General features: G+C 35.3%; 4 protein-coding genes and 1 long non-coding RNA gene across 9 annotated transcripts; 4 read left to right on the forward strand and 1 right to left on the reverse strand.

The window, feature by feature from the left end:
- The first annotated feature begins 2,684 nt into the window (after nucleotides 1-2,684).
- On the forward strand, nucleotides 2,685-10,685 carry LOC128206967 (adenosine deaminase AGSA-like). Of its 4 annotated transcripts, none has more exons than XM_052909722.1 (4): nucleotides 2,685-2,891; nucleotides 4,732-5,040; nucleotides 7,261-7,438; nucleotides 7,836-10,685. In XM_052909722.1, the coding sequence occupies exons 2-4, from the start codon at nucleotides 4,858-4,860 to the stop codon at nucleotides 9,419-9,421; spliced, it is 1,947 nt and encodes a 648-aa protein (XP_052765682.1). In that variant the 5' UTR covers nucleotides 2,685-2,891; nucleotides 4,732-4,857; the 3' UTR covers nucleotides 9,422-10,685. The 4 variants fall into 4 exon arrangements, with proteins under 4 accessions (XP_052765682.1, XP_052765684.1, XP_052765683.1 ...); XM_052909723.1 differs by lacking the exon at nucleotides 2,685-2,891 and adding an exon at nucleotides 3,143-4,008; XM_052909721.1 differs by lacking the exon at nucleotides 2,685-2,891 and adding an exon at nucleotides 3,143-3,778.
- A 5,902-nt stretch (nucleotides 10,686-16,587) lies between these two features.
- LOC128204726 (uncharacterized) lies at nucleotides 16,588-30,316 on the forward strand. The gene is made up of 6 exons (XM_052906129.1): nucleotides 16,588-16,842; nucleotides 24,363-24,428; nucleotides 24,991-25,071; nucleotides 26,271-26,488; nucleotides 26,741-26,893; nucleotides 30,245-30,316. The coding sequence occupies exons 1-6, from the start codon at nucleotides 16,803-16,805 to the stop codon at nucleotides 30,314-30,316; spliced, it is 630 nt and encodes a 209-aa protein (XP_052762089.1). The 5' UTR covers nucleotides 16,588-16,802.
- Nucleotides 30,317-33,170: 2,854 nt separating this feature from the next.
- On the reverse strand, nucleotides 33,171-34,957 carry LOC128204038 (uncharacterized). Its single transcript, XR_008256074.1, has 4 exons — nucleotides 34,693-34,957; nucleotides 34,247-34,424; nucleotides 33,874-33,940; nucleotides 33,171-33,652 (listed from the first exon to the last, which is right to left on the reverse strand). It is a non-coding gene; the product is annotated as an uncharacterized LOC128204038 (long non-coding RNA).
- A 12,055-nt stretch (nucleotides 34,958-47,012) lies between these two features.
- Nucleotides 47,013-51,607, forward strand: LOC128204191 (uncharacterized). 2 transcript variants are annotated; one of them, XM_052905570.1, is made up of 6 exons: nucleotides 47,013-47,127; nucleotides 47,542-47,572; nucleotides 48,639-48,732; nucleotides 49,260-49,399; nucleotides 49,777-49,891; nucleotides 51,368-51,607. In XM_052905570.1, exons 3-6 carry the CDS (start codon nucleotides 48,647-48,649, stop codon nucleotides 51,531-51,533), a joined length of 507 nt encoding a protein of 168 aa, XP_052761530.1. In that variant the 5' UTR covers nucleotides 47,013-47,127; nucleotides 47,542-47,572; nucleotides 48,639-48,646; the 3' UTR covers nucleotides 51,534-51,607. The 2 variants fall into 2 exon arrangements, with proteins under 2 accessions (XP_052761530.1, XP_052761529.1); XM_052905569.1 differs by lacking the exon at nucleotides 47,013-47,127 and adding an exon at nucleotides 47,136-47,288.
- Nucleotides 51,608-56,446: 4,839 nt separating this feature from the next.
- LOC128205281 (uncharacterized) lies at nucleotides 56,447-57,782 on the forward strand. Its single transcript, XM_052906809.1, has 2 exons — nucleotides 56,447-56,682; nucleotides 57,132-57,782. Exons 1-2 carry the CDS (start codon nucleotides 56,464-56,466, stop codon nucleotides 57,249-57,251), a joined length of 339 nt encoding a protein of 112 aa, XP_052762769.1. The 5' UTR covers nucleotides 56,447-56,463; the 3' UTR covers nucleotides 57,252-57,782.
- Nucleotides 57,783-67,276: the final 9,494 nt, after the last annotated feature.

Genomic DNA, 67,276 nt, shown 5'->3' on the forward strand with positions numbered 1-67,276 from the left:
TTTTTTTTCAAAATACCCTATGCATGGCTAAGTTAAAGCCTGGACACAAGCGCCAATGGTCACAGCCACCTGCCTGCCCAATAGCATATCCAAATCTATTAACTAGGTTGTCCACTTTTCCTTAGGAAAACTTGGTTAAAAATAATTCTCTATTTAAATACATTGTCATATCTCATGCAATGGAAATGACTAGACAAGGTGACTTGTAAAATAACTCACAAAATGAATATAGGCATTTGCAGTCAAATATAAACTACAGCTATACTCTTGCTTCGACTACACGATTGCCCTTGAAGCCATCTTAGTTCTGGAAGAGAATTTACAAAAAACCTTCACCGTATTGTAATCCATTTCAGCTAAAAATTTGTCACAGAAAATTCCAGCCAGCGCCAGATTGATTTTAGGCTTTCTCAGAATTTAACGCCTATCTTTTTTAAATTTGCAGACTTTCCTTATTTTTTTTAGATATCTTGTTTAAATTTAGACAAGTAATAGAAAACATAAACATATATACAAAAGACACTTTTACTTCTTTTGTACTGCAAATACTGATTGTGTCAATTTTCATAAATAGCAAAAAATATTTCAAGAAAATACAAGAATAGGCGATATTTTTTCATAGACAAAAACCAATCATAAATTAAAAGAAGAATCAATAGTAAATCATGACATAGTCTCACTTGTTTAAAAGGTTGAAAATACTAAGCAAAAACCGAATAAAATTCTGTATACATTACAAATAAAAACCCTTAAAGCAAACCATGGTAAAGAAGATAAATGGAATCAAATTCTAGGAACAGATTTCGAGACAATTATGTGGAATAAAATATTTACATTGCCATTAACATGCACCATTGATACAACAATAAGAACCTTCCAGTACAAATACTTTTATAGGCTTACCTATAACAGATACCTATATCAATGCAAGCTCACAAACTCCAGCTTATGCCAATTTTGTTCAGAATATATAGAGACAATGGAACATCTTTTTTGGAAATGTAGACTTGTACAAAATTTGTGGAACAATCTTAATAACCTATTCTTGTCAATAAATATCCCAATTAATCTAAATATTAAAATCATAAGTTTTGGATTTTTTCAAAAATCAAATTTTAGTCATCTCATTAATTTCTTGATTGTGTTGTTGAAATATTTGATATACTTTATGAAGCTTAGAGATATTACTCCAACTTTTACAGCTTTCAAAAACTACATAGGTTTTGCGATACAAAATCGAACATGAAATTGCATTTATGAATGACAAACTAACAGTCCACGAACAAAAATGGCATGTATTAAAAGAAAAATTACATTTAAGCAACACCCTCTAGTACAGTCTTTTTTTTCTTTCTACCTTTCGTAGTTTATAAACTCTTTATTTACTTGTTATTTGTTTTTCTAGTTTAAAATTGATCTCTGCTTTTTTGTCTTTTATTTTCTTTTTTTATCAGTTTGTTTAACAATATAAAAATGTCTATTCTTTTCTGTATCGACACCACCTTCACTTCTTAAATAAGCATTACATAATAAACACCATACGTTATACATTACGTATGTATATGATCAATTGTAATGTGGAATATTTAATAATAAAAAATAAAAAAAAAACAATCAGCATAAATATATAACACTTGAATGTTTGCCATATATAGTTTAAATATACACATCAACATCTAAAAAATCTACAAACATTTATTCGCAACACAAAGTGGAATTAATACCTTTTTCCAAGCACACAGTCTTGCATCTTTTTTATCCTTTTTGACTAATATTTACAAAATATACACAATCCGGCTTGTTTGATGTTTTTGTGTGAATGGTAAAACTCATGGGATTGCATAAAGCACATATGAATGTCAGTCAGGTTAATTTTTAGAGTCATCCTACTGTCCACAAACATTGACTCATTAACGACCAAGGCCTCCACCACAAGCACACCCTTTTTGCCTCATCGGGACAGGAATTTCATGATCCGCTGGGTCAGAGGAAGCTGAAATTTTAATAAGCAATATTATACATAAATGTTCATTGTAGTATGCATTACTGACACAGTCTGATGATAACACAAGAAAGGTGATGCTCGTTTCTTGGCCAAACTTTATTTTTCTATTACTGTACATGTATTGTATATGAATTAAATAAACACTATACTCTGATATGTAGCAAAATACAAAAAAAAACATGCATAAATCATTAAATGTATAAATATTTTTAAAGGAAACAAATAATACAAAAATACATCATATTTGCTATATTAACAGCAAAACAACAAAGAAGTTAAAAAACACACCTGAAGTTTTTACCTGGACATGTGTAGTAGGTATAGATGAACGACTGGAAACTGTCTTTTCACTCTATCGGTCATCCGAATTCCCGTCAAGTCCGAACCAAATTTAAACTTTGGATAATCACTGTCATTCACGATAGAATTCAGCACATCTTGCCCAGTATATATACGTTTACTATTAGCGTGAGCCAAATTAAAACAAACACATTTGTCCAAATTTTAATCAAACTTTAAATGGTGTAGAATTGTCATTTATTGACGTAATTTTCAAGAATCGGGAAGAAAAATATTTTCATATTGCCAATTTAGTCTCGATCATCTAGACGCTTGTATCCGGGTCTATATTGTTCATTGACTTTAATTAGAGCGGCTGCATGATTGAGCCGGTGTTTTGATAATTGTTACGATCGAAAGGCTACATTCTGCTAAACAAATTAGCGCTCGTGAAAAAAATAACCCTTTTTTTAGTTTGTGTGGGCGCAAGTGATAAAAAAATGCTTTTCTGAAGAAATAGGTGCGGGAAATCCGATGAACAAGTTATTAATTTGGTGTGGCCTAAGATAGAAATTGGTTTACTTTGTTTCGTGGCGATGTTATGCCGGTATGATAATTAATTTATTTGTCTATTGTTGAAAAATATCTAGTTTGTGTAGCTTTTTTATAGTTATATTTATCGAATGTTCTAATTACGTTCACTGGAGGGTAGAGGCCATTTTAAGTTCATATTTAAATTTACTTTTTTGAATCTACTTTTGTCAAATACAGTTTATCATCTAATCGGATACAAATCTATCACTGTTGTTTCCATCCCATATATTTTCATTTATTTATTTAGTTTAGGCATTTTGACATTCAATCTTAACTGTTGGTGACATTTTTCTTCTGTGCTTTAACTGAATGCAATTAGTTATGCTTTTGTACATGTCGTTATGCGTTAAGGAAAGTATTTCATAGTGACACTTTATGCCGCATACACAGGAAATTATTTCGCACAAACATTGTTACACCAGTGATTATGAATAATACTTCCTTATTGTTAAAGTGTGCATGTTGAAGTAGAGAATACGTTCAGAAGTGTTATAAAATATTAAAAGCTAGTTGTTGTTATAATACAAAATATTTGTATTGTACTTTCGTGTTTGTCTACGTTGGAAACGTTTGTTTTATAAAAAATATTTAAAAAAACAAAACGAAACATTTAATAAATAAAACGAAAAGGAATTAAATTTACTAATTCAACAAACAGAATACAACGACATGTTACCTGTAATGTGATCTGTTTATTTCTAATGTTTTCATCGCATGAAAGCAATTATATATTTGTGATGAATATATGCAGCAATTTCCTTCAAAACATGCTAAACATTTGTAAATAAAGAAGGATTTTAGGACATATTCGATAATAACAAGTGTTTCTTGTATTCAGTTAAATATTCTGCTTTAGAATTCAATCAACGCCATGAACCGCCATGTGATGAAATCATCGTGGTAAGGAAACAAGACATGTATATATTTAATACCACGTTCACAGTACATAATCAAGTGAATCAAAACGAAAATAAATCAACAATCTAAAGAATATCTTAAATACTTTCACAGCACACAGTTTTAAATATTGAAATACTAAGGCGAACAATGTTGGATAGCTGTATTTGAATTATTGTATCGTAACTTTAAAACTTGTTCCTGTGTATCCGGCTGGATTTATTCGTTTGCAGGTGATGTCAGTGTATATCCGGCTAGATTTATTCGTTTTGCATGTAATGTCAGTATTTGGTCATGGAGTACTAAAATTTTGAATTACTTTCTATTCATCGTCTTCAAGTTGATGCTGGCTTCGATTAGGCTTATTGTTATAAGTTTTAATAATTGATAAATGTTCCGGGAAGACGGTTAGGTTGAAAACTTATAAATAACTTTAACCCCAACATGCCCTCACTAAGTAATGTATTTCCCCAATCGAATGAAATCTTGAATTCAACCGTCTGACTGCTGCTGTGCGTATTTGGCGTTGAGCATTTGACTATGGTTGTCTATCATAATTCATAGATTCATGTTTCTGTACGTATCTCGTTTAGTATTCATAAAGCTTTAACCATTGCCACTCAGGGTCATCGTTGGTGTATGGCAGATGAGCTTGTCTCTGTATTTCTCATTGTATTAAGACTAGTACACTAAGGGCGGAAAGTTTTTAACAAGGTTAATTATATAAGGTGAACTATTGCATGGTGAACTGAAAGATTTTAATTAAATGAATTTAGCTAAAACAGTTGCTTCAATATTTGTTACAAGTACTGCAGATCACCCGTGTCGTCGTAAAACTTTCGACGTCGTAAATATTTGAAAGTTAACAACGATGACATTAACAAAGTTATTCTGAACAATCGGCCCTAAAACTTCTACATGCTTCAAGTTTAGGCCAACTCGTTGATACTTTTCAGGCTCAAAAACTGCAAAGGCAGACACATCTTAATGGAAGCCATCTTTAATTGTTGAGGTTTAAGAAAAGGCGATGAGCAAATCTCGAAAACCTCAACAGATAATCTGAAGGCACATTGATCGCTTGAATGCAGCTGTGTTTTACCAACATGTGCAGCTGGCGACAATTGCTGGTGTGGATAGTTTGTGTGTGTTTCTGTATGGGAGAGACATCGAAGCTAGGCTACATGGAGTACAAATTCGCGAGACAGAGGGACCTTTTGGAGGAGAAAGAGAAGGAGCATGCAAACAACAACATTGTTCTAACAAACGTATGTGGGAACAACACAATTTTACGCACTATATATAATATTTTTATGTTTTATGAGAGTATAACATAATGGGATATTCACTACGTTCAATAATAAAAGATAAATTAGAAATGAGCATATATATGTATGCAATATTGTCAGTGCGTTAAAGTTGAAGTCAAATGGTAATGGTGGTGTCCGTTCAGTAGGGGCGTAGCTAGACCAGAATATATCTTGGGCTTATCCAGAAAATGGCCTGTTTGCATTGTTTTATTCTAGACTGCATGAGCGTTTTCCATATATCAGAGACTAAAACTAACGCATTTTAGAACATGATGTGCAGGCTCTATTTCCAGTGCAAGATAACCAATTCATGTTTAAAAAGTATTTAAACGTGTAATAAATAACTTCCAAATTACGTGTATGCAGAAAATTAATGTCAGTCTGAAAGCGTACATGATGAATAAATGAAACATATTGTATCTCGCATCTTTTTAATGGTTTAAAACAGCAAGGAATATCTAGGTTCGAATGAATTTATGTATCTGCCAGGTTCGATGTAATGTTTGTAAACTGAATATGCTCCATGCCCTCAGAAACGTAGGTCTGTACTGTATTTAATACATGCTACTAAGAAACATCTTTCTTTAAATACATGAATAACTTTGCATCTCTCAGTCATAATTTCGAATAGAACGATTGATTGATGAGTTCATAATAACATTAAAATAATGATACTCTAGGCATTCTGGTTTATGACAAAAACAACATAACCATGGTTATAAACATTTCTTCTCATTTCGTGACAAAATGATCTACTTTTTATTTTGAGACAAAATTATTTGCAGATTAAAAATTCTTATTTTAAAAACTTAAGATTTAGATAAGAGGAAATAAAACCGTGCGTGTTGCACTGATATAATTCATTAACTTCAATATCTTGATTTTAACGTTTTACAAGTCCGCTGTTTTCAAAAGCCTTTTTTAAGAATTTTACCAATCACTGAGCTAAAGAAAAATGTTAGCGTTGTTAGCGTATTGAAACTTTCAATGAAGGGTTATTTTAACATATATAACGACCAGGCATTGGCGCATTTACCAGATCTAGAGTAAGTAGCTGTTGACAAAAATATTGCGCATGGACTTAAATCTCTTAGGTGGATGATGAGCTTGTTTACCCTAACCTTAGGTCAGGGGCCGTTTCTAATAAGCATCTTAGTAACAATTTTCAACTAAGTGAAAAAAAATCCTTTTTCTAATTTGAATTTCTAGAAAACGACAATGTTTGTACTCCAAAAATATGAAAATAAGCAAGAAAATGGTCTAAACAATATATGCATATGAATGCATCTGATGAATGTAGCGGGTTTCTAAAATAATCAATGTCAAAAATTAGGAAATTTTCACTAAGTTGAAAATATTCACTAAGATGCTTATTGAACACGGCCCCTGAACATTCGACTTCCCAGTCGCCTAATCAAGCTACTTAAGTAAGAGACAATCTGTATATCTGTAAATGTGACACTGATATAATGAGTATTATCGAATTTAGACTATAATGCCGTTTATAGAAGGAATAAATTAGTACGATTTCTTTAACGGAGACGTAACTCGTATTGGCATTTTTAGTAATATCATTTTAGTTATGCCATGATGACGTTTGTTTTGTGATGTCATACGACATGTTACCAGCCTGGAACAAAATGGCTACACTACAGTAGTTCCGGGAGCATTGTTGGAGCGGAAACATGAGAAAAAATACTTGCCACATGTTCTTCAATCGCTTTTATTTGTTTGTCATAGACTCCAAAATTATAGCGCATGGAATTTTCTATTACAGTGAAAAACGAAATAGCAGGCAAGATATGTATTAGGACGCTGTAGCTTTGTTAACACACCGAAGTAGAAACAAGTTTTCAGACAACTACAAATTTAATGCATACCTTGTGTTAGGTCAATGGTGGTACTAATCATACTATGGCGCATGTACACAGTTTTAAGATTTACAATTAGCATTGGAACTTCTGTATCTGCGATACAATAAATACAAAAAGGAAAATACGAGTATGCAACGATGTTTACACCATAGAATATCTGTCAACGTCCTTGCCAATCGCTGTTGTTGTATTTTGTACCTTACTGTTTAGTGGATGTTGTTATAGGTTTATGTCAATGACACTGGATTCTTTTTACAATAAAACCCACCATAAATTATCATAACTGTCATTACCATTATTGCAGGACGAAATTATCGCTGACAATTATCTCGGCTTCCTCAAACGCCAAGAGCTCGAGCGAACCCGACACGATTTTCCACCGTCCCGTCCTATCGAACTGGTTCTCCCAACGATTCGGGCGTCGAAAGTATACACCGTGTTGAAGAAACTACCGAAAGGAGGAAATATGCACCTTCATCAAGGTATTTCAGCAGTCACCAATTGAGTTGACGGACATGGGATAGCATGTACGATAAAGTAAAGTGCAGATACTGTGGTTTCGTGTAGAGCATTTAAATAAAACCTTTCATAACTTAAAATGTCATGATAAAACTGAACAGTATGCAACTTATATAAAGCATTTTGTACTTCAAAAAAAAATTCAAGTTAAGTTAAAAAGGAAATGTTTACAAATAGGTTTCATTTTCAAAATAATGTTCGAAACCTTCACAAGTTTATATGCATGAATTTAAGTTCTCGAAATAAGTCAACATGAATTTGCTTCTTGTTTAATTAGCTTGACATTCATAAATGATTTCGTTTGTTTACATGTGAGATTGAAAAAAAAAAAATCAACATATACGCTGTACCACTTTCCAGGTCACATACTTGACAAGAAGGTTATGCTTGATATCATATTCGGAAGCTACCTAATAAACTATTTATGTGTTAATACCAAGAACGGATCTCACCAATGGGAGCTTAACTTTTATGACACTCCACCGAAAGGCTGGGTTCGAATTTTGTCAAACACAACTCGCTATAGTGAAGAAAACTTACTAAAACACGTCACCTTGCTTAATGTCATGGACCAGAGGGCAAAATCGCGTCCGACGGACTCAGAGACACGCTGGAAAGAGATGGGACCAATGTTTTCAATGGCGGGAAATAACCTCGTATATTTTCAAGGATATGTACGCCAACACTTGCAGGCAATGTTTAAAGCAGCTTTAGATGAAAATGTTCAGTATCTGGAGGCCAGATTAAGTGGCTACGGTCTGTATGCCCTTAACGATTCGTATCCAGGTGGCCACCAGTATTTGGACTTAGATGACGAAGGAGATACGTGGTTTACAACTGTTCGAGAGGAGCTTGCTAAATTTAAGGCTGTGTATCCAAAATTCATTGGCTACAGAGATATCGTCGTCGGAAAACGTTATAAGAGTAGAGAGCGTGTAATGCTTGACATTGACCGTGCAATAAAGTTAAGAAAGAAATATCCGGATATTGTGTCTGGATTTGATCTCATCTCTGAAGAAGATAAAGGATTTTCCCTTCTTCATTTCATAGATGATTTTGCAAAGGGCGAGAATCAGCATATACCTTTTTACTTTCACACCGCGGAAACAAGCTGGCCGGATGACCTGCTGACCTCGATCCATCCTGATGACGAGATGTCTACCCTTGAAAATGTATATGAGGCCATAATACTTAACTCAAAAAGAGTTGGACACGGGTTGGGATTCATAAAACACCCTTATCTCATGCAAGTATTAAAAGAAAAACGAATCGCCGTGGAAGCAAATCCAGTAAGTAACATGCTGCTAGGATATGTTCCAGATCAGCGTCACCACCCAGCGATAACCTTTATTCGGTCTGGAATACCAGTTGTTTTGGGAGCCGATGACCCAGGGACAATGGGCTACAATGAGTTTACAGTAGACTGGTATGAAGCATTCATGGCTTGGGGACTGAATTTGAAGGACCTAAAACAACTCGCTAACAACTCATTCACTTATAGTTCAATGGATGATGGCGAAAAAATAAATGCATTTCAGAAATGGCAAATTGCATGGGACTCTTTTATTGCGGACATTAAACATGAGGCATGTGACCTTAAAGTTAGTCAACCCACCCCGAAAGTCTTTAGGTTATTTCCAATTGAAGGCCCAATCAAAAATGTCACCAGCGTTCGGATCTTTGGTAGAAATTTCCAAAGAGCAATCTGCAAGGACATTGTCTGTCAGTTTGGGAAAACACACACAAAAGGTGAATTTGTGCATACAAGTATGGTTAAATGTCCGACCCCTGTTGTTCATGGACACAGTCACAGCGTGGATTTCAGGATTTCATTTGACTCGGGCAAAACATTCCAGAGTGGAAACAACACAGTTCTGAATTTTACATTTTCTGAAACAAGTTACCATGGGTTTGTAAATCAGTTACCTATGATGGTCGTTAGGTAGGTAGATATTCGAACATCTACATTGACTTATGTATCTTAAACGCAGCAGTAAATGAAGTTGTTCTATACAATTTGGTATCAGTCTTTCTTGTTGACGTCGCGTGGACGTTAGTTTTGAATAGCTTTCAATGTTTATCATGGAGGGTCAAGTGATCAAAATGGACCAGCCAACATTATTATTGTAAAATAAACTATAAAATATGTCTGATAAAAAAAACTGTATGAACCATCAATTGTATAATCTGATTAAAGAAAAGAAGAAACATTAAGATGCAAAAAAACGTACCGGGTGTGTCTTAATTTATACCGTTATTAAAAACATATGGGCACATTTATGGGTGTTTAATAATTTGTCCCCAAACTCGTAGGCTTCGAGTTTTATTATAGCTTGAGCTACCAGCCTTAGGACCCGATTCATCAAAGCTTAGATAAAAAGTTTCTGAGGATGTTTTGCTTATTTAAAATAATCTGATTCCTAATAAATAGGGAAACTTGAAAAATCATAAAATATAATAAAATAAATGATTAAAAGTGGTAACTGTACGGAGCCCAGCTTTGCAATAAGCATGGCCGTATCGTTGTCTAATTACCCTCTTTTTTCAAATTAATGTCGGCCTTCAATTGAATATTTTATAAAATTTACTGTCTGATTATTTTGTTTAAAACATATCTAAACAAATTACTTCTTAATTAAATTATATTTTTTTTGCATTGAGAAAGACGCGTGATATGCAAATTTCGTATTGACGTTGACTAAATTAGACTATACTTTCGGTTTGTTTTTGCGATAAATGCACTTTTTTTGTTACACGTGGGGTTTAAAAACGTCAAAAAGGTTAGGGAAGTCATTTTGATATACATACATGTCGATGAGTTTTCATTACTAAAATATACTGGGATTGGACTTAAAACATATAGAATAGTTGTGGTTAAATGTAGATAAAAAAAATAATATCACATCTACTTTTATTTCTATGCTGAAGCAGTGAAAACATTTTGAAGTTCGTATATGATTTCGGAAAGATATCATTTTTTTCTTTATAACTAATTGAAAATATCTAAAATTTACTTAGGATGCTGCTGTAATAAGTACTTCTTGCATTTCTCTCAATACAGAACAATTTGTTTATTAAGACCATTGTATTCTTGCTAATTGTTGAGTATACAATCATATAAGATTCATTTTAAATATCAGAAATGCTTATTTTGAAAATAAATAAAATTTAACTCGTTAAAATGACTTTGAATAAATGTCTCATATATGCTCCTGTTTTGTTATCATAACCCTTATATACTGGAAGAGTAAAATGTTTCATTTATTCATCAAAGGCTTGTGTCACACTTTACTTATAACTAAAAACATTAAACCTTTTTAAGTTTATACTTGTTAGTATGTCTATAATACAGCACCTCGGATTGTTATGCCCCAAAGGGTGGCATAAAGTTATCTGATTGATTGTCTTTGCGTCCCCACGGTTTACATTCAATATCTGAATAACTCTTTGGCTCAGAGACCTTAAACTTGGTAGTATGATTGGTCATGACCAACAGATGAACTATTTCAATTTTGAGATCAGTCGATCAAGGGTCAAATTGGTGGTAATCTTAAGCTGAAAATCGGTTTCCGATCAATATCTGAAGAACGCCATGACCAGCAGATGAACCAATTGTTTTTTATGTCAGTGGGTCAAAGGTCAAGGTCGTTGTGGCCGTAAGCTCAAAATACGCAGTTTCCTATTAATAATTGAAATACGTTTAAGCCTAGACGCCTCACTCTCAAACATGACCAGTTTCCAAACTATCGACGTCGTGCAATTTGTCATAGGTCAAGCTCGTGGTGACCTTGAGCTAAAAATCCGATTTCGTTCAATAACTGAAGAATACTTGTATCCAGGTACTTCAAACATGGTATGCGTTAACTGCATCTGCTTCTTTTAAATCATGTTTCAAAAACATTCGCGGCGTCTTTGAAGCTTAGGATCAAAATTAGTCTTGTGTTATTTAGTATGGTAGTTCACGTGACCTCTTAAACTTTGCTGCGACCTGGCAGCTTATTAATTTCCTCTGACCATAAAACGTTTTGACACATTGCCATTTAATTTCATTTTCTATATTAATTATACACGTAACGCATACAAAGGAGAGTTGCATCTTGTAAGGTTTATTTTCTTGTCCTTCAACGTATGATCATCCAGGGAACACAAACTATATTACTAAGCACAATCCAGTTGTGGAAACACTCCTGCAAATGTTGGTATTTTTGCCAAACCCTCAGGTTACGACATATGATATGTTTTCAAAACTGGCGCGAACGTCTTAGGTTATGAAAATAATGCGCCAACGTTTATTTGATGTATTCGAGTATTCAAGCAACACCATATGAGTAGGTGTTTCACTTAATGTTGATCGAGGCATGGAAGGTGACTGACAACTCCTTAAAACTCTTTGGTTAAACTAGTGACCGTAATAATCATAAAGCTGATCCTAGAAGTAATCAAAATCAAACTATATTATGCTCACAAATACAATCAAAACTTCGCCTGGAAGGCAAACCTGCCAACTCACTGATTAATCAAAACCAAGAAAATCTTGGATAAAACAAAAGTAACAAGTTATCAAATTGTATATATATAAGTAAACTAATGATAATTAAATATGTCATTCATTGTGTACTTTTGATAATAGTTCACTAGAAAATGAGTCTAATCTAATCCCGAAAAAGATAACCCAACCGTCATCAAGATCCCTTTATGACATCAAGTTTGTGTAAGGTCGAGTACTCAAACACTAAATTAACACCAGTGATCTCCTGATTCGCTGATTGTTTCACGTGGTAACTTCAACATTAATATGTAATAAAGATTGTTGGATGCATGCATGTGTAGTATATTGCTTTATAACGGTGTGTTTCTCGTTTGGTGTATATATTAGCCTCTAAACAGGATCTACGGACTTGATCCGTGTATTATTGGTGTCATTTGAAGTGTTTCCTGTAAAGAAATACTAGTAGACTGGTATGTTTTTGATAAAGTGCCTAGATTAGTTTTTGAACATAATTTATTCCTCTGAAATATTGTAAAAAAACTGTTAATGTTCCACGCTCGATTACACAGAATTATAAAAAATGTCATTTCAGCCAACTTATTCATATATTTAGTTATATATGCAGTTTTAATTTCAAATAGACGTGTTTCTAGAATATAAGAACTCATTTTAGACTGCTATTTGTTAGATAAGAAGCAATTAATGATTCGACAAACTCTCACTTCAAAAAAAATGTGAATAAATGATTTACTTAAAACATCATATAACTTTTGACCCCAAAACACAAAATAATATTTAAAAGTCAACATCGCGTCAAAGGTGGATGTTTTAATTTGTTACATCTGTCCTATGGAAATGACAACTTTTCCGAAAATGGTTGTCATATGTCTGAATAAGTTGTTTGAAATAATGCGACAACAGGAAAACATGGTGATAGAAACACAGATAATGATGATGATGATGATGACGATGATGATGGTGATGTTGTTGGTGTTGGTGTTGGTGGTGATGATGATGATGATGATGATGATGATGATGATGATACGCAAACACTGGCCATTAAATCACTCGTCCTAAGTATTTAACCTGAGAATGTCCAAATATTAAAGCAAACATAATGAAAATACAAGCACACAAACTTGGAAATGATTACTTTTAAAGTTAATTTAAACATTATATACACAAGACATTTGGAAGAGCTATCAACAGTTCTAGTCCAGTTTTGTAAGAATTGACTTAAAATTAACAGGACTAATGACTGTTTGACTTCTAAAATAATCAGACAAACCAAGTTCGTTTAAGGTATTGTTAACGAAAGATGACCATGGAGAAACAATAACATTACTATTATGTAGTTTTTGAACCGTATTATATAGTAACTGAGATATTTTACAATCTTTTTCGTTCACTATCTTTCTCCAATAACATTAAACTCTCGATTTAATTTGTAAAGCTATGGGTTTTACACCAAGTTCACTATACACCATGCAGTTAGGGGTGAAAGCCTTGAGATTGAGTATTAATTTGCAATATTTCAGCTGAAACTGTTCAATTATTTTGATATTTTCAAAACCCCATACTTCGCAAGAGTATAACAAAATTGGAGCAATCATAGAATCAAACAAATGTAACTGAACTGAAATGGGAAGATTGAGTTTTCGGGACTTTTGAATAAGTGAGAACATAGCTCTTCTAGCTTGTTCAACTTATCTTTTCTTAGCTTTACACTGCCATTATAATTAAAAGTATTCCCAGATAAGAGAATTCTTCAACACACTGTAGTATTTTATTGTTATAGAAAAATACTACATTATTTTTAACTCTTGATTTACTAAACAGAACAACTTTTGTTTTTTCCTCATTGACTTGCAAATCCCATAACGTACAGTAATCAAACATAGCATTTAAAGCATTTTGTAAGTCATGATTACTTTCAGCAAATAATACCGTGTCATCTGCATATAACAATATAAAAACTCTAAGATAAACTTCAACATCATCATCACTAAGGCATTCAAAAGTAACCTTAGACATAGTGGCCAATCCTTCAAACTTTGTAGACTTAAATTGGGATAAATCATTCAAAAATATGGAAACCTTGTCAAATAGCCCCCAAGTCAAATAGCCCCCACTTGGGGAAAAAATGGTCAAAACGCCCCCATTTTGGTCAAATAGCCCCCACTCCTTTTTTTATTTGAAATTATTTTTGAAGGTAAATTGTAATATTTTAAGATATTTGAATGTAAGTTGTAATATTTTTAAGATATTTGAATCATAATGAATGTATATTTGAAGGTAAGTTATAATATTTTTAAGATATATTGCATTTACATAATTGCTAATCAAAGCATTTGTTGATAATTAAAATGTTTTAAAATATAAAAAATAATTTGCACATATTAAAGACTTATTAATTAGAGGAGATAGGGCTCCTAAATTATCACATTGTGCAATAATCTTTGGAAGAAAGATTAAAGTGGGTTCACACTTAGTTTTATAACTGACTTCAAATAATTTAGTTTGCACAATATTTATGTCGGTTCACACTTAGCTTAATAACTGACTTCAAATAATTTAGTTTGCACACCTTCTCTTTGATATTTTTAATTACAATTTAGATTTAGTTTGAAATGATTGTTAGCAAAGCTTTCATTGTAGAAATGAGTTCATGAATGTGGTGCTGGATGACAATTTTTAAAGTGTATATTGGATTATTCATGTTTGTTAAGTCGTATTGACAATTTTTTAAGTGTATATTGGATTTTTCATTTTTATTAAGTCATATTTATTAATTGTGAGTGTTTGGTTGCAAAATGGATTATCCTTGTGTAGATTGTGAAAAAGGTGCGGGGCAGCATGGAGTGGGGGAGATGGCACCAAAGTGACAATATATACTGTGTTTCATGGCGATCAGTATGTAATTGTTAGTTGTTGTTCACCTCTCTTAGCCTGTAGCATAAAACAATGTAAATAGTAACATTTTGATACAATTCCAATGTTCAAATTAGGATATTTTGCTTGAAACCAAAGGAAGTTAAAAGTTTATAATGAATTGATAAAAAATAAGGATACTCCAACCTGTTAGGCCGAATGGAACATTGTTTTCCAGGATGTCAATTGGAAAAAGATCTATGGATTGGTATTGAGTATTACAAGAGATACATACTGGGTGAGTACCTACATGTAAATCGGAACACTTTCGGCACTATTTTTTAAATATTTTTAGTTAGACCTGCACCACAACTACAAAATTTTCCATCAGCATACTAGGATTCAAGACCAATTGGTTGATATAAATGGCATTTTTCAAGATACTACCAATCTGCATGAAAACTATTTTATTATCCGCACAATCAAGGACTGCCATTTTCGTCCTTGGAGTACCTAAATATGGAACAGTTTAATTCTTTTTTATGTATTCTTTTAAAATTATTGCACCATGTTCTTTTTAAAGTAAATAAATAATTGTTATTTCCAGTTTGCTTGTTGTTGTTTTTGTCATTTTTGTGAGTAAAATTTGATGAGTGCAGTAAAATACAGGCTGTACCAGTATGGTGTGATTGTGGCAAGCATGAAGTCTTTCAAGCACGTGCCATGTTTTGATATTTGAACATGAAAAACTTTAAATGATAGCAGTATTTGAAATACTTACCGGATAATTGTTTTCTTTGGAACTTGTATCTAAGGCAAGCGTCTTGATTGAACTCGTAAATAAACTGATCTTGATCGGAAAAAACACTTTTATAATGAATGTTCCATAATAAGGTACTGTTCCGATTTAGGTACTCACCCAGTGTATCCAATGGTTTTAAACAAGAACTATACATAGGATTTTAGCTAAACTCACTTTTGTTTAGAATGAATATTGTTTATGATAGATTATGTACATTCTGTTTGTCTGAAGAGGAAACTTTGATTCATAGAGGTGAATAAAATGTAAATCATTTCGAAATTAAAAAAAGTTAAATTATATAATTTCCTGTTGTTACTTAATTTCGATGCGTAATCAAATTTTAAAATAAAGAAAAACACAAAAAACTTATGGCAGTTAAAATGTAGATTTGATGTATTAATATATTATTTATAAGTAATATTTTAAAACGTTTGATATTCTTACTTGGTAAAATTGATTAATTAAAATCAGATTTATTAATACAGTATACAAATAATGTTAATTGCACTTCATTTTGTAAAATAAAGGTTTTAAAATGTTTTGGAATAAAATAAGTATGCATACATACATATAGAAAAAATAAAAAAGTGGGGGCGTTTTGGGGGGGGGGCTATTTGCCCAATTTTAAAATGTGAGTGGGGGCTATTTGACCAAAATGGGGGCTATTTTACTAGGAAGCCAAAAATATAGAGAACAAAATTGGAGACAAATTCTCACCCTGGCGTACTCCAGTATGACTACTAAAGAAGTTAGACAATGTATTATTCACCTTAACACATGATTTTTCCTTAGCATACATATTACGAATGATTCTGAATAAACCATGCTTTATAATATTTTGCTAAGTGAAATTCGCGATTATTTACATAATGGTGGAATGTAGCCTATATTTGGCGGGAGTTCCGCCTCGTTTTCGTGCTGGAATAAAACAAGATGTTTGACGTCATTGACCTACTTATCCGCGCAGCCGAGAAACCCTGGTATTTTTCACCTTTTTTATGGGAACCCCGATGTGATTCAACTAACAAAACTTGCAGTTAGAGAGGGAATTACACGCAGAACATTATAACACCAATCAATCATGAACACTCTAATGGATTTCTTCACAATCTGAGGGAAATCATTTCGTTACGCGGTGCAAAACTTCTCGGTCAGCCATTTGGGAATGCCACGTCAAGAAGGGGACGATATTTCTCCTCAGAAGAGTAAGTGATACTGGATTTGATAAGGTGGTGTTTCAACAATCTTTTTTCAAGTAATTAAAATACATTAAGGTGTAACTGACACTGTTATTTGTAGCTAGTATGTTGAATGACATACCCAGAAATCGGAAGAACCCATTTTCGAGGAAGGGTTTTCCCGGGTTATGGTAAATCCCAGCCTTCGGTTTAGTAAGCCGGGGAAAATTAAGACTCTAACTTTCGCGATAAGCAGTTTTATATCATCTTTATTACATGCACAGTTTTTAACTGGTACAAATTGTGATAATTTAACATTGAATGCAATATTTTATAATGATCACACTTTAAAAATCGGGCAAGCCCCAGTGTAGGCCAGTCTACTAAATATTTTAGGGAAGGTAGCCTATGTTGGCGACACTAGATTTTATGAGTTATTTATACCATATTAACATATGATAACCTGGACATGATAAATATGTCAACTATTGCATAGCTTTTGATAAGTTTTTGCAGGAATGTTTAACAAAATGTCTTGCCTAATTATAACAAACAGATCAAGGTCACAGTTTTTAGCATTGGCCAGAAGAGCTTATGCGTGGGTGTGGTGGCCATCTTCAAAATTGCTAAAAAACAACTTAAGAACACAGTAGAGCCTCTGTTTCTTACCCATCTTCCATCAGACAGTAGTTAACATAAATATTGATTTGCCTCGGTTCCTTCGAAAACCTGTCAGATCCGCCCATGCATGACTTGATTATGACCCTTGAAATTTTTATGCCCCCACAAAGTGGCGGCATATAGGGTTGCCCTTGTCCGTACGTACGTCTGTCCGTACGTACGTCTGTCCATACGTACGTACATCCCGAAGATTGTTTCCGATCTAATTCTTGAAAAACGTTTGTCCAATCCTCACCAAACTTTAAACACATGTTTGTGACCATAATATCTTGATCAAGTTCGATAGTCATGGAAATCGCTTTAGTCATTTAGGAGTTACGGCCCTTTTTTGCCAAAAATACTTCAAAAATATATGTTTCCAATCTAATTCTTGAAAAGTATGTGTCCAATCCTCACCAAACTTTACATACATGATTGTGACCATAATATCTTGATCAAGTTCGATAGCCATGGAAATCGCTTTTGTCATTTAGGAGTTACGGCCCTTTATTTGCAAAAAAAGACTTGAAAAATACGTCCCGAAGATTGTTTCCGATCTAATTCTTGAAAACTGTTTGTCCAATCCTCACCAAACTTTAAACACATGTTTGTGACCATAATATCTTGATCAAGTTCGATAGTCATGGAAATCGCTTTAGTCATTTAGGAGTTACGGCCCTTTTTTGCCAAAAATACTTCAAAAATCATTATGGCTTATTTTCTGTGACAAAAAAAAACGAAGTGGGGGCATCCGTGTCCTATGGACACATTTCTAGTTTAATTTGCTACAATTTAGCTTGTGAACAATAAAGCCTCCATTTATTATCCAATGACTAATAATCTTTTTCAAAAGTTAAGTGTTGACTTAATCACTCCTTTTCAAAAACCAACCAGCTTTGCCCCATGCATGACTGGGTTATGGTCCTTTGTAAATGACCAAAATTGCTATAATTGTGCTTGTGAACAGACCAGAGCCTCAAGTTTTAATTTAATCTTCAAAACAAATGGCAGTAGTTAGAAATCATGAGGCCTCAGTGCCTTTTGAAAAGAAGCCAGATCATCCCACTGGATTATGGCCATTGAAAGTGACGGGTCACAGACATTACGGACCATGGACATTACGGACCAGACATAACGGACCAGATTTGGGGACATTTCAGACCACATTTCAGGACATTACGGACCATGATATATAATTTTACTCACAGTTTGTTTGAACTTTATAACATACCATATTTGCGGACAATGATTTTTAATTTATATGTTGGAGGGGTGTCCCAGAAGTTCGCGGAATTGTATAATAACTTTTGCAATACTGGTTATTTTGAACAAAAAAATCAGCAAGACAATATTTAATATTTCGAAACATTATTGTATAGATATCAAAAGCTTACAATATACATAAATCCACTATCGGATATTCGGAAACCACCCATCACGCAACACCCGGAGCACAAACGACGTCGTGAACATCAGCGGACGTCACAATACGAGTTCTTTGTTAATTTTTTCGATGTAATCTCCGTGCGCGTTCACACATTTCCGGTATCTGCTGATCAATTTCTGCACTGTCTCGACGTTCCACTCTTTGTCAAGGGTCAAAACAATCCTTTGTGTCATTTGCATAAAGTCAGATGTCGACTGAAGATATGGTCTATAACCTGATCATTGTTCGAATTCACTTGCACTGGCCGGCCGGCCCTGGTGTCATTTTTTATAGACAAACTACCATTGCAGAATCGCTCATGCCACTTTTAAAGGGACAGTTTTCTGAACGGTTAAAGTGTTGTCGACCTTCTTATCAATATTAGGGTTTCTGCTGGCGACATCTGAAGGCCTACAGACATTTTCAAAGCACTCCGTAACTCGACATCATCTGTTGACGTCATGCCGACGTTGCTTTTGAAACTGTGATGCTACTCAAGTTGCAACAAAATTGAAATGGAAACAGCAATAACGTTGACGTTTTCAGGAAATGACGTCCATACATGCTGTTAACGTCACTTCATTTTGCGGAATATTAACTCACCTTTAAGTGATATAAAATAACAAAGTTTTACTAATATCTTTGCTTGCTCCGGGTAAGGGTAGGTTAGTTGCTATGGATACCAAGTATGTCAAGATTAAGAAGAAAAGGGAAATTAAAAATACCAGCGCTAAACACCAATTATTTTAAAATACATTCTCAATAAATGTCAAGATAATACCTATTTGCGTTTGCGAATGATGACGTTATTCCGCGAACTTCTGGGACACCCCTCGTACTTATAGGTGCTCGATTGCTTTCTGAAAAAACTTTGGATGTCATATATGTGTTTTTCCGTTACAACTGTTTTAATTGAATGGTTCTGTGAGAGTGCCACATCAAGATGGGTTTTCACACTTTTATGATTGCCAATTAAAGGTTGTCAGTATAATGTTTATTTCTTTGATAAATTACCGCTGATAATTACCGGCTATAATTACAAATAATTATTTACACTGATTAAATGCAACCAAATTTACCAGTTTTAAACAGAACAGAACAGAATATTTATTGGACTTAAGCATAACAAGCTTATCATCATAATAACACATATCCATACAAAAAAACATATATATATATATATATGGCATGGAACAATTTTAACAAATAGCATATTATACGTTAAATTCATTTGATTTTATTGTTTCTGGGATATAAATGGTGAAAATGAATTTATATTATATCATATATTTTTAATTGAATATTACATACAATCGGACATTATTTAAGATTGATCAAACAGTAATCATGTATTGGTTATGTATATAACCATTTATGACTGCGTATAATGGGTAATGAAAGTGCATTAGATTACATCGTAAGCACAAGGAAAATGATGCAAACATGTACCAATATAACAAAACAAAGGGAAAATACAACCAACACAATATATGTGTTTCTACCCTATCAAAATAAGATAGAGATAGAAAACATCCATGACACATAAATTATAACAACGAATCACGAAGTTTGAACGCCTTATCACAATACATTGCTAATTTTCTATTGAGTATTTTATTACTACTTTGCATCAATAAAATATATTTCATCAAACTATGGGTATAAAGTACTCAGGAATATACTGGCGTCTAAGGTCTGCATACACAGGGCATTTAAGAACAAAATTGAATTCATCCTCAATATCATTTAAAAAACACAATGGACATTTTCTTTCATGTCTAGGAATTTTATTATGTTGACCTATCTCTATATTTAATTTATGCGAAGGAAAACGTAATTTAGCCAGAACATTTCTATATTTTGTATTTTCTACCAGACTGAGATACGCTGATTGTTCAAAACTAGTTTTAATTTCACGGAAAGTACATCTAGAGCAGAGGATAAATCTAACCCAGATCTCCAATTACTTATAAAAATATCTCGAAGTCTACTCTGAAGAACAGGCACAAAACATTCAGTTTTCACAAAACCCGGATAAAGCCATACTTCGTTGAGATCAGATGATTGAAGGATCTCACGAACTCTTGACACCCAGTTCTTGGTTGACACATTGTTATCTACATTACCGTATAAATTTCATCAAGTAATATAGCATTTAAAATACAGTGTTCTTGCTTTACTGAGAGGAGCTTTAAAAAGGTATTTCACCATTCTAATTAGGCGTTCAATGTGCAATGGGAATCTACCCAACTCTCCATACAAGGCCAAAGTGTTAGTGGATTGTTTAACATTTAAAACCCATTTACAAAATTTCTTATGCACTCTCTCTGAGACTTCCGCATTCATAAAACCCCACACTTCAGAACCATAGTTTAAAACAGATAACACATATGAGTCAAAGAGATTAAACATGATATTAATTGGAACTTGAATATTACGAACCAGCCCCATAAGTGAGTGCAGTGATCGCAACCCCTTTCCTGCAAGGGTTAAAGTGACACTCTTATTCAAAATCAATACATATACATGCCTAAAAAATATCAATTTTGAGTGATCAACCTAGCTTTAACTACTTACTAAATAATGCATTTATGGATAATATTAATTACTGATAAAAAGATTGTACACGTGTATTTTATAGCACTAAGCGCAAAAATATTAAATGATTGATGAATGCTAAAAGATTTACTACGGTCTACTATACTACTTCATAAAAACCATTAATTTTGACATTATTTAGCCTTTTGGGAATTATTAAAGAATAACATTTATTTTGGTAAATCTTATCTGGCAGTAGGAGTGCATCTTTAACCATCAGTTTGCAACAAACGAACATCTTTCTTTAAATACAATACATTTATTTTGGCTTTAAACTTACAAAGTTTATAGCAGTGAATGATGCCACGAACCTAGATGGTACTGATCTTGAATTCACTTTCACCATGGACATAATTATTTTACATATTATTTTATTAAAAATAAATTTACTATAGACTTATTTACTGTAGGTGGACACATGTCTTTTACACCTTATGAAATTTCACAGGTAGTTTACAATGGTCACATTATAAACATTTGTCGATTCTAGGACATTTGCCCCCCCGGATGTTTGCCCCCCCCCCCCCCGGATGTTTGCCCCCCTTTTGGACCATCGCGGACATTTGCCCCCCCCCCCCGCCGTTTTCGAGGGGCGGACATTTGCCCCCCCGCCGTTTTCGAGGGGGCGGACATTTGCCCCCCCCCCCCGGTTTTATAAGTTTATACCAAGATATTAAAAATATATTAATTTATAAAAAAAATGAACATTTTTTTCGTTAACTATTTGTTCAATTTACGTGCAAACTGCCAACCGATTTACACCAGTTTGTATGTTTGTCACTAATTACATATAAATACAGATTACACCGTTCAGGTCACACATGTGACGATGTAGGCTTAGGTAAGACAACAATGTAAATCCTTTTATAATATTTTTATTTCAAATCAGAAGTCATATAGCACATTTATAGCACTCATATATACAAGTATATACAGCAAAAAATACGTTTCTGTTCTCTGAATGGTATGATAAGTAATTCACTAATCAAGATCAAAATAGCACATTCATTTTAGCACATTCATCATATCATATTACAGGTACATTACAGATGTTCAGTCCTAACGCAGTCATATGTGACCCCCAATGGCCTATCATGCACACATAGGTAATTAGCGCGATCGGGATTGCTTTAATTGTAGTGTTGGATCGCACTTTAATACAAACACATGTTTGGTGTTGATAGTTTGTAAGATTATTAAAGTTATCGCAAATGTCCGCCCCATCGAAAATGGAGGGGGGGCAAATGTCCGCCCCCTCGAACATTGAGGGGGGGCAAATGTCCGCCCCCTCGAAAACGGCGGGGGGGCAAATGTCCGCCATGGTCCAAAAGGGGGGCAAACATCCAGGGGGGCAAATGTCCGGGGGGGCAAATGTCCGTTTACCACATTTGTCTAATTGAATTTCACATTATTTTTTTCACAGTTAGTTGGAAGTCATTTGGCAGGTGTCATATCCAAAAAGGCACTCATATAGAAGTACTTATTAAAGAATAAAGAAGATGGGGTGAATAAATAAAAAAAAAACGTTGATAACATTATAGATCATGGTCCGTTATGTTTCTCGAGATGGTCTGTAATGTCCCAAAATATGGTCCGTTTTGTCTGGTCTGTAATGTCCATGGTCCATTACGGACGTAATTCAAGGTGACAACATTTCTGTAATCAATAGAGCCCCTATATTCACATTTCATGTTATATGTTACAATACTGTAATGGTGGCACCTATTAACACCAGATTTTCCAAGTGACCTATCAGTATTTTGCCTTTTACCCATATGAACATGCTCTTGATAGAAAATGACCTTGAACAAGCCATGCCAGTAAAGCAAAGGTCTTCATGGGCGTCTTGTTAATTACATTCGAGGTTAAGGTCATTGTTAGGATCAAAGGTCATAATGAGAATGTGATTTAATCATTTCACTGGCAATGTCTTGATATTTCAGGCCTGAGTGTTCACATTTTTCTTTATCATAGTGTGTTAGAACAAGAGCGCTGTGAATCAAATGCCAACAAGCAAGGGGCATAATTCAGCAATTATTGAGAATATACTGCAAACTACAGGGACAAGCCCAGTAGGTAAACATTTAACAAAGACACCGAAAAGCAAAAAAGACACTGAACAGAAGAAGACCCTTGCAATACATGTGATAAATAACCTGTTCTCTTTTACTACATGTGTACCAACTAGCAGTTGACAGATTATCTTGAGAGATTTTTTAGTTGTCAACAAGGTTCTGGTCAAGTCTTGCACTATGACAACTCCACTCGAATCCCACCGACACCAAGGCTTACTGTAAATTAAATTTAATCTATTGATCTTCAATGCAAACATATGATGAAAAAACTAAAATGGAGAATGAAATATTCTTAAACAATACTTTTCTAATTAGCTGCTTAAGTCTAAATAAGTCTACTTGCTAATTTTAAGTGTACTAGAGTCTACCTTAATTTATATACTTCTTATTATAGCAGCATTAAACTGTCTCGCCAACTGGACTAGCTTTTAGCCTGCAATGCGAGTGGTCATGGGTTTGATTCCTACCATATTCACATTGCAATTCAATTGGTGCAATCCATTTAATTCGGTGCCATAAAAACACTCTAAATACAAGCATTGAAACCTGATCTTAGTCTCTGAAATTCGAGGATGAGTTTCAAAATGAACAGAGGAAGTGTAACCATGTACACCCTGAATAATGGCACTTATATTATATACAGTCTAGTATTGAGCTAGCTTTAGAAGTGTTGTGATAGGTTGTACAATTGGTTGCCATTCAATTGCACATTAGTGCAGTTTGTTACATGCTGATGTAGCATATACATGTTTGTCATTGACAGTCAGCTTACTCCATTGTTATTTTAGGGCAACTAGAAAAGGAAGATGGTGAATCCGCCGAAGATCAAGTCAGTAAAAGGGCCAGGACATCAGGTAAATATTTTTTATCTATCTTCCTCTAATGTCAAACCCCTCATGAAGATGTAGATACTCACTGATGGGAGAGCAGAGTTGAAGAAACTGTTGGAAAGCACCGGGCCATACATGGGAGATTTTTTTTGGTTTGAACAGTACAATGTTCTCCCAATTTTTCGATGCTTTCCTCATATGCCAGGTGACAGACAAGGGAGCTGCCGGTACCATTTTAATTTTTAGTTTAATGCGGCCAGGGATTGAGACTGAACACTTTCCATTGAAGCTGAAACTTAACCACTTAACCACTAGGCTACCGAGGCCAAGCGGTTCCCAACATCATCCACATTTATATATGTTGTTGTTTTTTTCAATATATAGCTTTTATACCACCTGGTATAATCATTTTGATGCCACTTTGTAAACTCTTAATTAACATTTCAGACAAGCTAGGGCCCAAAAGAAAATTCATGTCCACTGTTGCAACTTATCTGTAAAGATTCAGAAGTAGGAACACAAATTATCCTTTGACAAATCTGTTATTAATTTTAAATAATTTCATAATTTTCATATATGTTTGCAGATTTGGCCAAGACTGGAGGTGCCAACCAACAGAGTGAGGGGACAGTCATTCCAGTATATGTAAATGTAATACCCACGACTGGTAGGTAAAATCAATTTTCGTTTTAGTTTGTAGGTTCCTGTTGGTCAACATATGTTAATCATTTTATTCCCTGCTCTTTATATTGATTTTGATATGACGTTAATGACCCATGCCCTTCAGATGTTTGATATGACGTGAATGACCCATGCCCTTCAGATGTTTGATATGACGTGAATGACCCATGCCCTTCAGATGTTTGATATGACGGTAATGACCCATGCCCTTCAGATGTTTGATATGACGTTAATGACCCATGCCCTTCAGATGTTTGATATGACGTTAATGACCCATGCCCTTCAGATGTTTGAAAGCATAATGTTCATCATGGACTTGATATTCAATGCATCTGCAAGAGAAAAAAACTTTAATTATAAGTCAAATTGGGAAAATTTTAATCTTGTAAGCATAGGGAACATAGCTGGTTCTGTCAACCCGTGTTGTAAGCAGGTGGGGGTGTTGGGTATTGACAGTCTGAAATATGATTTCCATAAAAATAATTATTTTTAAACAGTATAGTATTGCTCAACTAGGGAGATCACTGCATCAGAAAACATCCGTACCAATGAGAAATTATTGTCGGTAAACGGTGTAAAGGTAAACGTAAGTCCATATAAACAGCCGCTTTAGAGTCATTGACAATTTTTGTTTTGGCGACTACACGAAGAAGACGAGAGTAAGAACCGAAGAATATATTGTACATTGGTATGAATTGGTTGACTTGTGGTGTTAAGGAGAACATAATGAATGTCCCAATGTTAATAAAGTTCCCTTAACGTGCATTAATACCTTTTGATTTCATAGTGCAGAGGAGCTATCTTAAAGAAAAAAATTCGTTGCCTCGGTCTTTTTTTGTCGCCTCGAACTAGGGGCTACAGTTAATTTCGCACACTGTACAACACCAAGTTATAAAAAAAATATGTGTACCTTCAATTTGACTGGTGAACATTGTAACATTAGTTTAAATGTGTTTACTTTAAAATGATGGAACTGTGCACCTGTAACAGCTTGGTGACCACTGACTACCAACAAAACCTACATGCTCCCAGCCGGGGAATGGAATCCAGGCCACATTTGTTAGAAGAGTGTGCTCTAACTAATATTCTAACAGTACTGCAAAACCTTACAACCTATATGTTATACATTGTTGTGCATGCCTGACTGTCGAACAGTGGAAAAGATTTTTTCACATAATATTTCAGTTACAGAAATTGAGAATTATGCTGCATCAGAACAGCTTTTTGCGGCCCCAATCTCTGTTTACCATGAAGCTAGTGGCTCCATTGAAGTACATGGCATTTCTGGAAAAAAGGGTGGCAATTATGTCGAGACTGGGGAAGAGCCAGAGAGAAGGGAAAGAACTCTTTCCACATCTTCAACTCCAGAACAGAGGAATAGATCACTTGAAGCATTGTTTAAGGTTTGTCTTAGTTATCAAACAAGTTACATGGTATTTATGCTGGTGGAATTTAACCAATTTCCCCATGTGCTGGATACCACTTTTGTACATTTACTATTCTGCATTAAGCCATATGCTTAGGATAAGACAAAAGTTGGAATCAAATAAAAGAAAAGTGTTTAGTTGTTTTCTGCTCACACGCCTTATATCAAGCTGCTCATGCATAACAAATGCCACTTAAATTAGATGACATTAATTAAATCTATTTTACAGGTCACAGACAATGAGCTACAGGCCATTGCCCAGCAACCCCCTGGAGACAGCCAGCATTTACCTGTAGTGGTTCATGTTGGTGACCAAGCACAGGCTGTGATAGTAATAGATAACAGCATTCAGGAGAGGGAGGAGATGATTGGTGAATATGAGGTAACTGTATGTAACAACTGTTTTCATTGGTTAATTAACCTGTTGTGGTTCATTTGGGTGACCAAGACATGAATTAGCAACAAAACTAAAATAGTTAGACAACAGAACAGAACAGAACATTTATTTAGATACAAGCATATACAGCTTATGATCATCAAAACAATTATCATAGCATGCACAACAGGATATAAAAATTAACATGAATTCAAACAAAAAGAAACAACAAGAAGAGAGCAATAACATCCAGTTTGAGTTACGCTGTAATATTAATTATATTGTCTCTGATCTGATTTGCCTTAATAGTAAATATAGCCAGTTTGTGTAACAACGACTTCTTCTTAGGGTTAAGAAGAGTAATAAATTTTAACATACAAGGTGGTGTCTATAATAACTAGGTATATAATGATCTCTTAAGTGTTTATATCTATCACATATCAGTACAAAATGATATTCATCTTCAATGTCATTCGATGAACATACATCACATCTCCTTTCATGTCGGGGAATGTTCCTATAACGGCCTTCTTCTATTTTAAGCCTGTGAGAGGATAATCTTAATTTGCTTAAGGCATGTCTGTGTTTAACATTGTCAACAATGTTCAGGTAGCAAGACATTTCAAAAGTGGATTTCGCTGCACGAAATAGAGTAAGACTTGTTGAGCTATTAACACCTTCATTCCATTGTGTTATATAGGTATCTTTCAGTCTTAATTTTAACTGGCTTATAAAACATGGTATATTAAGCACTGAGTCTCTAAACAGCCAAATTTCATTAAAACCGGCTGATTGTAATAATAGTTTTACTTTGGTTAACCAATTTATATGGCCTTTTTCACATTCGTCTAAAAGCATACGATAAGTCTCATACAATATACAATTTGAATTAAAACTGTTCATGAGTTTAAACCAATATTTGACTATTTTCACTTTTCTGTTTATTATTAATGGAAAGCGTCCCGTTTCTCCATATAACGACAAATTATTAGTTGTTATTTTGACATTTAAAATCTGTTTAAGGAATTTTTTGTGTAGTCGTTCCAGATTTTCAGCTGCAGCAGAGCCCCATAACTCTGAGCAGTATTCGAGCACAGGGAGCACATACGCGTCAAATAAATCAAAGTTCAAAAAAGAACCGTTTGAACTTATGACTAACCCTAAATAGCAAAAAGTGTTCACAATTTCAATCTGTTTGCCGTTATATATAAATACGTCGTCAATCCTTCCTCGACCACCCCGTTTAAAAATCATTATTTTCGTCTTGTCCACATTCACTTGCATACGCCATTGATCACAGTAATCCCTTAAACAGTCTAAATGTTTTTGTAATCCCTCGGCGGTCTCACTTAATAGTACACAATCGTCGGCAAACATAATAAGGAATATTGTTAATTGGTCCAAGGTAAGTCCTGCATTAATATTTTGATGCATATGGAGTTCAATATCATTCACGAAGAGGCAAAACATTATCGGCGAGGTTATCTCCCCCTGGAAGAGGCCTATACCGCTATCGAAGAATTGAGACAAGTTATTACAGTGTTTCACACATGACTGGACGTTTTTGTACATAGAACGTACGATTTGTAATAGTTTACCGTCTATTCCCTCTTTGATTAGCTTAAACCACAGCCCGTTTCTATATATCCTATCGAAACACTTCGAATAGTCCACGTAAGCAGCATATACTCTCTTCCGCTTGATAAGATATAATTCAATAAGGTTTTGAAGAATGAACACTGCATCCGTTGTACTGTGGTTAGACTTGAAACCGAACTGCGCGTCCGTGATTTTGTCATATTTTACTGACCATGTTTTGAGTCTCTCGTTTATGACATTAGTAAATAATTTCCCAAAACAACTAATCAGGGTTATCCCCCTGTAGTTATTTACTTCAGCTTTTGGTTCCTTTTTCAATACCGGCACAATCACTCCCTGGGACCAACTTGGGGGGAAAACTCCAGAGTCGAGAATGTTATTGAAGAGGATGCAAATGGGCTCGATCAATATATCGGCACTTTCAATGAAATATTCGTTTAAAATATTGTCACTTCCTGTAGCCTTATTTCGTTTAAGCTTTTTAATCCCTTTGTGATTTCATTTGCTGTGATTCTATCATCAAGCTCTTCAAACATTACATTACGGTCCGGTTCATTAATATCAAAATCATTTAAAAATGTCTCTATCTCTATATCCGGGCCGTCCTCTGAATTATCGGCTAAATCTTTGAAATGCTCATAGAAGTCTTTCAGTGATATAGTGGGGTCGGCCTGTGTTCTCGATTTCTTAAATCGTTTCCAAAATTCCCTTGGCCTTTCTTGTCTTGACTCATGCATTTGTTTGCCTATCAATAGTTTGTGATTACGCTTCGCTCTACGTACAGTATATTTGTAATCTTTTTTGCAGCGCTACATATTTTCAAAATTTGCTGGTGATCTGTTGCATTTCAGTCTTGCGAGCGCTTCCTTATACTTCAAGTGCTTATCTTTACATTCTCTATTGAACCATGCCTTCTTCTCCGTATGTGAATGGTTCATGAAGTAACCACGTTTCACACGCACAGACCTTTTAAAGTATTTGTTGGCACGAGACGTTAAATACTCAGTAAATAAAGAAACTGAGTTCTCAATACTATGTTGTGTATGTCCCATCGTGTTGAGAAGTGACTCGGTTAATTGATTGATATCGGTCTTTATGTCCCACAAGAACTGTATTTTATCATTGTCATTCCATTTATAAAACTCTGCATATTCTCGTTTTTCATCCTGCTTAGCATTTCCAACTATAAGTTTAAACGTGATAGGGGTGTGGTTGGAATGTTCGTTATATGGATGAACTTTAAAATCTCTGAAGTATTTAAAGGTATTGTACCTTGTTAGTACATAGTCTACCTGACTTTCTCCGTTATGCGTATAACAAGTAAAGCTGCCGTTATCGTTGTTTTCACCAGACCTGCCATTCATAATACAAAGGTTAATTGATTTGCAAATATCAATCAGATTTTCTCCAAATCTGTTGCTTGTATGGTCCATTGACATTCGTCGTGGTGGCGGGTCGTTCAGTAAGTCATTAAGATCAAGATCAGTAATCTGCTCGTGCTCTATAAAATCACACTTTTGACCTACTCTACTGTTGAAATCGCCGAGCCATATCGTTTGGCCACGTTGTGCAAAAAGTTCCAAATCGTTTTCAATTTCTGTAAAAAGGTCTGTATCGTACAAATTATGTACTGGCGAGTTTTCCGGCGGGATATAGGAAACTGCAACAATCGTCTTTGGTTATAAAATAATCTTTGCACAGTTTTAACCACACAATACTATCTACTCTGTTCCTTTCTACAGTTATGCCTTTTGGTAGTTGATCCTTGACGTAAATGATAACACCCCCACTGGATCTTTTCGCGCGGCGGTGCTGGAATTTACGGTATGAATGAATAGCTTTATATCCTTTAAGGTCAATGCAAGATTTACTGTTAGTCCACGTTTCTGATAGACATACAATATCATATTTGGAAATAAAGTTCGAAAAATTGTCACATGTCTTTTTCGCTTCAGTTAAGCCTTCAACATTCCATGGTAAAAAGCTAATATTACTCTCTAAGCACCCCTATTCGGCATCATTGCTAGAATGTGTACTGGGAACGAACTCCTGGTCATAAATGAATAATTTGTCGTATTTGAAAAACACCTTTTTCTTCTCAGATTTGGCCTTTTTGAACACACCCATAAGTGGCCTCCTCTTGTCGATGATGTCTTTAGGTAGATGTTGGCTCACACCTACTGCAGTGTTCTTTAACTTCGGACATGCCCGGCGTACTTTTTCTCGGTCTTCGTATTTGTCGAATTTCACGAGAACTGGTCTAGTACTTCCGGCCTTGTACCGCCCCATCCGTTCGGTTTTGAGTGGCATGTTCTGCTTTGCGCCCTCTATTTGCATAGTTTCCTCTACAATGGTTAAAATGTTATTTGTACAGTCAGTATCTGACTCTGTACTTGAGTCTTCCACCCGAAAAAACAAAAGATTGTTCTTAAGTTCATCACTTTTCAGTTTGTGCATAAGTTCTTCATTCGTGACCTTTTCTGACTCCAGATGCTTTAATCTATTTGTAAGCTGTTCTATTTCTTGTTGTTTTGTGGCTATTGAGTCTACTGTTTTTGTATCGAACTGGCGACTTTTTTCAACATCTGATAGTCTAGTTTAAATGTCTTTCATTTTAAGGTCTGCACTATCTAATCGTTTAATGATCGTGTTTACCGCTGACTGGATTGTATCTAATTGCCCTAATCTGCTGTCGAGCCTGTCTAGACGTTGTATAAGGATTGAAAAGGGATCTATGGTCACCTGACCTTGCTGTGTAATCGGTGTGCATGGTACCTGTCCCATAGTCTGACCTGTCCCAGGTGAATGTCCATTCATATTCATATTCATGTTCGTATGATATTGACCATAGTTGGACGAAATATGCTTGTCCGTTTTGATAAGATTGTCCACTCGAGAAAACAGAAGGGCTATTCTGTGCCATATTTGGCCTCTTTGGTGTATCTGCGATCCTTTACTTTTCTTCCGCTTCCCCATAAACTCAGTTAGTATGGTAATCCGTATCACTAATCACTCAATGAACGAACACATAATCACGTAAGTATCCATGGCAACAATTCACCACAAAATTATCACAAGTAATCCTCTCTTATCCTGTTAAAATCCATTTTTTCCACTAATTTTTACCAGATATTCAAAATATGCGCCATTCCTGCGCATGCGCACTTTATATCCGACAACAGATTAACAGGAATTTAAACACAAGCAATCTTAGGGATATTCCAGTAAAACATTTAACCCCTTAATTCTTAATTTTAGAATGTATATAAGAAAGATGACTCGTTCAGCATTATTAATTATACCCGTGACAAAAGAAGTTTGAAGGGGGTATATTGGAGTCACTCTGTGGTCAGTCGGTCGGTTTGTCGGTCGGTCCGTTGCAATTTACCTTATCCGGAGCATAACTTAAAAACTACTGGATGGAATTGGATTAAACTTCATACAATGGTAGAGCATAATGAGAGGAAGTGCAGTGTACAATAACCATAACTCTATTCTTGCTTATTACTGAGTTATTGCCCTTTGTTACTTTTTTTGTCCGGAGTATTACTTGAAAAGTACTGGATGGAATTCATTGGAACTTCATACAATGGTAAAGCATAATGAGAGGAAGTGCAGTGTTCAAGAACCATAACTTTACTTTACCTAATTACTGAGTTATTGCCCTTTATTTGTTTTTTGCTGTCAATTTTTTCTCCAGACATTAACTTGCAAACTATTAGATGGTATTTATTGAAACTTTATAACAATGGTAAAGCACAATGAGAGGAAGTGCAGTGCAAAAGAACCATAACTCTATTTTACCTAATAAAAGAGTTATGGCCTTTAATACTTTTTTCTTGTCCCGGGCATAACTTGAAAACTATTGGATGGAATTTAATAAAGCTTCATACAGTGATAGATCATATAATACATCGATCCGAGATGCCAAAATAAGCTCCGCCCCCTTAGATATTGTTACTACGCGCCGCAAGCGTAAATTCAAAATGGCGGCTCTCGCTGCTACGAAAGCATCAGAATCCGGTTCTCTTGCGAAGATTCCGGACAATATATCAATTAAATATTTACCAAATTAGGCCAAATTATCGGGAAAGGTTGTTAATAAGGGATTAAATTACTTTCTACAAGGTTATGTTCATGACATTAAAGTTTTGGAAGAGGAAAGTGTCTGCCATGTAACCGCAAGATGCTGGCCTTCAATGAGAAAAAACGACAAGCCTCATATGTTAAGTGTTGATGTGGAGAGGGATTCCATACGATATATGTATTGCTCATGAAAGGCAGGGTATGTGGATTTCCAATTGTATTTAACACATTTTATTATACTAGTAGCTTTATTCTTAAATATACATTGTGTAATATAAGCAATTTTGGATCGCCATGTCTTTTACATTTCATGCCGTAATACGGAATGCGAAAAAAATAATTGCAAGTCGTCAAGTAGAGAAAGAAGTAATATACTGTGTGTTGTATTTCAATTTATTGGTTTTCATATTTCTAGTTACTGCCTCGTTTTAGACATTTAACATCTGGAAAGTCAAATGATACTTCACGGGTCAGTGTAGGATAAACACATGCCAATTTTACAGCATGATATCATGATTTTGTTTTGATAACTTCTGTCAACAATCTCTGTTTTCATTTTTTTATAGATTGAGCGGTCATTGTTCACAGGTGGTTGCAAGTATTCCCCAACAATGGAATGTGCCAAAGGGATTAAAGATCAAGCCAGTTCCAGTGAACCAAGTCATAGTAGCACAGTCAGAATAAGAAACCTGTCTTTTGCCAGATAGATACACAGACCAAGTTTACAAATTTTAAATTTAATTAGATAAATGAACTACAAACACACAATTCACTTTACAATGCTTTATTCCAAACATGAATAAACTAACAGTTATTCAATTATATCAAAGAAGCAGAAATAAAATCATATGATTGCTGTATAATATGTAAACAAATTTTAACTCTTGCTTCTTTGAGCAGAACTATATCGACATTTACAGTTTGTTTATATTCCCACCAGTTGCTTTAAAATCTGAATTTCACAACACTTTGATGAAAGTGCAAACTGTAATTCTTCAACTTGGACTTCTTTTTGTGACAACTGTTCTTTTAGGGAAGCATTCTGAGCGATAAGTGCAAACATATCCAAAGGTGATGTCCCTGAAAATAAATGCATAATAAATTTTACATTTAAGACAAGATGTTTAAAACTGACTCCTACCATTTCTCAAGAGTGTGGGAATATCTCTGTTTTAAATGCAGCACCAATTGATTTACCGAAAGAGTTCACACCATTAAATTACCACACATCCTGTGAAGACCAAGAAAAACAGAACTGACAACAAGATCACAGGCATTGTTAGAGTGTTGGTTTCACTTACACATGGACATTCGGTCTGTGTTTCTACTCCTGGTACAGTGTCTGCAGGATCCTGGACCAGCTTTTCTCTGAAAGAAATTGTTGTAATGTTGATATATTTATATGCAAATTTACACAAAAAAACTGTATAATTTCCGTGTAATAATGTTCTCTTCAGTTCTTTTGAGTGTTCTGTTCTGTAACATGCAAAATACTTGTATTAAAATATATGTAACTATAATGCTGTTGTTTTGTATTGAAAATGGAACAGTGGCATTTTAAAAATAAGTAGAAGTCTACAAAATAATACAGTCAGTTTTGCAATTTATCCTACATGGTACATGTTATTCAAGTCTTTCGCGCACTCAATAAAGATAAATAAAACTCTAACGTACAGGCATGTGATATCTTGTATTAAATGCATACACTTGCATTTTGTGTATAAATGCTGCCATAAGTTTCCTTTCCAAGTGACCGCTTTGTGGGGAGTTTTCTTGAAGATGTTATTCTCCAGCCATCAGCTGATAATGGGTCAGGATACTCTTTAGATGGTCCATATCCTCCATGAAAGTGCTTAAATATGCATAATAGTAAAATATAATTAGTGTGACAAGACTCCACAATGTCAGTCAGTAACATATTATACAATAAAACAGTAGTTTTAACTTGACACATTCATAACCTGATGGAAACTGTTCAAGGTTTCAACTAGCATGATCATGGAGGTCAATATTTAGGACACAAGAAAGTAAGCAAAATAAACATTTGCAGAATTCAGAATTATAATTGAAATGTTTGTTTTTAGATCGTTTTACGATAAAACCAAATTTAATTTACTAACCTTCGAGCAGACATCTTCGTGCTGTTTTCTCCTGTTAACATTCAGTTTATCGTGTGGCCGTCCACAGGCTTTAATCCAGCATTTGCATTTCTAAATGTCGGCTTATAGGTCGGAAATCGTTTAAATCGGCCTCCATTTAGTCCCTCCGGATACCTTTCATCCGCATAACATTTTCCCCATCCGCATCGTTTAACCATTTTCACAAATAAGTCTTAAAACTTCAATAAAATGTCCGGTTGTAAACAGTTATCGCTGCTGTGTGTGTGGGTAAAGATGACGGACGGGACTCAGTGAATAATTTGCAGCTTTCTCATTGGTCAATAATGATTAGTTTGATTGACAGGTCGGATCGATGTATGCGAGAAAGTGCAGTGCACAGGAACCGCAATTATGTTTCAGATAATTACAGAGTTACTGCCCTTTGTTACATTTTCTTGTCCGGAGCATAACTTGAAAACTATTATAAAAGTGTTATTTTCTAATTTTAACAATAACAATCGGAAATTGTACAAAACAAAAATAACCCCATCCATATATAAACCATTACTTTTAAACTACTGGTAAAAAAGTAACTTAACTCATTTATAGATGGTCGTAGGCAATCGTATATTCTGTGCTTTAGAACATCAAATATATCAGTTTTAACATCTCAGTATTAGCATCACTGATATTGTTTAAAGCCTTTTTTATGCCCCCAAAGGTGGGCATATTAAAATGGCACCGTGCGTCAGTCCGTGTGTCCGCCTCAATAACTCGTGTCCGGGCTGTAACTTTCCCTTGTATGGACAGATTTTAAAATAACTTGCCACATGTGTTCCACATACCAAGACGACATGTCACGTGCAAGACCCATGTTCATACCTCTAAGGTCAAGGTCACACTTAGTGTTTATTCACAGTGGAGCATAGGTTGTCGTGTCCGGGCTATAACTTTCCCTTGTATGGACAGATTGTAAAATAACGTGCCACATGTGTTCCACATACCAAGACGACGTGTCGCGTGCAAGACCCGTGTTCCTACCTCTAAGGTCAAGGTCACACGTAAGTGTTTATTTACAATGGAGTGCTGCATATAAGGACATAGAGCATAGGTTGTCGTGTCCGGGCTGTAACTTTCCCTTGTATGGACAGATTTTAAAATAACTTGCCACATGTGTTCCACATACCAAGATGACCTGTCGCCTGCAAGACCCGTCTCCCTTACTCAAAGGTCAAGGTCACACGTAAGTGTTTATTCACAATGGAGTGCTGCATATAAGGACATAGAGTATAGGTTGTCGTGTCCGGGCTGTAACTTTCCCTTGTATGGACAGATTTTAAAATAACTTGCTACATGTGTTCCACATACCAAGACGACGTGTCGCGTGCAAGACCCGTGTTCCTCCCTCTAATGTCAAGGTCACACTTAGGTGTTTATTCACAATGGATTGCTGCATATAAGGATTTGGAGTATAGGTTGTCGCGTCCGGGCTGTAACTTTCTCTTGTATGGACAGATTTTAAAATAACTTGCCACATGTGTTCCACATACCAAGACGACGTGTTGCGTGCAAGACCTGTGTCCTCCCTCTAAGGTCAAGCTCACACTTAGGTGTTTATTCACAATGAAATGCTGGGTATATGGACATAGAGTATAGGTTGTCGTGCCCGGGCTGTAACTTTCTCTTGTATGGACATATTCTAAAATAACTTGCCACATGTGTTTGACATACCAAGATGACGTGTCGCTTGCAAGACCCGTGTCCCTCCCTCTAAGGTCAAGTTCACACTTAGTTGTTTATTCACAATGAAATGCTGGGTATATGGACATAGAGCATAGGTTTTCGTGTCCGGGCTGTAACTTTCTCTTGTATGGACATATTTCAAAATAACTTGCCACATGTGTTCAACATATCAAGAGGACGTGTCGCGTGCAAGACCCGTGTCCTTACCTCTAAGGTCACACTTTGTGTTATTCACAATGGAATGCTGCATATATAAGGACATAGAGTGTAGGTTGTCGTGTCCGGGCTGTTACTTTCTCTTGTATGGACAGATTTTAATTTGATGTCGCGTGCAAGACCCATGTCCCTACCTCTAAGGTGATAGATACAATTAGTGTTTATTCACAATAAAATGCTGAATATAAGGTCATAAGAGTGTAGGTTGTCAAATATGGGTGGTATTTTTTATGTTCAGAGGCAATTTAAAATGACTTGCCATATGTATTTGACATGTAAAGGCAAGATGCACTGACCTTGTTCATAAGTCAATGTCACATTCGGGGGCATTCGTCACATACTGTGACAGCTCTTGTTCTAACTTAAAAACATAATAAAAAATGAATGACTGATGATAGTCCATAAAATGAAGTTGTCATTTATAGGTTGGCTTTCCAAATAGTTGACTGCAATTTCATATCAGGGTGGCGTTCGGTGGTATTAATCACCTTCAGTGATAGCTCTAGTTTGGCATGCAGAAAGTTCAAAATGTTTGGATAGGGATAACGTTTACGATGAACATATTTCTGTTTAACATTTATAAATTGATTGTAATCAAAAAGATCATGTAACTGCTTATTTCTTGACTATTTCACATTGTACAGTCTTTTTTCTCTTTTAATGCTCTAAAGGTGACCCTTTTCTACTGGTAAATTAAAATAAGGCATTAAATAAAGAGTAATAGCCCAGTTTTTCGATAAACATAGTAGATAATTTTCTAGTTTCGGTTCAGTTTTATAAAATCTATGGTTCAAACATTTTGAAGAAACATAAACATTGTTATTCCAATTTTGGAGATTCTGATCATACAGTGATGATGACCTTGTTCTTAAAGCTGCACTCTAACAAATTGAATGCTCTGACAACTTTTTGATTTTTTGTCTTGGAACGAGCCAATTTTTGCAAAAATGCATGGAAACCAGTTATATACAACTGCTGACAAAAAATTAGATCGCAGATTTTTATATTTAAGTACATAAATTGATTTTTTATGCATTTTTCTTAAACTGTTAGTAAAGGTTTAAGCCATAAAAACATTATTTTTTTAACAGAAATATGAAAATCTGGGATCTGATCTTTTGTCAGCAATCTTTTATCATTGCAGGGCTTTTTCTGCCCATTTTGGGAAAAAGACTCTAGACATTTTGGGAAATTTTGTGTAATGAAAATGTCGAAATTGGGAAATTTTACAGTTAAAAGAAAAAGCTGTCTAGTCTCCTGCAAATTAGGAAATGATTTAATATTAGTTTAATTTCCCTTTAAAAGACTCAAAAAATATCAATCCTTAGGGCGTAAATATCTATTGCAATAAATCATGACAGATAATATTTCATACTGATCTCTGAATATGATGAAAATCAATGATTTCCGAATTCAATTATAAAAAAAACTTTACCTCACATAATTTATTAGGATGACTATTCTTTATTTTGGCAACCCCTTCACAATTAAAATACCATGTAAATTATACATAGTTCAATATAAAATTTAACTTATTTGATTCAGTTTACCACAGACATGTCAACCCCAACAATTTAACATACTGGAATACCGGGGTATATGTTATTTCTTTGTGGCCTACTTAAGATAAAAAATATATTTGTCGAACTAATAGCAATATTCTCATAACCCCAAACCTCAAAACCATATAATAAAATAGGGCTTAACATACTATCAAAAAATGTCATTGAATATTGCCAGGTAAACAAGCTTTTCTTAACTTGAGTGGTTAAAAAGTTTTACTTGCTTGATCTAGCAAATGTTTCCTAGTTTTGTCAAATTTACTATTTTAATTGAACATCACACTAAGGTAGCTAAAATTATCTGCAGCCTCAGATAGAGCATTGTTGAAATAAAAACAGGTTTATGCACTTGATAAACCCTGAGGTTTATAGTAGTATTTATGAGATGATCTTGTCTAAAATCATGCCTATATGTATACAGATGATGGTGTCTGAGATCATGCCTACATGTATACAGATGGTGTCTGAGATCATACCTACATGTATACAGATAATGATGGTGTCAGAGATCATACCTACATGTATACAGATGATGGTGTCTGAGATCATGTATACAGATGATGGTGTCTGAGATCATACATACATGTATACAGATGATGATGGTGTCTGAGATCATACTTACATGTATACAGATGATGGTGTCTGAGATCATGTATACAGATGATGGTGTCTGAGATCATACCTACATGTATACAGATGATGGTGTCTGAGATCATACCTACATGTATACAGATGATGGTGTTTGAGATCATACCTACATGTATACAGATGATGGTGTCTGAGATCATACCTACATGTATACAGATGATGATGTCTGGGATAATGACTACATGTATACAGATGATGATGTCTGAGATCATGCCTACATGTATACATATGATGGTGTCTGAGATTATGCCTACATGTATACAGATGATGGTGTCTGAGATACCTACATGTATACAGATGATGGTGTCTGAGATCATACCTACATGTTTACAGATGATGAAGTCTGAGATCATACCTACATGTATACAGATGATGGTGTCTGAGATCATACCTACATGTATACAGATGATGGTGTCTGAGATCATACCTACATGTATACAGATGATGGTGTCTGAGATCATACCTACATGTATACAGATGATGGTGTCTGAGAGCATGACTACATGTATACAGATGGTCATGTCTATGATCATGCCTACATGTATACAGATGATGGTGACTGAGATCATGACTACATGTATACAGATAATGTCTAAGATCATGTCTACATGTATACAGATGATCATGTCTGAGATCATGCCTACATGTACACAGATGATCTTGTCTAAAATCATGCCTATATGTATACAGATGATGGTGTCTGAGATCATGCCTACATGTATACAGATGGTGTCTGAGATCATACCTACATGTATACAGATAATGATGGTGTCAGAGATCATACCTACATGTATACAGATGATGGTGTCTGAGATCATGTATACAGATGATGGTGTCTGAGATCATACATACATGTATACAGGTGATGATGGTGTCTGAGATCATACTTACATGTATACAGATGATGATGTCTGAGATCATGTATACAGATGATGGTGTCTGAGATCATACCTACATGTATACAGATGATGGTGTCTGAGATCATACCTACATGTATACAGATGATGGTGTTTGAGATCATACCTACATGTATACAGATGATGGTGTCTGAGATCATGACTACATGTATACAGATGATGATGTCTGAGATCATGACTACATGTATACAGATGATGATGTCTGAGATCATGCCTACATGTATACATATGATGGTGTCTGAGATTATGCCTACATGTATACAGATGATGGTGTCCGAGATCATGCCTATATGTATAAAGATGGTGGTGTCTGAAATATTGCATGCATGTATACAGATGATGATGTCTGAGCTCATGCCTACATGTATACATATGATGATGTCTGAGATTACGCTCACATGTATACAGATGGTGGTGTCGGAGATCATGCCTACATGTATACATATGATGATGTCTGAGATCATGCCTACATGTATACATATGATGGTGTCCGAGATCATGCCTATATGTATACAGATGGTGGTGTCTGAAATATTGCATGCATGTATACAGATAGTGGTGTCTGAAATATTGCATGCATGTATACAGATGATGATGTCTGAGATCATGACTACATGTATACAGATGATGTCTGAGATCATGACTACATGTTTACAGATGATTATGTCTGAGATCATGCCTACTTGTATACAGATGATGTCTGAGATCATGACTACATGTATACAGATGATGGTGTCCGAGAGCATGCCTACATGACTTCATGTATACAGATGGTGATGTCCGAGATCATGACTTCATGTATACTGATGATGTTGTCTGAGATCATGACTACATGTATACAGATGATGTCTGAGATCATGACTACATGTATACAGATAATGGTGTCCGAGATCATGTCTACATGTATACAGATGATGGTGTCTGAGATCACGACTACATGTATACAGATGATGGTGTCTGAGATCATACCTACATGTATACAGATGATGGTGTCTGAGATCATACCTACATGTATACAGATGATGGTGTCTGAGATCATACCTACATGTATACAGATGATGGTATCTGAGATCATACCAACATGTATACAGATAATGATGGTGTCTGAGATCATTTCTACATGTATACAGATGATGGTGTCTGAGATCATGACTACATGTATACAGATGATGATGTCTGAGATCATGACTACATGTATACAGATAATCGTGTCTGAGATCATGCCTACATGTACACAGATGGTGATGTCTGAGATCATGACTACATGTATACAGATGATGATGTCTGAGATCATGCCTACATGTATACAGATGATGTCTGAGATCATGCATTCATGCATACAAATGATGATGTCTGAGATCATGATTACATGTATACAGATGATGTCTGAGATCATGCCTACATGTATACAGATGGTGTCTGAGATCATGCATTCATGTATACAGATGATGATGTCTTAGATCATGCCTACATTTATACAGATGATGGTGTCTGGGATCATGACTACATGTATACAGATGATGTCTGAGATCATGTCTACATGTATACAGATTATGGTGTCTGAGAGCATGCCTGCATGTATACAGATGATGTCTGAGATCTTGTCTACATGTAAACAGATGATGGTGTCTGAGATCATGACTACATGTTTACAGATGATGTCTGAGATCATGTCTACATTTATACAGATGGTGATGTCTGAGATCATGACTATATGTATACAGATGGTGTCTGAGATCATGACTACATGTGTACAGATGGTAATGTCTGAGATCATGGCTACACGTATACAATTGGTGATGTCTGAGATGATGCCTACATGTATACAGATGATGGTGTCTGAGATCATGTCTACATGTATACCGATGATGTCTGAGATCATGTCTACATGTACACAGATGATGTCTGAGATCATGACTACATGTATGCATATGATGGTGTCTGAGATCATGTCTACATGTATACCGAAGATGTCTGAGATCATGTCTATATGTACACTGATGATGTCTGAGATCATGACTACATGTACACAGATGATGGTGTCTAAGATCATGTCTACATGTATACCGATTATGTCTGAGATCTTGCATTCATGTATACAGATGATGATGTCTGAGATCATGTCTACATGTACACAGATGATGTCTGAGATCATGCATTCATGAATACAAATGATGATGTCTGAGATCATGTCTACATGTATACAGATGATGTCTGAGATCATGTCTACATGTGTACAGATGATGTCTGAGATCATGCTTACATGTATACAGATGATGTCTGAGATCATGCCTACATATATACATATGATGGTGTCTGAGATTATGCCTACATTTATACAAATGATGTTGTCTGGGATTATGACTACATGTATACCGATGATGTCTGAGATCATGACTACATGTATACCGATGATCATGCCTGAGATCATGCCTACATGTACACAGATGATGATGTCTGAGATCATGACTACATGTTTACCGATGATGTCTGAGATCATGTCTACATGTATACAGATGGTGATGTCTGAGATCATGACTATACATGTACACAGATGGTTGTGTTTGAGGTCATGACTTCATGTATACAGATTATGATGTCTGAGATCATGACTGCATGTATACATAGTGCTGGAAGTTTGAGATCATGCCTACATGTATAAAGATGATAATGTTTGAAAAAGTTGGGAGTTTGTACTTCTATAATTTTGTGTGCAGCTTGGAAAATCACCAACATAAACACATCAACTTTGACTCAAACAGGAAGAAAATACAGCGGAGAACTAGTATTCTAGTAGCATCGGCTATCAAGGACAGTGAACGGTGTGGCCGACCAGCAAGTATCAGGTCAGTATATCTCGAAGCTTGCCGGAGATGGGCGATTTGTTACGATTTGTCTACAGATTTACAGGTTTGAAAATACTTGTAACATCAATGATAAGTTGTTCTTTACCAGTCGATTCTAACTATTAATTAAAAATATATAACTATTAAACTAAGACTGACGAGAACTTACACCGTAAGCTGCTTGAGTTAAACTAGAGATTCTATATAACATGAACGTTATCTATTATATATGATCTATGGTTAAATTATAGCCTAATTAAGCTGGCGTTCATAATCATACATGATCTTGTATTAATTCATATGATTATAATGGTAATACATCTTTTGTTAAAACAAAAACCAATCAAGAACATTTCAAAGTGAACGATGTTTTGACGTTATTGCCAATGCAAAAGCAGTCACAGACTGCCTTCTGGTTCGAGCGTTAATTTCAATATGCAGATGCTTGAGTTTTGGGTTTTATTTTAATACTAGTTATGTGTTTGTCTGCCAATGTGCCTATTGGTATGAACACAACCATTAAGCAATAACTAACAAATCAAGAACTTGAGTTATCGATCCTGAGCACCCCACATCTTCTCAATTATATATATCTGAATATTATTACCTCAAAGACCTCGGGAGTAATGTTTCGGACACAATTAAAGTATGGAAATGAACAAGGGCCAATAACTAAAGAAAACAGTAGCAAGAGTTACGCTTCATGTGCACTGCACTAATCCTCAAGTATAAACAATCGGTAACAACTCAAGAAATACTGCCCATAGAGTTATAGTTCCTGTTTACCGCACGTCCTCTCAATATGATCTCTCTGAGTATGAAGTTTGAAGTCAATACCCAAAGGCTTTTGTTACACACCGGACAATATTAAAGAATGCAAATGAACAAACGTCAATATCTCCAAAACTATAGGGTTTCCGGACAATTCGGCACCAAACGAATTCGGCATACATACCTTTCATACCTTTTTGGCATTAAGTTAATTCGGCACCGCCAATTTGGCACCATCCGACTGGATACCAGATAATTCGGCACCGTTTTATTTTATGTTTTGCTCATGTATTTAAGCATTAAGGGTTTAATTGTTTTTCAAGAAAAATAATTATTCCCCAAAATATTTATAGAGCTACTTTATTTTTTACTTTGTTTTCAATTCTTATTTCTGTATTCATTGTCATTGATATACCGTACCGTATTCTTAATTTTAAGTACTGGTACAAATATTTTAAAAGCATTTAAATCCGTTTTTTTGTTACACTGAATTCAAAAGGAATGGTCGAGATAACAAACAATATACGCGACATAATAAAAATGTTAACATTAAAACTTTATGCTGAAACTTTCGTTGTTAAATTTTTTTTATAAAAAATAAACATATGAAAGTATTTTGCAAAAATGAAATAAAGATGCTATACCCAATTTAATTTGATTTTTATAAAAATGAACTCGCTAAAGTTGATTTTAAACGTCAATTCATTTACACGGATAGGAATATAATTATTATTTAAACTTAAATCATTTTATTGACAAATTGCTTTCTTATTCCGTAGAATACTTAAATCGAATATCTTCATGAACTACTAAAACATAATTAAAATAAACAGACGACTTTAAATTTATTACAGAGTTATTTGTTGTGTGATGAGATTATTTTCTGTAGAAACACATGTCATTGTGTGTCGGCATGTGTCTCGTTAATCAACCCTATCCGTTCAACCCCTGGTGTGAAAATTAATTTTTTAACATACCATTGTTTATTGATAACCATATGGTTTAATTGAGTACAGGGGGGTCGCGTGGCAACTTTTTGAATGATTTTTGTGTGCTTATATATTCAGTCAGACTGATTTTCAGTTGTAGTTGTAGAATTTTTCTATTTAACTGTTAAACGTTCTGATTAGCTGTTGGAAAACTGTATTGGATTAAACAATGATCGACGATGTATGCATAAAGTGTCGCCGTCTTGTGAGGCCTAGGCAAAAGGGAAGGACATGTATATCATGTGGAAAAAACAACATGAACAGTGCCTTGAAGGTAAAATCTTTCTTTTTATATGTAAAATGAAAGTTAGTTGTTTTTTAATTATTATATTGTTGCATAAAAACTTCCAATGGGTATTTTGTTAGTATAATAAGTGATTGTTTTAGTTTACGTACTTGTTATTCATGTGTTTTCTTTTCTACATACACATATGTTATACTATATAGAAATACATAAAAATAATTATGTTTTATCTGCCTTAAACTACAGATGGAGCTGAGACACGTTCTTTTGTGTGTGGGCCATGCGGAGAAAATATTTCGGAAAGGGAATCATGTATAAATGCCGACGATATCATTGACGAACCCCCTCTTTTGGAAATTAGTGTAAGTTTAAGTTGTCTTTTTCATCCCCCAAACTCGAGATTCTCTGTGACTACATAGACGACCAGTGGATGTCCAACCCTTGCTGGACGGTGCGCGATTAGTCTTGCTATCGTCATTCTGTCAGGACAAACAATGACTGCGTAGGTAAGCAAAAATCTAAATCCCAACTTGTTAAATAAAGCATTATATTCTAGTAGCATTATCTTTCAGCTGCACCGACTTAACATTATGTGCAATTATAATGAACAATTGATGTAGTGCCATAACATAACATTAAAGTTAAAGATAAAACAAACTACCGATCGCGTGCCATAAATTTTGATAAATAGTTTAATACCAATATATACAATTTAAGGATGGCATAGACGGATCAACAGTAAAGCGGGTCGCAGCAATTTGCAGTTTTACGTTCTTGTGCCATTGCTGCAGCGTGAGGCCGAGACAGTTGGCCGCCAAATACAGCTTTTGTTCGAGCACATTGTCCCGCCATAACCGGACAGTGTACAGGGAATTAGACGTGAAGCTGCAAGACCTATGGACTTCTTTTGACGACGGGGAAATTAGCGCTTCAGCCTTTCTTAAGTCAATTGGGGCAATGTATCGACCCATTTGAAAATGCACAGTGGAGTATCACTCTTTATGTACTAACAAGAATCAAAGTACATTATAATTGTCACAAAAACAAACAAGTGAACTTTAAGTAATAAACCAACGTGTACTTTTTATCTCTGTTTTTTTTAGACAAAAGCTATATATTAAATAATTTGTTTTAAAATAAGAAAATATGCATTCATTTTGAATACTACAAAATAGCATTTCAGTATGCCTCCTAGGTTTTAAAGAGCCAAATGTTCGTTTACATCTGTTCTAATTCTCTAAAAATCCAAACCAATGTAAGATATCGAAATGGAGAAAATAGGTTTAACATTGTTTCATGTTTTTACCCATCCATTTGGTGTTACGTTTTAGCTACACGAAGAACTTACTCCTCGAGGGAAGATCAGCTCAAGATCCAATCTTTGCAAAATTTCACGTATATTCAATTATTAACTAAAAATTGTAATTGCAAATGACTATTTATGATAATTTATGAATTGTTATGTAATTTGGAATTACATTTTTGAAAATGAACGTTTCTTGTAAACATTACTTACCCGCAGCGCACGAGTTTTACTGACTTTAATTATAGTTCAAAAAATAAGAAGCAAAATATCCTCCAATAAACAAATGTATGCGTACGCTGTTAAAAGAAGAACCGCTGAAATTTTAGACGTAAAGAAAGATATAGAAAACACAACAAATACACTGTATAACAAAAAAACCCAGATGTTCATAATCTTGAGCCATCTGTTATTACTAAAAAAACGATACATGATACTCATATTGGATGATCGAATCTTTTTTAAAAGGTAGTTTAATTGATATAAACGAACCATATAACGAATTAAAGTGATAAAAAATGAGTTAAAGATAATTTGAATTATGTGCCGAATTGACTATGCTTTATGGTGCCGAGTCGACTGGGTGCCGAATGTATTGGTGCCAAATTGACTGTGCCGAATTCGTTTGGTGCCGAATTGTCCAGTTACCAACTATAGTAGCCAGAGTTGTTGCAAATGTATCGTGCACTTAGCCGCAATATCATATATATATATATATATATATATATATATATATATATATATATATATATATATATATATATATATATATATATATATATAAAATAAATACCTAAAATATATATATATATATATAAAATAAATACCTAAAAACAGTTTAAGTCATGTTCCGGACAAAAATAGAGTATAAAAGAACAAAAGGCAATAGCTCAAAAATGAACAAAGATCTAACGTATGTTAATACAACTTAGCACACGTTTATGACAAAGCGGTGCTCGAATACGTTATTTTTGATCATTTTGATGAGCTAGTATGCACTTAATAAAGTTTTAACGGGGACACTTATCGCTTTCTTGTGATAGCTTTTGTATAGCTACAATTAAATGCATATGTTGTTTATAACAATATCAAATAAACACTTGAAGTAAACACTTTCGAAATGCACGTACGTCAGTGCGGCTTATCGCGGATATGGTAAACATTTTGTAATCCAGGATAGGTATTAGAGGAAACATGAAAAACATCCGTATTAAAAGGTATTTAAACAAGTACAGAAAACTTGAAATTATTTCTGAAACAAGAAAGTAACTTGAACTGAAATACTTCTATAACTAACTAGATTTATTCTATACGTTTTGTCATTATTATAATTTACATTATGAAAGTGACGGTTGTATTTTTGATTGCTATTGTACAGGTAATGTTTATTATGCTTATAAGTTGTTTAATATTAGCGAGTCATTTTGTAGTTATTATATTTTTCGATTATTTATATTAATTTTGTACACGTTTTGAGTATCTTTCGACGTTTTGATTTACATCATATTCGTTTAATAAACGTTTAAATCAATGTAAAACAATGTTACATGATAATGTGTTTGTACAAACAATATTCCTCTGTTTCAAGTTTATTTTTAATATTTGTTTTCAAAGTGTATCACTATTTTCAGGTATCATGGAGTTTCGTTATACCGAATCAAGGTAAGTGTATGTTTCACCCATATATGTGCATGTACTCCAAACATTGATTTTGATTGTGTGTTTTTTTTACCTATATGGTAATTGGAGACATATGTTTATTATGGCTGTGGCATTCAACCTCGGTCAGGTCGGGCCTGACGCCACCAACTGTCTGTGTCCCCGGACTGCCCAATGACCAACCTTAGTCAGATCGGGTCTGACGCCACCAGCTGTCTGTGTCCCCGGACTGCCCAATGACCAACCTTAGTCAGGTCGGGCCTGACGCCACCAGCTGTCTGTGTCCCCGGACTGCCCAATGACCAACCTCAGTCCCATCGGGTCTTATGCAACCAATTGTCTGTGTCTCCTGACTGCCCCATGACCAACCTCAGTTAGATCGGGTCTTACGCAATCAACTGTCTGTGTACCCTGACTGCCCAATCACCAACCTCGGCCACATCGGGTCTGACGCCACCAACAGTCTATCTCTCCTGACTGCCCAATGACTAACCTCAGTCAAATAAAGTTTGACGCCATCTACTGTCTGTCTCCTCCATATTGCCCAATGCCCAACCCTCGTCAATCGGGTCTGACGCCACCAACTGTCTTGTCTCCCCCAGAATGCACCATGGCCAACCTTCGTCAATCGGGTCTGACGCCACTCACTGTCTTGTCTCCCGCAGACTGCCACATGGCCAACCTCCGTCAATCGGGTCTGACGCCACCCACTGTCTTGTCTCCCCCAGACTGCCCCATGACCAACCTCCGTCAATCGGGACTGACGCCACCCACTGTCTTGTCTCCCACAGACTGCGCCATGACCAACCTCCGTTAATCGGGTCTGAGGCCACCCACTGTCTTGTCTCCCGCAGACTGCCCCATGACCAACCTCCGTCAATCGGGTCTGACGCCACCCACTGTCTGTCAGCCCAGGCTTCCCCATGACCACCTTCAGTATATCGGGTTTGACGCCTCAAACTGTCTGTCCCTACTGGGCTTTATAGATAATAGCATGCAAACCTATACGTGTATAAGTTCTTTTCTATGTATTCGTTCTTTTTTAAAATATCTACTCATTCCTCATTAGAATGCTCTATGACCGCCCTTGATTCTAACGCCATCAACTGTTTGTCCGTTCTTGGCTTCGTGGGGAGAACATCCGAAGACACTGCAACATGCAGGTATGTTACGTGACACATTTCTCTCCGTCCTTATTTGTGCAAAAATAAACCTTAAAAAGCACTACGGGCTTGTATTATTAATCTTAAGAGCAAAGTTTCACAATACATTCATGTTTTCATAGTTTTTACTACCACTGTAAAATTATTCAATTTATCATTAAAAATAATTAAGTATCACACCTACAAACAAAGATCTCGAACTACTATTGTTAAAATGAATGTTCTATTTTTTATTATATAACATAGATATCTAACCATACCTGGCATCAGAGGCGGATCCAGGAATTGACCTTAGAGGGGGCGTAACTTAGGGGCGCAACCTTTTGACGTGCGCCCCTCCCTCAAAACCGAAATGTATATGGCGTAAAATGAGTTGGGTTTAGTCCCCCATGAAGATGTTAACAATTTCAAGCCCGACACACAATTATCAAACATTGGTTGCCAACAGATAATCAGGGTAAACCTAAGCACCACAACCAATGCAAACGTACATTTGTCACCGGCTGTACGTTACCTTTACCTTGTAGACTAGTGTCCGAGTCTGCCAACTGTCTGAAGAAAGCTGCCGATAAACAGAAAACCCAATGTAGTATTGATGATGTCATGTCTACTTCCCGGTATTTTATGGAGTCGCTGGTTCCCGCCATTGTTCTTGATAACTGCACGGGTAAATTGATGTGCAACCTAATTGTTTATTCGATTAAAAGCAACCCCTTTATAAAAACACTTTTAACAGAATAATGATTGTTTTACACTCATGTGTACAGAACAACTACTACGGAATCTAATTGGGAAACCGCAATCTCACTGGCCTATCGCAGTTTGAATACATGTAAGAAAAAAATGCGTGCTTTGTTACGTTCTCGTTACGTTCTCGTTTGCTATGGTAAACAAAGCGCCCGCACATCAATGTGGAAGCATTAGTTTAAAAGTGAATGTTTTGCTATTGCCCTTTTCTAGAGCCGAGAATCGCGTTAGCCCTTACTGGATTCCGTACTAAATCGTTATATTTCCTTTAAATGCCTAATGGATGTATTGTTACAGTGCACGAGGAACCGGACATCTGCAATGACGACACCAGGCTGAGCGCGTTTGGCTTCACCACGTGCAGTCCATACATTGACATATTGGAACATGTCCCCATCGATTACGTCTGCATGTAAGTGTTTAAATATTCATTAATATACTTACTGCGACTGTGTTGATTCATTGAAGAAGCAAACTAATGTTGAATGTAGTATAAAGCGACAAAGCCCTAACAACTGTAACTTAACATAGTACTGGGTGAGGAATCACGTGACTTAAAGGGATTCTCACATGGGTCACCATTGGTCACAATCGATGTAAACAATCAAGAAAGTGACGTTATTTTCTAAATAACTTTTTGGACAGAAAATATTTGTTTTTGTATTTTAGGTATGCTTGTATTTTAATGATGCAATCCTTGGCCAAAATTTCAGCATTGCATCGTTCTACAAAATTCCGTCATGTTGAATATTTTTGCCATTTCCCAGTTTCTTTTAGTTATGAAATCTATGTATACCGAAATGACTTCTCTTAACCTTTTTGACATTTTTAACGTCTTTGATAAAACAAATTGCATTTATCGCAATGAATAACATGCCATTAAACCGAAATCATTGTCTAAAGTTAGCGAGCAAAAGTCTCTTCGAAATTTGCATATCACGTGACTTTCTCACCCAAATAATACCATATTGCTTTTATAGACTAATAGTTTTCGTATTTTAACTAAGAAGTAATTCATTTAAATATTTTTGAAAGAGAATAATCATACTTATCATATTATTATTTTCATGAAATATTTCGATTGAAAGCTGAATTGTATTACATGTTGTAATTTGAAGAAAGGGACTTGAAATCATGTTGTGTACAGGGGTTTTAACTCATTATAAAAACGGTATGCCATCTTCATCATTGAGGTCGATTTGATTTTAATGAGCTTCATCTTTATCTTTAAATATACTGAAATTTTAAAACTGACCAATTGGAAAAGTTGTTCAGTTGTTCAATTGCAGCAAGTTGTGAGCAGTCACATGATTGATAGAAAATGAAGGGAAACTTTACACATCTGATTGGTTTCAAGCAAATAAGATGGGCAGGAAACTTAACACACCTGATTTGTTGCAAACAAATATCACTGAACACAAGGTCAAATAGAACCTGTTGACGATGATAACCTAAATATAAACGAAGAAGTGAATTTTACTGTGTAAGGGAGTTAATAAGTTACATTAAATATAAAAAAACCCGTTAAAAATCATACCCCAAGTACATAGTACTACTAATTAAACAAATCAGAATACCACTACTGGAGCTGATCGGCATTAGCTGTAGGTTCTATCGGATTAATCGGAAGTCTAAGAGTCGTCTGCATGCGGTTGTTTTGGTTTTCTGTCCTTATCGTTTGGTTAAATTTGTTGAAAAGCGTGGGTAAGATAGACCCCGTTTTCTCGAAATGTTCGGGTAATCATAAACCCACTACTTTTACAGCAGAATGTTTACGTTAATTAACCTTACTTTAATAATTTGAACCAAATAAAAGACAATTTTATTTACAAATGCCTATTTTCTATATAGATCCTCTCTCCATATATATGTGTGCGTTCTTTTACAGACACATTGGTCTATTGGTCGATTGCATCGGAACGCATGTGAACATGCTGGGATCAAATTGCACAAGTGACGTCATTGGTGGCGCAATACGATCCACTGCTGGTCAGAATTGGCTACGAATGTACAACGCCGCGTTAATCCCCTTTGTTTCATCGTCTTGTAACTAAAGATTTTTGAGTTTGAATTGTTGGTGTTGACATGTGAAATCCATAAAGAATATACGCAGAGTAGTTTACTTTTACCAGTAAGTTCATTGTTTCTCTTAACCTTTTATTTCTTATTGTGTTGCCCATCTACTTATTTTGTATGTCTAAGCTGATCTGACTGGATTAACCAGTTATCATTAATATTAATGACGTCGCGTGGAATCGGGTCATTAATTTGGAATAATTTCAAAGTTGTACCTTTGAGGATCACGTGATCAAAATGGACCAACCAACATTGTTATTGTAAAATAAAACTTAAAAAAACTTTGATAAAAGCAACCTTTATGAACACACAATTGTATAAACTGATTAAAGAAAAAAGATACAAAAAACGTATACATGTCTTATACCGTTATTACAGACCTTTGGACATACAGTTGAACACCGCTATTCCGAACACCGTTTAGCCGAAAGTATCGCTATTTCGAAATTATATTTCGGTCCCTATTTTATTCCTTCTTTGTTTAATTCAACAAACAAGTATACGAGATATCACTCAAACCGAACATATCGTATTGGTTAGGTGTAACCGACATTGCAATTTTAACGACTTAATATTTCCCGTCATCCATAATTCGCGAACGCGAACTCTGACAATTGTTAATCCGAAATATCGCTATTTCAATATAAATATTTGGGTCCTTATTATTTTGGATTAACTGTATATATTAATGGGCATTTAATAACTTGTCCCCAAACTTGTAGGCTACGGATTTTACATCCGATTCATCAAAGCTCTGGGAAAAAACGGTTTCGGAGGATGTTTTTGCATATTTAAAATAATCTGCTTTTTAATAAATGGGTAAACTTTGGTAAAATTCAATGACAATTCATTAATTATAACGGTATAGCTGATATGATGTAGGAACTGCACGTAACCCAATTATGCAATAATCATTGTATTATTAACTCCCTTTCTTCAATTAATATAATTTAGCTTTCAGTTGAAATAGTTTATTAAAATAACAGTGTAAGTGACTATTTTGTTTACAAAATAGTTAAACGAATTACTTCTTAGTTAAAATATGAACATTATTAGTATATAAAGCTATATAGTATTTCTAGCATTAAAAAGTCACGTGATATGCAAAATTCGTAGTGGCAGAATGAATGTCACATGACAAAGAGTGGCAAAAAGTTATTTGATCTTCTGTCCGTCCATCCATTCGTCCCCACGGTTTCCGATCAATATCTGAAGAACGCTTAGGCCCCGGGGTTTTTAAGCTTTGTAGGCCAGTTGGTCAAAGGTCAATGTCGTGGTGACCGTAAGTTTACCTTCAGCTGAAAATCGGTTTCCGATCGATTTATGAAGAACACTATGGCACAAGGACCCCACACTTCGTAGACAGGTTGTTCAAAACCCGCAGATGAACCCTATTGCTTAAGAGTTCAGTGTGTCGAAGGTCAAGGTCGTGTGACCGTTAGCTGACAATACGCAGTATCCTATCAATAATTAAAAACGCTCAGACCTAGAGACCTCGGTAGACGTCCCTTAAACATGACCAGCACCATAACTATTTTGACGTCAGTTGGTCAAGAGTCAAGGTCGTGGTGACCTTGAGCTGAAAGTCCGAATTCGTTCAATAACTGAAGAATGCTTGTATCTTTATATCTAGGTACCTCAAACTTGGTATGCTGGTGAACTGCATCTGCTTCCTCTTAGTCATCTTTCAAACACATTCGTGGCGTCTTTGATGCTTTGCATCAAAATTAATCTTGTTACCTTTATTGCAAGGATAGTTTGTAGATATTGGAGGTTAACGTACCGGTGCATGCATCGTCGATTTCATTGAATTCGTTGACAAGTATTCAACAAAATTAGCCTGGAAAATAGGTTCCCATTTATAACAAGTGGCTCTTCTTTCGGACTCTTTCATCTTTGTATCGATTTTAAAATATTTATTCACAGTTGATTGGAGAAAACCTTCAAAATCAAAATTATCTAATAACGTAAGTTAATTATTCACTAACTCTGTCCGCTATGTGTCAAGCACGTGAAACTCCCGAGGGCATCGAGCAAACGACCATTTACAATACATATATTGGTAGCCAAAGAAAGGTCAAGCATGCAAGTTAAAGGAAACGATTTTTGTAAAATTGCTAAAAAAATATTTAAAAAAATACAATCTTACACGTTAAATAAGGCAAACAGTATCTACATGAATTTCATTCTCTCCACGGATACGACCTGTACTACCATTTTATCGGCAAGTTCCTTGCTGCTTTTTAAACTTGTTTTTAGTCTGGGAGCATTCGTACCACATACAATATCGTCATTGGAGAAATGGCGACATTGAAGAGGAAAAAAACATGCATTGAATCAATAATGATAGGTGGCCGTCTTGCACATATCCTTGAGCGAAAAAAACATTTCTAAGTATCGCGTGTTCTTTATCCAACAACTAACCGCCGTTATTAAACTACTAACCAGCGTTAGTCTACCTGTATAATCGGCGTTATTCCACCACTAGCCAACGTTACTTGCACCACACACCGGCATTATTCCACCAATAACCAGCATTATTCCATCACTAACCGGCGTTATTCCTCTTATAACTGATGTTATTCAACTGCTCGACAACGTTATTTACACTACAAACCGGCGTTTTTCTATCACTAACCGGCATTATTCCAACACTAACCGGCATTATTTCACCCCTCACCGGTATTATTCCACCACTCGCCGGCGTTATTCCACCACTAACCGGGGATATTCTACAAGCAGCAAACGTAGCTTACACCAGAAACCGGCAATATTTCACAATTAACCGGCGTTATCCCACCACTAACCGGCTTTATCCCACAACTTACCGGCGTACTTCCATCACAAACTGGTAACCGTTGTTATTCCACCACTAGCCCGTAACCGGCGTTTTTCCACAACTAACCGGCAATATTCCAACACTAACTGGTATTATTTTGCCACTAAAGAGTGTTATTCCACCAATAACCGATATTATTCCACCACTAACCGGCATTATTCCACTACTAACCGGTGTTATTCCACCACTTACCGGCTTAAATCCACAACTTACCGACGTTATTCCATCACTAACCGCTAACCGGTTGGTGGCACTATTCAATCACTAACTGGCTTTAATCCACCACTTACCGGCATTGTTCCACCACCAACCGGCACTATTCCATCCTTTACCGGCGTTATTCCACCACTTACCGGCTTAAATCCACAACCTACCGACGTTATTCCATCACTAATACCTAACCGGCGTTATTCCACCACTAACCGGCGTTATTCACCACCTACCGGCACTATTCAACCACTAACTGGCTTTAATACACCACTTACCAGCACTATTCAACCACCAATTGGCTTTAATCCAACACTAACCGGCATTATTTCACCGATAACCGGCGTTATTCCAAATCTAACCGGCGTTATTCTACATCTAACCGGCGTTATTCCACCACTTACCGGCATCATTCCAAAACTAACCGGCACTATTCCACCACTTACCAACGTTAATTAAACCACTTTTCTTCACATTTTTATTGAAAGGTTTAGTCTTGAGATATATTGATAAACAATGCTATAATTTTAATAGATATCTCATTTATATGGTGGCATATAACTGCCGTACGATGACCTGTTAACGTTCGCGAATTGTTTCGTGTTAACCACTTAATTTTTATTTTTTTATATGCCACCATACATTTAGGTGCTTACTTCGAAACTGTGTTACACTGATGTTACACTTAGATAAAATATAATTCGTCTGACGTTTCACGACGACTTCTGTTTCTTAATCAGTTTTAAACGAAAAAAAAATGATAAAAAATATTAAAAATAGCAGGATCAACCGAAAAAGGCATGTACCGAGATGGGGGAAGTTCTGCTATCCGGTTCTTTTGTTCCATGAAGCTCGCAAGGTCACGCTTCCGAGATCGCCCAATAAACCTCCTCTATCTTGGTATCTGCTTGATGTATTCTCTATGTATGTTTATATTGGCGTACTATTATAAAGAACTTTGATAGGTTATCATATTTTTATTTTTTGAACGCACCCTGGCAAATTTTACATTTTAGCTTGTCATCGTCAACGGCTTCGGTGACGTCGTCGGTGTCCTCGTGCAAAAACTTTCCAAATGCGACGAAGGACGAATGAAACAAAACAACAAAGAAGAAAACAAGAATGTTCTATATTTCGTCACTGACCATTACAACGAGTTTCATTATGATAGTATAATATGAATGACGCAACTTTACGATATAAACTCTGTTATTAACTACATACGAGGGATGATCAATAATTACGTAGACTTGTCCCATATTTTTTCATACTACTTGCAACATATTAAAATTGGTACCATTTGAAAAAGTAAACCTTTTTCTATTTACTGCCTTGATTAGAATAGCATGACCTGGCATAGTGCGAAACAACATGATATAATGCAACCATAGTAACGCGCTACCGGCCCAGGTGACGTTTTGTCGTACGTATGCTGAATTAAAAACTTAATAAAATGAATATCAGTTGCAGAAATTCTTAAAAAATCCGCGATTCTGTTTGACGACGTTTGTGCGACGTCATCTGAAAATATGACGTCAATCGGCCGTTGCATTTTGAAATAAACAACGTCTGCTCTCTGACAGTCAAGCATGCTGTGAATATCAATATGTCGTCACAAGAACAACGGGGAGACAACTGCGTTGGCCGTGCACTGGTTTTCGAGTGGCATCGACGCTTTTCTGATATCCGACAGTCCCTTGAAGATGATGCACTGCGTGTATGCGCTGCGTTGCAACAGGGATACAAAACAAAACGTTTGCGAGCGTTTTGTAAACGCTCGCCTGACTGAACGCACTGCAGCAGCGCGTTCAGTAAAGATGTTTGCGGCGAACGTTTGCTGTTTGGTTTCCCGCTTAACGTGTATGCGCTGCGTTGCAACAGGGATACAAAACAAAACGCTGACTGAACGCACTGCAGGTCGTGGACGGAAGTCAACAATCGGACGTCAACAAGCTGTGACGTCAATTGAAGAGAAACTGAAAGCGGACTGCAGAATGACTGTACGGGAGCTGTCAGAGTCTGCCAATGTCAGCTATGGAACCGCACACATCATTCTGACCACCGAATTAAACATGCGGAAGGTATTAAGCAGTATTAACTTCTCTTGTATAATGATTTTTAATTTACAGTAGTATAATAATGCCTTGATTTTGGATCGATTGGGGAATATTCAAATTATTGTGATGAACACTAAAATGTTATAAATTGTTCCAAGTTAGGAAACTGCAAACAGTTATTTTTATTAAGTATTATTCAACGGTAATATTCATTTAAAGTAAATACCAATAATATACATTCATATGAAGTTCAATTAATTTTACTTTGCATATTACATATTGTATAACATATTCAATATATCAACAATTGAGGTAAATCCATTTTGCGCAAATAGTTAAATCATAATAGAGATAATCATATTGATCTTGTAGTTGCCAAACACCTGTCATGAATATAAACGCAAAGTAATTATCACACTTCTCACTATAATGTGACAGTATGACTCATAAAACGTTTTTAACATTGTTAACAGGTACTCGGCCGTGATCTCATCCGTGGGCTTAGAAAGAAGAGGGGTAACATCCCGGTTGATCATTTCATCCTACATCAGGATAATGCCCCACCTCATACTGCGGCGACCACTCAGCTTTAGATTAGCGTCCTAGGACTGGAGGTTCTTCCACATCCGCCGTAATCACCTGACCTGGCCCCGTTCGACTTTGCTATTTTCCCGGAGTTGAAGTCCCACCTCAAAGGTCGCCGATTTGAACGTTTACGGGAGCTACAGACGGCTGCAAACGCATTGATAACACCAGTACCCGGCAGAGTAATATCGGGATATCATCTTCAACAAATGGCCAAAGAGACACGAACGCTGTTAACAATGGTCTGGTGCCTACTTTGAGAAGAAGTGAGATCACACCAGACGTATCTCGAGCACCTACAGGATATGCGACGTCGTTGACGTCGTCGAACCAATCACGACGCGGGCCGACGGCGCGATAGTGTACGTCTTCAAGTCGCCATGATAAATTCCTGCCAAATGCCCCCACACCCCAGGGGCTCTAGGTAAGGCCCATTCCCCTCTATATTTTAAGTGAAGACAAAACCACCGCATTCACCCAGCACTGCAGGGCCACCTGATAGGTAAAAACACGGCCCATTTCCCTGGGTTAACAACCCCAGTATTCCCCCGGACCTGGGGTTGGGGGGGGGGGGGTTACAATTGACTGGTGCACTAAGTTGACACAACTTGTCTTCAAATAGTATTTGTTCAAGGCAGATCATGCTTCACTTTACCTCCTAGGCTGTGGAAAACCCACTCATTAGAAGTTTCCTTACACATTGTATTTGTCTTAATCTATAATTATTAGTCTCAATATCTTTGAGTAAATTGTCATTTTTTTATTAAAAACAACAAAACCAAAAGAGTAACTGATAAGATACTCAACTGATTTATTTTTTTGTAAATAAAAGCCTTAAACAAATATTTAGCCAGGCTACTAAGCTTTTAAGTAATGTATACCAGACTTTTTTCAATAATACTTAATCTATTTTGAATAATTAGCCTTTAGATCACTCTTCACCAAATGACTCTTTTATGTCCAACTCCATAAAATGCAAACAAGAATAATCACAGTTTGGATCAACATGTCTCTTAATTTTATTTTTAATATTAGTCAAGTAATAACAGAGCCATCTGTATGCAATCCAATGTAAAATTAATGATAAATTAGGTTTTGCTCCCATTTTTACTTTTATTTCTGTGCCAAGCCCTTTTAAGTGCATCAAGTCTTTTGGGAGACTTCACACAATATTTCTGGCGTTTAATTCACATATATGGCTTTAAGTTGCCATACAAATTTAAGTCTACAAAAAATACTGTATGTCTCCACTTTAACCATAAATACACAATGAGAGGACTAAAGCATTACCATGTGCCAGAATTATAGATCTTTCTTTGCATTTTATTTGTCTAAATGTATTACCGGTCTCTTTAGCAATATCCTTGTGCCTCTTTGAGTACTTGGCTTGACAGTTTGGTTTTTAATACATTGTTTTGAATGTTTTATTTGTACACAACAATGATGATGATGATGATGATGATGATGATGATGACACTATGCTATGCCAAAACCTCAACACATTTTCTTCAAACAGAATAACTTTTATTACATCATTTGAGAAAATAAACTCATACAATCAACGAAATAAACATGCATCTGTAAAATCACAAGTCATGTTATGTGTTCGTTATATTTAACTCAATAAAGAAAATAAATATTTGTTGCAGTAAGCAATGCGCATCACTTCTAATAAACATTCCAACAGACTGAAAAATAAATTAACACAAATGGAAAAACTGTTTGCAAGTCAGCTAGTATCTTATTTTATGCCTTATCAGATTGCTATGCAAGCTGGAAGCTTACAGAATCACTCTTAAGTCTGTTGCCTAAGTAGAAACAAGTATGGACATCCTTTTCCTGAGGTCAAGAGAAAGTATCTTGGAGGTCTTGAACTCACAACCTTGAATTTGAGGCTTATCCTCTAGACAACTTTGACCTTTTCACATTTTGAAGAGCCCAGTTTACAATATGGCATTTGCAAGGATATGCCCTATTAACGGATTTTCTGAAGTTTTAAAAATTGAACTGAACAAAATAGTTCTCCTTTATTTGGTCTGCCGATGCCATCTGTTTCTGTTTTTGTAGTTATCTTCCCTCCATAATATAGGAAAACCACTTTAAGCATAGATAAATCCATTACCATATAACCCTTTTAAAATATATGTTCGGCTTTATTTAATAATCACGGACCAACAGATGACTTTTATCTTCAACTTTACATCAGTATGTAAGTCATCAAATATTTGAGATGACAAGATGTTCCACTGAACGCTTTGTTTCCATCTTGCACTCATTTTTTCATGGTAGGCGTTGCAGTTGTGTGAGATGATTTCCATGCATTGCAGGTCAATCCTCGTACAATGGCATTTTTGATTGCATTGGGATTCCAGTGCCTGAAATAGAAAACAGAAAATACAACAATAATAGGAATTATATTTTCAGGTCAATTATTTAAAAAACCTGTACAACAAAAGTATTCACAAAACATTAAGTGCAACACCAATTTAAAGCATCTGCTGCATCCTCACAGTTTTACTGTTCTGACACCTTTTTATTTTTGTCTTTAAACGAGCCAATTGGCAATTATTGTGCAAGTGTATGGAAACCAGTGATATTAGACTGCTGACATAATATCAGATCACAGTCTTTCATATACAAGTTTGAAAATTTGGTAAAAATTCCTTCTATATAGTCATATAAGGTCACACATAATAGAACAGATTTCAATTGTTTGGAAAATATTTGTTTGCTATTGCTTTAAGCCGTATAATTAATTATATGTGTAAATTTAATTTAATTACTCCTTTGGGCTTTTGAAGAATGACCAAGAAGAACTGTCAATCTGTGAGAGAGCAGCTTTTAGCTCTGGACTACTGGTAAATTAAAAAAATATGAAATGAAATTGTTATCATGTTTAAATTCATCTACAATGTTGATAATTTAATACTGATTAATTGTACAAACATGCAGGTACTTTAGGGCTTAAACCAATAGGATACTTGACTGTTAAATTATTGTCCGAATTTCGAAAATAGCACAACAATTACCTCATCTGCCTTTATTCATTAGAAGAAGCCGGGAATCAGAGTCAGCTGCACCCCTGGTACCATTATACTCTTCTCTGAAAATGACAATAAGATTAAAATTTAAATGTCTGCATTTCATTGGCACAGTAAAAATGTCAGCATTTTTTAATGTTTCTGCATCACCACCACTGGTGGATATCATAGAATTTAGTCTTGAAAGAAATGTGTGCTGGTTTATGCGTTCAAATTCATTTTGTTAAACCAATAGAATGAAGATCTAATTTATTTAGAGAACTATATTAGTGAACAGGGCCGAGGCATTCAATTGTGCCATTACATTAAGTTGTTCGATACCAACACTCACGGACATATAAACCATACATCCTTGGTTGAAAGAATGTAAATTTTAGTTATAAAAAAATAAAGTTAATGATATGAAATGTATGAGATAAATACACTGAGAAAGAAAGTCTAAGCTATTATCGGTCTAAGTAAAGACATATTCAGACTTATTTGTTATTAAAAAAAATCAAATAGAGTATTTGTTTTCTTAATTTTGCCACTGAATTAATGACATTTCCAATTAGTTTCTCATTAGGGCTCTTTTAAAACTATTTTTATATTTTATTAAAATACAATAAGAATAAAAATAACACTTACACACAAATAAGTGGTAAAAGTTCGCTCCTCATTCTGTCTTTGGACTAGCATATCTCTTGGTTGTTTGAACATCTTCTTGGTCGGCCATGATGGACTATTTTCTTACGACCCGTATTATATCCGAGGCCATATCTTGATACTAGCCGAGGAGTTCCGATTGCGATTGTGCATGTGAGTTTGGTTAGTGGTCACCAAGCCGGACAAGTGGGTTTTCTCCGGTATCTCCGGTTTTCCCCACAACAAAAGACCACATTCTCGCGTAAAATCGTGCCAACAAGAGTGATTAATATTATAAGTATCTATCATGTGTTTCCGGTACGGATAGAAAAATCCGACCCGAGTGCACGCGCGTAAGCCGGTAACGAGGCTTGCCGAGTTACCGGCAACGCAGCGTGCCCGAGGGTTGGAATTTGTCGATCCGAACCGGAACCACATGATTGATATTTTTCCTTGCATATCTTAAATTATCAATTTGTGGAAAAAATCACGTAGAAAACGTTTTTTTGTACATTTCACCATAAAGCGCGTGCTACGTTGTTTACTGACGTCATCAAGCGCAGTAATTTTAAATAACTAAAAATCGTGTTTTTTACGATTATTTATTTTCAATTTTAATTAAAAGTCTTGCATAGATATACATTTGATTGCGCTTTATTGAAATAGCATAATATTATTTTCATTAACCATGCAATAAAAAATAAGAAGTGGCGCGTTGTTGCGCGTGACTCATCTTACATGGGGGTGTAAGATGAGTTTTTCCCGCACCGGTCACATCCGGTATGCAAGAAAATGTTGTTATAACTTGTTTAACAATCGTTGTAAAATAAATATGTTTAAACTAAATTTTCTTTAGAACTTAGTATTTTAAGTAATTATATATTATGATTATAATGAATAACAAAAAAAAAACGTTTTAAAAGTATGATTTTCGGCTGTGGAAGATACTAACATGAGAGTTGTCTGTTTCGAACTGATGCCAAGATGACAGAATCTTTCAATGTAATATAATATGCTTTAATAAATATTCAGTGTGCTTGTGTGGTGAATGGGCGATATTTTAACGTGGGTGAGACGTTTTAGTGGTCGCTATATGTGTAGTTATAAGTATGAACTATTTTATATGTCCAACTCCCGGCAGTCGTTGCTTGTCGAAGAATACTTCAAGAGGCTAGTATCGAGTGCGGATCCACACGTGCAGTATTGTCAGTAGTTTTTAAAGTTTTAATATGACATTTATGAAAAAAAAAAAAAAAAAACAAATATAAGCCTTCGTAAAATATTACTTTTGGTACGCTAAAGGCGGAAATGAAATCATCCTTTTCGGCACTTTGAACCAAACAGTCATCGACCACTAACTTTTTTATTCGTCATTTATTTGCGTTGAGTGAGTTAGTTCACTAGTAGAAGAAGTGGTACATTGAACGCGTATTAAAAACCGCATTATTGTGTTACATTAATGTGTTTTTATATAATAGTTTACAAATGTTATTTTGTTGGCAATAACAATCTAATTTCCAAATCATAAAAGCCTTATCTTCATTTGCAATGAAATGGGTTGAATATAAAGTTCTCCATACATGTTACAATTATTAAAATAACAACTTTATACAAATTAAAAACAAATTTGCCAGTTGATAAATTATCTTAATGAGATCAATACCCCATACCTCCGTATCATATATGACCAACGGAGTAATGTGCCATTTTTGTAGCGGAGGTTTACTTACTTTGCAATGTCGTCAGTGCGCAACGTGTAAGTGCTAGCTGATACAGTTGATAAACATTGCAGCCGGTTTAACATAAGATTTCGGCCGCGTTTAATATTAAACTTAGGGGATACTTTTCAACGGACGACGTATCAATTTTTAACGTTGAGCAGTTAACAACGTTAACATCTCCGACCGTTAATTAATGGCCCTTTTGCGTGAAAAAATCACCCTCGTTGAAAATTGATCGATGGTGGTATTCAATATCAAACTTATCCAATGCTATGGTCAACATCATTGATTTTATTACAACGCAATCCGATTGGCTACATCCATCTAAAATCGAATTAAGACCAATATTGAATATCACACCAACTGTAGTGTAGACTGTAGTCAGGTAATTTTTCAACGTTGAAAACTGACTGAGGGCAAGATACTTTTTACCATGCGGTACAGATTTCAGTCGATGAACATTTTGTAATAGTTCACAAAAATCAACTGAGCCTATATATTCATCATCATACTCGAAAGTTCCAAATTTTAATGAAAATCAGACTGTGAAACATACCTGAAATAATGTTTGTTTTACAGAATAATTTCATGTAAGAGTATGTAATATTTTGCGTATATTAGCAGTAAAACACAGGTATAAAACGCGGATATGAAAGGGAGAACTCATATAAACATGAAAAATCCTCGCAGTTCTGGGTTTGACCTCATTGAAGCAATATGGCATAACAGTTCTATAAATAATATATTACATGGGAGGGAATTCAGATACACAATACATAATTGATTCAGTGCGGTTTTCTTCCTTATGCCTGCACTGCTTTAGCAGTGAACTTAGTTAAATGGTCGAAATATACCAAGTAGCATTGCATGTTGTATGAGAAAACATCTATCCTTTACAAGTACAAAATTGCTGTAGGAGACAGCAAAAAGGGCTCGCTCTAAAACGATCCCTAGCAATGTACAGATAGTGTTTTGTGAAATGGGCGGTTTCAGTACTGACACATGGAAATTTTAATCAGCCTAGGTTCGTTTTATAACATTTATACAATGCAAACATGGATGAGTTCACAAATCGTATTCAAATAATGCAGGACATCTTTCAAGCTTTATTTTACTTTAAGACAGATTTGAGTAATATACATCGAAACGGCCATGACCGAAGTGCTCCGATTGTTGTAAAACTGTGAACTGCACCCTTGCGTTATGTTTTGACAGAATGAAATGAAGAAAACCCCATCAAACTCATAATTATTCGTTGGATATTTATTTTTTGTGTATGGAACTAATATAAAATAACATTACCTAGTAATATTTCTTGTTCTATGATATTTTATGGACGCAATATGCTTTAACCCAGAATCCCGATCGGAACATCTACCCACTTCTGGTACAAAAAAAATTGTACATGGAGGATTTGCCATATAAAAAATCTTTTAAAAAATCTGTCAACGTACAATTATTTGGACGAAGCTCAGTGGGTACGACGCTTGACTGCAATTTTGGCGACGCGGGTTCGAACCCGGTCTCCGACACAATTTTGTTTTTTACATTTTGGTACCTTTTTTATAATTATGATATCAAAGCGTAACACCTTCTGTTAAATAATTGTCGTGCGATTTGTTACAAAATAAAACACCTTTTCTGGTGCCAATCTGGTGTACAATGCCTTCAAATGAATAGTTTGAAATGGGATAAATGGTTGTTAACATATATACATACTTATATACATGTACAACAAAGCACAACACAGTAAAGCAGTCTTTAGAAGAGTCCAATACAAAAGGCAGGATTGGTTTTGAGAAATAAAGATTAAAGTACATTTGTTTTTAAGATGAAGAATTTTAACAACAACATACAAATAGATGATTTCAAAATTTAAAAAAAAAATGCAAAGCAAATGTTGGTATTTTTTTTAATGTGAATAACATTAACATACAAATGAATGCTTTCAAAGGGTAAAGAAGCAGAACAATTTGTTGAAACAGTTTAATGAAATGAACATTTGTTTCAAATGTGCAAGGTATTTACATTTTATTCTAGCAGTTCGATGATAACGAATGGGAATGATCATGTCAAAATTTTTAAAGCAATAGGAAAGGATTATTGAAAAGTTTTATAAATGGAATAAATTTAGTTGTTTCCACAAATGAATGTTATCATTGTGTAACAAAGGTTCAACGGAAAGGTTGGTATACAATAGAGTGACATTGTGAGCATTCATTAAGAGAACAAAAAAGCAACTTTATACACAGTTTTATACATTGGCAAATAGTTATTGAAAACTAAAAAAATGTTTAAAAAGGACATGTAAGAAAATGAATGTGTGAAATGATCATATTCGAAGAACACGAAGAAACATGCAACAGCTATTACAGTAAAACATATATCTCACAGTGGAAAAAGAATTATTATAATAGTACATGAATGTGTGTGTTTGTTCGGTAATTTGACCTTAAAAGGGTAAAATTGCTTCTGCAGTATAAAGAAACAGGAATTAATAGCATGTAAATCAAACTGCGGCCTTCAATCGTCAGATATTATACAACAGTTTGGCCAAATTACTGTTGGAGATCAATACTGAAAAGTAGTTAACAACAGCATGTAAATCAAACTGCGGCCTTCAACCGTCAGACATTATACAACAGTTTGGCCAAATAACTGTAAGAGATCAATACTAAAAAGTAGTTAACAACAGCATGTAAATCAAACTGCGGCATTCAATCGTCAGAGATTATACAACAGTTTGGCCAAAGTGCTGTTGGAGATCAATACTGAAAAGCAGTTAACAACAGCATGTAAATCAAATTGCGGCCTTCAACCGTCAGACATTATACAACAGTTTGGTCAAATAACTGTATGAGATCAATACTGAACAGTAGTTAACAACAGCATGTAAATAAACTTTGGCCTTCAATCGTCAGTGATTATACAACAGTTTGGTCAAATTACTGTAAGAGATCAATACCTAAGAGTAGTTAACAACAGCATGTAATTTAAACTGCGGCCGTCAAGGGTCAGACATTATTCAACAGTTTGGCCAAATTACTGTAAGAGATCAATACTGAAACGTAGTTAACAACAGCATGCAAATCAAACTGCGGCCTTCAACCGTCAGACATTATACAACAGTGTAGCCAAATAACTGTGGGAGATCAATACTGAAGAGCAGTTAACAATAGTATGTAAATCAAACTGCGGCCTTCAATCGTCAGTGATAATACAACAGTTTGGCCAAATGACTGTAAAATATCAATACTGAAAAGAAGTTAACAACAGCATGTAAATCAAACTGCGGCCTTCAACCTCAGACATTGTAGAAGTATAAGTGTGGCCAAATTACTGTGGGAGATCAATACTGAAGAGTTATTAACAATAGCATGGATCAATACTGAAAATCAGTTAACAACAGCATGTAAATCAAACTGCGGCCTTCAACCGCCAGACATTACACAACAGTTTGGCCAAATAACTGTAAGAGATCAATACTGAAAAGTAGTTAACAACAGCATGTAAATAAACTTCGGCCTTCAATCGTCAGTGATTATACAACAGTTTGGCCAAATTACTGTAAGAGATTAATACCTAAGAGTAGTTAACAACAGCATGTAATTTAAACTGCGGCCTTCAAGGGTCAGACATTATTTAACAGTTTGGCCAAATTACTGTAAGAGATCAATACTGAAACGTAGTTAACAACAGCATGCAAATCAAACTGCGGCCTTCAATCGTTAGACATTATACAACAGTGTGGCCAAAAAACTGTGGGAGATCAATATTGAAGAGTAGTTAACAATAGCATGTAAATCAAACTGCGGCCTTCAACCGTCAGTGATAATACAACAGTTTGGCCAAATGACTGTAAAATATCAATACTGAAAAGTAGTTAACAACAGCATGTAAATCAAACTGCGGCCTTCAACCGTCAGACATTGTACAAGTATAATTGTGGCCAAATTACTGTGGGAGATCAATACTGAAGAGAAATTAACAATAGCATGGATCAATACTGAAAATCAGTAAACAACAGCATGTAAATCAAACTGCGGCCTTCGACCGTCAGACATTACACAACAGTTTGGCCAAATAACTGTAAGAGATCAATACTGAAAAGTAGTTAACAACAGCATGTAAATAAACTTCGACCTTCAATCGTCAGTGATTTTACAACAGTTTGGCCAAATTACTGTAAGAGATCAATACTGAAGAGTAGTTAACGACAGCATGTTATTTAAACTGTGGCCTTCAAGAGTCAGACATTGTACAACAGTTTGGCCAAATTACTGTAAGAGAACAATACTGAAAAGTTGTTAACAACAGCATGTAAATCAAACTGCGGCCTTCAACCGTCAGACATTATACAACAGTGTGGCCAAATAACTGTGGGAGATCAATACTGAAGAGTAGTTAACAATAGCATGTAAATCAAACTGCGGCCTTCAACCGTCAGTGATAATACAACAGTTTGGCCAAATTACTGTAAAATACCAATACTGAAAAGTAGTTAACAACAGCATGTATATCAAACTGCGACATTCAACCGTCAGACATTATACAAGTATAAGTGTGGCCAAATTATCAGTTAACAATAGCATGTAAATTGAACTACTGCCTTTAACTGTCAAGACTGGACAACAATTTGGCAACATT

The sequence above is a fragment of the Mya arenaria genome, chromosome 10, assembly GCF_026914265.1.
Source record: "Mya arenaria isolate MELC-2E11 chromosome 10, ASM2691426v1".
Classification (NCBI taxonomy): Eukaryota; Metazoa; Mollusca; class Bivalvia; order Myida; family Myidae; genus Mya; species Mya arenaria.

Excerpts from the sequence above, each read along its gene's own strand:
- LOC128204191 (XM_052905569.1), top strand. The coding sequence starts at position 47,250 with ATGAAAGTGACGGTTGTATTTTTGATTGCTATTGTACAG. Across the intron at positions 47,573-48,638 it reads TTTCGTTATACCGAATCAAG|AATGCTCTATGACCGCCCTT; the intron begins GTAAGTGTATGT and ends ATTCCTCATTAG. Across the intron at positions 49,892-51,367 it reads CCCATCGATTACGTCTGCAT|ACACATTGGTCTATTGGTCG; the intron begins GTAAGTGTTTAA and ends GTTCTTTTACAG.
- LOC128204726 (XM_052906129.1), top strand. The coding sequence starts at position 16,803 with ATGCCACGTCAAGAAGGGGACGATATTTCTCCTCAGAAGA. Across the intron at positions 25,072-26,270 it reads AAATGTAATACCCACGACTG|TTACAGAAATTGAGAATTAT; the intron begins GTAGGTAAAATC and ends ATAATATTTCAG. Across the intron at positions 26,894-30,244 it reads AGATGATTGGTGAATATGAG|TTGATCCTTGACGTAAATGA; the intron begins GTAACTGTATGT and ends GCCTTTTGGTAG.
- LOC128205281 (XM_052906809.1), top strand. The coding sequence starts at position 56,464 with ATGCGCTGCGTTGCAACAGGGATACAAAACAAAACGCTGACTGAACGC. Across the intron at positions 56,683-57,131 it reads CCGAATTAAACATGCGGAAG|GTACTCGGCCGTGATCTCAT; the intron begins GTATTAAGCAGT and ends CATTGTTAACAG.
- LOC128206967 (XM_052909722.1), top strand. The coding sequence starts at position 4,858 with ATGCAGCTGTGTTTTACCAACATGTGCAGCTGGCGACAATTGCTGGTG. Across the intron at positions 5,041-7,260 it reads ACAACATTGTTCTAACAAAC|GACGAAATTATCGCTGACAA; the intron begins GTATGTGGGAAC and ends CCATTATTGCAG. Across the intron at positions 7,439-7,835 it reads AAATATGCACCTTCATCAAG|GTCACATACTTGACAAGAAG; the intron begins GTATTTCAGCAG and ends ACCACTTTCCAG.